Raw genomic sequence first — 55,712 nt, forward strand, 5'->3', positions numbered from 1 at the left:
AGCAGAGGACAGGGAACTAGGTCAAATGAGCTGTTCCAAACTTTCACCAATCTGAAACTGTCCAAGGCTGAGTTGATACTAGATTGGAACCTTGCCATAATAGCTTTCTAAAAGACTAGTGTTTATTATAGAAAGCATTGTTGAAAATATGCTACCATATCATTAGAACTGGACATGGCCACTTCACTGGAGTTCAAGTACTTTATAGCTCTCACCCTCCCTCCCCTCTTCATATGCCCGAGGTCACTGTTACTTCTGTCATTTATAGGACCAGGAGCGCGTGCTATTTATCGGCCCTAACTGCATTGTTTGTCAGATGCTCTTTTTTGTGGGTCTGAGTCACTTACCTATGTTAAGAACCTCTTTTAACATTCCTGGTTAGTTTAGCTGGGTGTTTGTTAATGTTCTCTTTCTGATTTTGTTTTTTTTTTTTTTAAAAAAAAAAAGATATATTTATTTAGGTATATGGTATTCTGCCTGCATATATCCTTGCAGGCCAGAAGAGGGCACCAGATCTCATTACTGATAGTTGTGAGCCACCATGTAGTTGCTGGGAATTGAACTCAGGACCTTTGGAAGAGCAGGCAGTGCTCTTAACCATTGAGCCATCTTTCCAGCCCCGTTTTCTCTTTCTTTCAAAGAACAAACTCAATTGATTTTCTGTATTGAGTCTCCAATTCATTAATTTCTGCATGTTCTTTATTATTTCTCACCATTTTGCTTGACTGGGGTTTGGATTATTCTTAGTTCTCTAGGACCTTGAAGAACATTGGTCTTTAATGCAAGCATGTAGCTATGGCTGTGCTCTTGGATCTGCCACAGCTGTAGCTATATTCCAAAGGACCTGGTAAGCTGTGCTTTCAGCTCCACTTTATTCTTCATTTAATTTTCTTTTCACTTGACTCTTCTGGTTTCCTGTATTGACTTCACTAGAACAAAATTTACTTATGGTCAAGAAAAGCACGAGAATACTTTAATTTGATTATACCTAGGTACTGCCCTACCTGGAGTGTCAGTAGCCCATATGGAACTGTAAGGGCCTGTCCCTTTGGGAGAGACATTGAGGGCTGTTATTGTGGAATTCTGTGAGGAGCTGAAGATATTTGGGACCTCCATTTTTTGTCACTAGGTCTCTGTCCAATTAAGGGGAAAGAAATCCAGTCATTACCAGAAGTGTTAGGAAAGAATACAATATTCCAGAAAGCATTAAGGTGGAAGGAATCATTTGGCCATTGGAGTCTTGCAGATGGATTATATTATCTAGAATATGAGTTAAAAATAGAACAGAAAGCTCCACTAATAAGGAGAGAATTACTGGTCCTACTGGGCGCTGCAAGATTTACCCAAAGCTCTGTAATACTGGATATGGTCAATGTCAAAGGCCAACTGGGGCCAAAGGTTTTCTCATTTTAGAGACATTTGGATCTGGACCACAAGTCCATCAGTCTTTGGGAGCAGTAAGCCCTTCAGTGTCCCATTTTGTCACACTAGGGCAAGAGGTCTTAGAGGGTATCTGGGTAGTTTCTTTTCTGCTGACCAATCTGACATAGCATTTGTCAGCTTATTTCTCCTAGCTGAGGAGCTGGCAGATCTCAGTGAGTCCTCACACCCTTGTTCTCTCTCCCCAGCTTTGGGTTCTCTGTGCTCCCTCTTCCTCTCTAGATTCCACCTGCAGAAAGCAGAACTTGTATCTAACAGATGGTCCTGGGCACCAATGATAATTTTTATAATTTTCTTATAATCTCAGGAGTAGAGTAAGAAAGTAATCTGTCCTGGAGATGATTCCTCCAGGAGAGACTAAGAATACTTCTGCAGCGTCTCTCAAAGGCACCCTAGGAAAAGGCAGGTTTTCATTAGGCCCTGGGTCAATAGTTGCTACTTTGATTCCTGGGTTTCACTGATCAGAACACAATCAAGTGTCACCATTGCTGTGTGACAATCCCACTCTGGAGAACCCACCATAGATGTTTCTGGTCCTGTAAGGAAGTTAGAATTATTTTGTGTAATTCATATGCATATCATGTAGGCCCTAGGGTTTATTCTAGTCCTCTCAGTTCAGATCTGTCCATCAGAATGCTGACATTCCAATGAAGCTCATTATTTTGGGTGAGATACTGAAAACTCTACTTCAGTACCATTCAAAAAACTTCTGCCAGGCATGCCACACCCTTTAATCTCAGCACTCAGGAGACAGGAGCAGGTGGATCTCTTGAGCTCGAGATAGCCTGATCTACAAAGCAACTTCCAGGACAGCTAGGAGCACAGAAGTCTCACTGCTGCCACCAACCTTTAGGGCCTTCATTCTTGCTGTTCCACTGCTCACTCCCTGCCCTTTGCTGCTTTCATGGCTTCTGCCACCATTTACTCACCTGTTGGTTCCCTTCACTGGATGTTAAGAGCCTACAGCTGCACAGCCCTGTCTCAGGCTGCATTCACTCCTGGTACCCAGCATGCACTGGGTCACAGGACTGGCATAATTACAGGACACTCTGCGATTAACCAGATTTACTTTCCTTAATAAACCTTGGACGAGCATTGCTTTTTGAGTATTAGAAAGTGATGCTAAAATAGGAGAGTGTCCACCACTAGGCAGATCTGACCCTGTATCAGCCACATACATCATCAGCATGGTCTTCTACCTTTCCAAAAGCCACAGTGGTGTGTGTGCCACGTAGCTCACAGTTACTGCAAACCCAGCCTTTGATGGGTACAATGCCCATCTGCCTGGAGCACACATCTGGAATCTAAGCAATTTGGATGATCTCATCACACACACTGGGCAGAAGACAGGAATGCTACCTTTGGCACTTTAATTTTAGCACTTAAAAAAAAAAAAACCTTTAGGTGTTTTATCTATGCACGTCTATACGCCACTTGGTGCCTGGTCCCTATGAAGGCCAGAAAAGGGCACTGGGATGGCCAGAACTGGAGTTACAGACAGATGTGTGCCACCATGTTGGTGCTGGGAATCAACCTGGGGTCCTCTGAAGAGTAGTCAGTACTTTAACCACCTGTCAGTATAATCTATGGGATTCAAGACCCTCCTCTGGCTTCCAGGACATCTGTATACATTCTTCACACACTCACACACATACAATAAAATAAAATAAAAATTCTGGGGGACGGCAGGACCTGAGTGGGAAATGCAAGATCATTTGATGGGGCACAAAAATGTAAACAAAATACTGCCCTCTATATTTATTAGGGGAACTGAAGTGAAATGAAACAGAGAAGAAGGTATGTATCCAACATCAACAGTTTTTAAATAGATAGTCACCAAAACTATCATTTTGACAAATCTGATAAAATAACTTTGAGAAAAATTAAAATGTAACTCTAGGCTATTACTCTAGAATTCCAAATTAAAATAATTTAAGAAAAGTATTTTTAAAAACCATTATTCAGACTAGCAAGACAGGTAAAGGTGCTGCATCCCCAGGACCCAGACAGCAGGAAAACTGGCTTTTGTAGGCGGTCCTTTGACCTCCACATGAATACTAAGAAAGTAGAAAACCAATCATTACTCCAGCTTGACAACCTCTGTATTCGAAATGACTAAGCAGAACAATGTTTTTTTCTTTTCTTTTTTTTAACGCCTCATGAATTTGCATGTCATCCTTGCGCAGGGGCCATGCTAATCTTCTCTGTATTGTTCCAATTTTAGTATATGTGCTGCCAGAGCGAGCACTTTCTTTTCTTTTTTAAAGAGACAGGGTCTCAATATGTAGATCACGTTGGCCCGGAACTCAGAGATCCACCTGCCTCTGCCTTCTGAATGCTGGGATTAAAGGTGTCTGTCACTACGTCAAACTCCAGAGCAATTATAAAGGTTTTTGTCAGGGTATTATGGGGCATCTTGGTGATCAGCGTTAATTCTCAGTAAGAGAAACATTACTGGCACCTACAGGATGGGGGAAGGGGAACAGAGAGGATAGGACAGGAAAATAACAAGGCAGTCTTTCCACGCTATCTCATGAAGGACACACATTTAAATTCCTACATCCTCTCCACATTCATTCACACAATTGCTTAGAAAACTCCAGCTTGACTCTGCTGAAAGCAGGTTGGATCCTCTACTTCTCTGTGATCCCAGAACAGTTAAAGGCTGCGAGAGACAGGAGGGCAGGACCCATGACTGCCCTAGCAGGTCCCATGCAGTTCTTTTGAGTTAGCCTACCATCCCCACCCACCAACAAGGCCAAGGGCTATGCTGGCTGTCAAGATAAAACCCTGGATCCTACATACCTACCAAATCTGTGCTAAAGGGGGCATGAGGCACTGTGCAAGCAACCACCACGACACAGAGCTGAGAAAAGCCAGCATAAAGCACTTTTATTGCGATAATAAAACTTGAAACGCATATGTGGTGCAGAGGGCAGGGGACAAAAGCGTACTTTCTCTCACCAAATCACTACACAGGACAGCAGAGGGTGAGAAGGAACTGAGGGAGGAAAAGCCAGGAAGCCGAGATTAGCAGAGAGAGCCAAGCATCAGAACCCAGGAGATGCTGAAGCTGTGATGACCAGCATCATCTTCTTAGAGAACACTCAAGGATTTGTAGTGACGACTGGGCGCCCATTGGGTGGTGAGTCTACAAACAGCACCTTCAATTTAAACTTTCCATTAAAGTTCTTAAAATTTAGGAAGTGGAGCTTGGATAGTTACAAGATTACAAAAGTCCTGAAAATCCATTAGAAAAACCATAGGATGAAAAACAAATCAAGCCAGGTCACAAAGAAGGCTTCAGAGGTCCCTGCCGACCCAGGGACAGGGACTGTAGTGTCTAACACAGCAGTAAAGGGACCTGCTTTACAAGGCAGACGGTTTCAGAAGGTGGGAGGGCTGTCAAAGGCTCGCTCCCTCCCTTCCCACTTTAGTTTGGGTAGGGCTTTCAATTTAACAGGACTTCCTGCACTGGAGAAAAATCCAGCCCTCAACAGCATCTCGAATCTGCTATGGCTTTGCCAGCACAGCAGCAAGAATGTTTTAATATATAATAGATAAATTTTTCATCCAAAAAATTAAAATAAAATAAAATAAAAATTCTTGCAAATCCCACCCCCAACACCAATTCCTATTCTAAAGTTAACCCATCGCTTGTGCTGTTAATACTTGACAATATAGTTCATTGGAAACCTAGATCTGAAAGACTGAAATTGAATCTTCACCCCAAAACAAAATAACTTGAGGTTTATGGCATATAGTTTAGGTCAACACACATACAGAGAGGGAAGAGGACATGGAGGTGTCCGAAGCAAAGCCGAGTGACGGAACACATTCAGTTGGGTAGGTGTCTATACAAAGAGTGGTGGGCATCAGGAAAAGCTCCACATGGATTCATGTGCACCCGTCTGGAGGTACCAGATCCCTCCATGGCAGATCTGTTGGGGGACAGAAAATCTGTGAGTTCCAGTAACTCATTGTTCTATGCGTGGACAGTCACAATATTATCTATCATGTCAAGTCCCGTCCTGAGCAGCTGAGAGGTCCTGGACCAGGCAACTTCTTACAGTTGGAAAAAGCTGATGAATTGACTCAGTTTCCCAGCAAGTAACCTTCTTGTGCTCAACTTGCCATGAGTGGTTCATATGGCTTTTCTCCTGGTAACCTAACATTAAGTTTAGCTTGCTAAAAACAGAAGGAGGCCGCCCCTCCCACTCCCGGTGCTGCTGACAACACAATGAGGTTCCAAAGAGCATCCTCACTCAGTCCCTGGCTGCGGCCTCTGGGTTCTAGGGGTAGAACAAACAAGGAAAGTCTAGGTCAGCTGGTAGGGTGACATTCATGTGTAAAGAGATCCTAAAAGTCACAAGAAAAATGCCATACTACTAGTATGCGGAACTTAATCTTCTAATAATGAAAGGGGCAGAAAATAACTTGGACCCTCAGGTCTCTCCTGATCTCAGGGCTTCCGTGAGGCTGTTCGAGCTAACAGTACTCCTGCAAAAGTGTTTTCTTACGAGCTTCTAGAAGAATAGGACAGAACGAGGCCAGAAAGAATTTTACTTCTAAATGTCTAAAATGCTAGCACTAGGAACTTAATTCAAAGAGCTACATATAAACAGCTGCCATCCCCACAAGCTCCTCAGAAACACATGCCATCCTGTTCTTAGAATGGCCAGCTTTTACAATGACGGGCTGTCCCAGAGAGGGGAGAGGGGCTCTATTGTCTTTTCTGTCCTCACTTCTCCCAAACACTGGGCCTAACAACAGAACAGCAGTTAAGTACTTCAGCGTTAACTACTCTTACCCATGTGCAAGGAGCTAAGGGAGGAGGCCACTTCTGTCATTCCAGTTTTAGAAGCTCCACATCGAAGACCAGAGTGGCATGTGGTGGGATGATGCCTGGGTGCCCAGTGGCTCCATAGGCATAATCTGGGGAGATTGTCAGTTTGGCTCTCTGACCCACACTCATCTGTGAGGAAAAAAAAAAAGGATTAAACTCAGCTGGACAAACTCCCAATCCTTGCACAAGCCAAGCTGGTTCCTGGTGTCCCAAGACACTCAAGTGACTACAGCTGCCCATCCAGCAGGCAGCACCCATACTGTGAAAAACTTGGGAGGCTGGCAGTTAACACTAGATGGGATCTGATGGCAATTAAAAGTCCCTCTTGACTTTTTAGGACTTATTGATGTTATACAAATAGTTCTCATACTGTGTTATTTGAACAATTAAGAAAGGGGGAAAGGCATGTGTTTATACAGATGCAACTTTTTCATTTAATTCAAGGATGTGGCAACTCTGTACACAGAAGGCTGACTGTACTTGGGTTTAAACAAAAGCAGCACAGATTCAACTCTGAGGACAGCCTATCATTCTGTGCTACATTTAATCTTTTTATGGTGGGTGGGGGCAGGACCTCACTCTGTAACCTAGTGCAGTATAAGATGGCTTCAAAATTACAGTAATACTCTTGCCCTAAGTTAAGATTATAGGTGTTCACTACCATATTTATACGTACATTCTTATAGTGAGACACTTAAAAAAGACTGATTTTTATGAGAAACAAGGCAACATAACATATAATATGCTATCATTTGTAAAAATATTTATATATTTATACTAATTAACAGAAGATATCTTTAAAAGGACATCTCCTCAACAATATTACTTTCTAGGATATTCTGCTAACAACCCATATATGCCCATGACAAAGGATAATGACCCCATACACATTCCCATACAATGGATTAGTCATCAGAAAGAACCCAGTGGACTTAAGATACAACATGGAAACATGGCCATGATACTGTTAAACGAAAACGGAATCTTCCAAAATTGCACCTATAGCAGGACCTTGTACCTGGAAACATGGAGCCAAGCCAGCATTAAGAAATGGAGAGGGGCTATCTGCCTCCCCCATCCCTGTCCCTTTTTCCCTCCACCCCTTCTCTGTTATACACAAATGATCTAAAGATTGATGACACCTTCACTGTCTAATGAATTAACCTTACAAAGGCTGTAACTGAGCCTACTTTCTAGAACTTGCCCTTCAGTAATACCTGCACACATGTTAAGATGAAGACTGCAGGAGAGGTATGCGGTATCGCTTACCAAAATACTGGGAAAGACTCAACCGGCCTTCATTAGGGTTTTGGTTGACTGAACTATAGCACCCATGCCCCGCAGAGAGCATTCAGCTGTATGGGTCTGCTCATGTTCAGGTATGGTCAAAGTTAATGAAAGAAAGTAAATTCCAGGCAATTCTGTGCAGGTAAAGGCAATGAAAGTGTGCTAAACTATACAAGAAACCCCATGGGCCTGGAGAGATGGCTCAACAGTAAGAGCACTGGCTGCTCTTGCAGAGGACCTGAGTTCAGTTCCCAACACCCACATGGCTCACAACCATCTCTAATTCTAGTTCCAGAGAACCCAATATCCTCTGAGACTACGAGACACAGATGTAATATACATGTATGTACACATGCAGGCAAACATTCCTCATGCAGATAAAAGTATTTATAAACCTTTGCAAAATTAAAGGAAGAATGGCCCCTCCCAGAGTCACTTGTGCTGTGTGAGGCAGATGCTAGGAAACAAGGCACAGGAGAGCCTACCTGGGCTACGCCTTCTTCCCAGCCTCGGATCACCTCCTGCTTGCCGAGCATAAACTTAAAAGGCTTGTTTCTGTCCCGGGAGGAATCAAATTTCTTTCCATCTTCAAGCATCCCTGTTTTAAAAAAGTGCAATTTTAACACAAGCGACCAAGAGAAATGACACAAAACAATTTAAAAAGCAGCAGCGCAGGTCCCATCCTCACAGCAGCGCCAGTGTGCTAGGGGTCAGGTTCTAGCCTGGAGAACTGTGTTATCTCTGGAGGATTTCCTGTGGCCTCACTGGGCAGCTATGCAGTTGGCCTGAAGCCATGTAGTCTGTTACCTCACTCTGAGGCACAGCTACTACCTTGCTCTGGAATTAGAGCATACGCTCCCTGTCACAGCCTTCCCAGCACCATGGACTTTCTCAATCGGTAATGTGGTTTCCTTTGCTCTGTAAGGGCCTCCAGTGCAAGAGGAAGTAGTCCCCAATTTTGCCACAGTACATATGTAACAAGTACACAGCATCTTCTAACCCTGCTCTCATGGCTGAGTAAGACTACATTGCTGCTCTCCATGGCAGGTGAATGAGCATTTGTCTAGAGAGGAAAATCCTCAGTACCATAGGGAAAGAAAGAGAGGACAGCTTTCCCCAGCACTCTAGTACCGTTTTATCAAAAACAAACAAACAAACAACAAAACCAGGAACCTGAGCACAGGCTAGCTCTTGAGTTGCCAGTCATCTTGAGAAAGTAGCAAATAACCTGGATAACTATAGGAACTGAAACACACTAGCATTCGGTCCACTGCTGAAGTTCATGCCTTCACAGCACATCCCATTTTTAAAGAACCTCTGGCAGAACGTGAGGTAATTTGTTCAAGTGGCAAACTAGACAAAACCCTCACACCATGTTCCTTTTACTAGACTGCTTTCCCAAGGGCCAGGCAAACACAATGAAAGGGGAATCCCAGCAACAGAGATCAGAGTGAGCACCGTGAGAACAGAGGAGTAGACATCTGTGGCAGACATCTGCAGCTCCCTCTTCAATAACATCCCTGCATGGGTCTCTCCGGAAGCCAGGATCAGTTATCTGGGTGGGATAGCTGGCCCTGAGCTCCTGAGGCTCTCACAATGCAACTCCGGGCTGGAGGGAACTAGTAGTGAAACCAGAACTGATATGCAATGCAATAAGGGTTCAAAGATCCATTAAAAAAGAATTCTCCTATGCATGTGTATGTGCTTATAGGGGTAGAAACCCTGATAAAAATCCCAATCAGAAAAACAATGTCAACCCTGGCCGCAGACTGAGGAAACAAGAGATGAACTGAAAGCGTTATCACAATCGCCAGACTTCTAGACTTTAACCAAATAGGAAACAGGGTGGAGGCTGCTGTCCTGAACAGGAGTCCAGGCGGATGTCCTGGGAAGGGCCTCACCCTGCCTGAAGACTGGGTGAAGGACACGGAGGTGGCACCTTAAGACTACATTTAGCTTACTCTTTTACCAGAATACCACTTGATAGAAGAACTAAAGAGCAACTAACGAGCATGTCTATGAATGGTCTTTCTATCAGTAACGAGATCAGTTTCCACACACATGCCCACTGCTAGCTCAAGCTCAGTCACAGGGATCACCCAACTGGGCCTGAAGTTAGGGAAAGAAATGCCAAGATTCTCAGAATCCTTTCTCTGGACATGAGCAAGCCTTTCCTGCTTATGAGACTGCTTTAACAGAAATAAGGAAACACCAAGGCTCTGTAGCTTACCTAAGGGCAGAGCCAATGAACGGGGGGAGGTGGAGTGCAGACCTGGCTCTAGCAGAAAGCTTTATTTAGTCCAGCAAGAACTGTGAACCATGAAAGGTAACTGCTAACCAGAAACAGCCTCTTCCTGGTCTGGGCTCCTCTGGGCAGACCTTAAGGTACGGCTTAAGACTAAAGAAAGAGTAGCCCCTGGTTTTTAAGCTTAACTGTCTGTAAGAGCGTGCTGAGGAAGACATGGTTCAATAGTTAAGAGCACTGGCTATTCTTCCAAAGAATCTGGGTTCTGTTCCCAGCACCAACATAGTGGCTTACACCAGCCTTCGACTCTATTTCCAAGGATCTGAAGCCCTTTTCTGGTCTCTATGGACACCAGGTATTCGCACAGACATATATTTAGGCAAAACACCCATACACATAACGTAATTTATTTTTAAGAAGCAGAGGCAGGCAGAACTCTGAGTTCAAGGACAGCCTGGTGTACAGAGCAAGTTCCACGGCAGTCAAGGCTACATAGAAAGACCCTGTCTCAAAAACAAAAAAAATTCAGGTAAATATTTTGAGAAAAATAAGACCAGAGTGCCTGAACCAAGGCTATGAAATAGTTCAGACCCAGAGTCACGCCCGCTCCCACTGCAGCATCAACTTTCTAGGAGCGGCTATAATCCAGTCCCAAAGACAGACTGAACCCACTCTAAGCCTTTCTCTATACCAGTTCTAGACTGTGAAGAGCAGACATACAGGGCAGTATGAGTGAGTCTTAGACTTATGTACTATTTCCTTTGTCTATCAGTTTCCTAGAAAAGTCACACATTGTGAGTAAACAGAAAAAGACCCCCCCCCCAAAAAAACCTCCTGGGTGGGAGATCGTTCAGTTGGTAAAGTCACTGTTATATAAGCATAAGGTTCAATCCCCCAGAACCTCACTAGATAGATAGACAGACAGACAGACAGACGGACGGACGGATGGATGTAAAAGGACTGGGCAGGATGGCACATGTGGGTATTCCCAGACTGGGGAGTAAAAATAGGATTCCTAGGGCTTTCTATCCACCAGTGCAGCCAATCAGCTCCAGGTTCAATGAGAGATACTATCTCAAAATATAAGGCAAAGAACTGAGGAAGACAACCAACTCAACCCTTAACAAATATTGTGTAAGGATGTAATGGTGACCTCGAGAAGATCAGAAACACAATTCAGTCACCAATACTCTGACCTAGTCCCAAATTATCTCTCTCAAGGATTTTGTTTTGGGGTGACTAAATCTGCTCTGAAGGTGTTAATTACAGAAACAGTAAAAAACAAAACAACAACAAAACATAGCAGCTGCCAAGACCTGAAGGATAACTAGAGCACAGAGGATCTCTAGTAAAATAAAAATAAGCTTTCTGATACTGATACATGAGAGACATGTCACTGTACACTTGTCTGGTCCCTCCACATTTCAGAATGTATACCAGGAGCTGTCCTTATACTATGGGTCTTGTGTGATTATAGCACAGGTTCACCACTATAAAAGAAAAAAAAATGCTTTTTTTATGCACACAAAGTCATTTCTTAACCACATTCCTTTGTTTAAGAGTCTCACTGGACCTTTACCAAGTAGGGTAGGTTAGCTCACCAGGGAGTGCCACAGATCTGCTTGCCTCTCTCTTTTCATCTGGCCACTGGTGGGATGGCAGGCATACGTCATAGCATCATTTAAATTTGAGATGGGACCCAAACTTAGGTCCTCATGCTTGCACTTGGTTTGGTTTTGAGACAAGGTTTCTCTGTGTAGCTTTGGACCCTGTCCTAGAACTTGCTCTGTAGACCAGGCTGCAGTATGGCCTTGAACTGCTACCTCCAGAGTGCTGGGATTAAAGGTGTGCAACCACCAACCACCACCCAGCACAGGTTCATCACTTTTTAAAAATGTACCTCTGACAGGAGACACCCTTAATAGGAAAGGCTATGTCTATACGGGGCCAATTACAAAAGGGACATTTCTGTTTCTCTGTGGAGCAGCTACAGATACTCCCAAGCGTGGGGTGGGGGGGATGGGATATGCTTTGCATTCTTATTTAGTAGGATTTCTGGATACTTATGACTGAGCACAACCTGTGTGAGATGAAGCTTCGTTTGATTTACTCAGCACGTTCCAATGTAAAGCTGCCATGAGAAGACCCAACATGCTTCCCTGACCTGCGATAAGAGGACCAGCGTCTATGTTGGGGTCCAACACCTACACGGTATGTGCGTAAACAAGCACGTGTAACTTATGTGTAATTACTATTCCCTTCTCAAAAGAATTTAGTACTGCTTTGCCTGAGTTGCCTCAAGTGACTAGTAGCAGGCAGGAAGCAGTTTCTCTCTGCCGCTGAGGCCGTTAGCGGCTGTCTTTGGTGAGGAATGTCTAACTCCCTTATCTTAAATTTATGTGGGACAGAGGGGCAAAGGCCTTATTAGCTCAGGAAACAGGATCAATGCCTTATTCTCTTACATTATTTCACATGAGCTGCTGTCTAAGGAAGGGGAAGTATGCCAGCGCATAGTCATTTCCTGTCAAGCTTATCTATTTTATTTTCACGAGAAGAAGTGAGGGTAAGAGGTATTCTTTGGGGCTGAAGGATTGTTCCCCCAAAATTGAATTCTTAAAAAAAAGGGGTATATTTTATGTATAAGGGTGCTTTGACTACATATATGTATATACACCAGAAGAGAGTATCAGATTCCATTATAGACAGTTGTGAGCTGCCATGTGGTTACTGGGAACTGTACTAAGGATCTCTGGAAAAGCAGCTTAACCACCGAACCATCTCTCCAGCTCAATAATTAAATTCTAAAGGCTACATAAATATTCCTAGATAAGGGTAGTTGAGTGAGTGTCATAATGGGCCCAAGCTAAAGGACAAAGAGGTTCTAGAAGGAAGAGATGCAGAGGAAGCAGAAATGTCGAAAGGCAAGCATAAGTGTACATGCAGCATTCTGAGAATTATGCTGCTCAGCTTTGAGAGCAGATGGAAAACAGCTAGCAGATTTCACTTTCCACCAAGTACTGTCTCTGAACAGTCATCCGACCAGTTACCCTCTTTTCCACAATACCTAAGAAACAACCGATGTAAGACATCAGACACACAGTAATCTCTGAAAGTAGGGAGATAAGCAAGGCCAGTCTCCAGTGGCTCCAGCTCACATCCTTAAAAATTTTCTGAGGTGGGAACAGGGATGGTCTTCAAGGCAGCAAGAGTCAACAGGACTCACCACCTCTAACTTCCTGCTCCACACATACAAGTTAGAAAATTGGGATATATACCCACACTCTACCAAATATTACTTCATCTTGTGTGTGTTGGGGGGGGGGGGAGGGTTGTACCTGTCTCTGTGTGTTCATGTGTTTGTGCCATAGTACACAAATGGAGGTCAAAGGACAACCTTAGATGTTAGTCCTCACCATCCACCTTGTCTGAGACAGTCTCTTGTTCACTGTTTCATACTACAGGCTTGCTGACCTGCAAGCTTCCAAGGACTCTGCCTTGATCTTCCATCTAACTGCTGGAGCACTAGGGTTATATGCTATCATGCCCCACTTTACATGGGATCTGATACCAGTACCTCTTTAAGTCATGAGCTGTCTCTCTAGCCCTCAAGTGAAACTTCAAAATAGATCATGGCCCTAAATGTAAACACCAAGCCTACAAAATTCTTTAGAATATATGGGGCAAAGAAATTCTTACAATATGAGAGTAGGCAAAGATTTCTTAGGTATAGTATCAAAAAGCACATCATTAAAAAAGAAAAAAAAACTTCTGAAATTCATTCAAAACTATTTCAGCCAGGGAATGGTGGGTGGCACATGCCTTTAATCCTAGCACTCAGGAGGCAGAGGCAAGAGGATCTGAGTATGAGGCCAGCCAAATCTATAGAGTGAGTTCTAAGATAGCCAGGGTTATGCAGAGAAACCCTGTCACAAAAAACAAACTGAGGCTAGAGAGATGGCTCAGAGGTTAAGAACACTGGCTGTTCTTCCATATTCCATAGATCCTGAGTTCAATTCTGAGCAACCACATGGTAGTTCACAACCATCTATGAGATCTGATGCCCTCTTCTGGCATGTAGGCACATGGAGACACTGCATATGCAATAAACACTTTAAAAAGTGTAAACATTAAAAAAAACAAAACAGCCTTTTTAGAAAAGACAAGTCAACCAGGAAGAAGATTCTATATACCCAGCGTATTTAAGGAACTACCAGACGTGGTTCCTGTTACCAGGCCTGGCTGCTGTGGAAGACTACGTCTAGGACTGTGGCCCCTGACACTAACTACCCAGGGCCATGTGGACGCTTGGGGTATGGCTAGCTACCCAAGATCATGCTGATGTCCAAGAGCCATGCTACCACCGGGATCATACTGATCTGAATGACCAGAGCTGCCACAAGGGTCATGGTGACGTATGGGTCCAAGCTGCTGCCAAGGGCCATGTCTGAGTCTGTGGTCCTGCTGCAGATGGGGTCTATGCTGACATCTGTAGTCTACGTTACCACAGGGGGCCCTTGTAACCATGCATGATGACATTTGAGGGCCACGTCTAGCCCGCCCCACCCTTCAATGCCTCCTCACACACTTGGGAGTACTGGCCCTGATGGCATGGGGATAAGAGAGCTGGCTCTGTCTCATCTGAGGGAACGGCCCCAATGGCCCAGACTAACCAGTTCAGCTACCACCCAGGGCCTTGGGTTGGCCCACTGTAACATTCCCTCCATCTATGACCTGTTGCAGCACAGTGAAGGAACTGGTCCTGTGGAACAACACCTGCAGGATCGCCATTACTCGGAGATATCCTAGAGGAGTTTCAGTGAAGCTCCAGTGATGATGGTGTACCAGACAGAACCAGAAGTCTTGAACTAGACCAATGACTCATTGCAATGAACATCTGCAAATAAAGCTGACTAGATAAACACACTGCAGCTCCCAGTGCCACTAGGATGAATGAAAGTGTTGGAGAGGTGGGAAAGATTGTGGATCAAAGAGGTTTTTCCTTTTGGCCTTTAATTTTTTAAAAAATTTTCTATTGGAGGGGGACACTGCATGGGTGATATGGGGGAACTGGGAAATGAGTGAAATTGGGATGCATGATATGAAATTCCCAAAGAATCAATAAAGAAATTATGTTAAAAAAACTACCAAGACAAGAATGAGGAAGGATGACTGCCAAGTTCAAAGGCCAATTTCAACTATACAACAGATGATCAAACTAAGAAAACAAGCCAATTGAGACACAGCTTTGAACCTATACTTAACTGAAACAGATGTACACAGATGGCAAGTGAGCATAGGAAAAACATTCAATATTCTTAGTCATTACACAGTGCAATTAAAACCATCAGGAGGGATACTACTGATTAAAGTGAATAACTAAAATACTGGCCACATCAAGTACACACTGCTGGTGGAATATAAAACAGAGCCAACTACACTGTTAGGACCTGAGTGTGAACATTTGTGTTCCATATGGCCCAGCCTTTCTGTATCTCAGTATTATCCTAGAAATATGACAGTATACAAAGACTCTTACACAATCATTCAGAGCAATTTTTAAGTCAAACCCTAAGAACCAACCCAAGCACCTCCCAAATGATGACTGGATATATAAACAGAAAACTACTCAGCAATAAAAAGGAACAAAGAAGAATCTTGAACACTTATACCAAGTAAAAAAAAACCAGTACAAGACTAATAAACACTACATAGTACCATTTGTAAGGAATTTTTACATCACAAACTAGCCAGATGTGATGATGCACATCTTTAATCCCAGCACACACCAGGATGGCAGAAACAGGAGTATCTCTGTGAGTTCAAGGCCTGCCTGATCTGCATGGAGTTTAGCAACCCTGGCTCAAAACAAAACAAAACTGCAAACTAAGTTCTGTGACAGAAAGCACATTAGCTGCTAGGGAAGGAGACAGAAAGGGAACTTCAAAATGATTTTTAGCAGAACTTAAACTGTACACTGTTGTGGTCTTTAGGACAGTGTTTCATTATATAGTACAGGCTGGCAATAACTCATAATCCTCCTGCCTCTGACTCCAGGTTGCTAAGATTTTAAGTATGAACCATTACACCCAGCTAAAACTGGACACTTTAAACATGTGGCATTTACTGTATGACAACTGTGCCCTAACAAAACTTTAAAAAGGAAAGTAGGTTGCTGAAGATGGAGGTGCACATCTATACTGAAGACTGGGGTAGAGTATCTGAGGTCAGCTAGATCAACAAAGTGCTTGCAAAGACAGAAGGGAAAAAAGTAGGTAGTGGTATTTATTAACCTCTGCATATGCTCAGCTCCTGTTCCACACAGGAAATGGAAGTAGGGCAAAGAGAAGGGAACAGGTTGAGTCTCAGCAGTGTTCCATCCCTTTCAACTCTGCAGCCCCAGTGACTAGAACCTGGAACTCTTGAGTGAAACCACCTGCCAAGTGAGCGCCAGAATTTCCTATAGGAAAAGCTCAGTAGGAATGAGGCGACTGAGGCTACAGTTTACACACAGCAAGTTTTCTACTCTCAAGGCCACATGTATCTGCTGGCAGCAGTGGTCACTTTCATTTCTGACTGAACACAAACTCTACCTCATGACTGAGAGTGGACTGAAGAGCTGCAACTTCTCCATTTCCAGTCTGAATTCACAGCACTCAGAGCTGACCTCAGCTAGAGGTTGAAGACCTGGACTCTTACATCGCGGTGGCATGTGGCTCAGCCCTTGGCTCCACTCGCCTAACTGAAGAACCAGCAGGACAGGACAAGCAGGAGGCTTCCATATTTAGCCCTTCTGCCCTATATGGCAACAGCAGCTAAGGAAAGAGTTTTACTTTCTAATCAGTGAGAAAAAATGAGAGGAATTGGGGGTGTTCAACGTAAAGCACAAGACCACAGGAGGAATAAAGGCTTCCGCTGCACAAAGCCCATGCCACTTCTATCCCATGCAGTTTCTTGTTGGGAGAAATCAGACTCAAATCCTTGAGGGAAAAAAAAAAAGTTTGGAGGAAAATGTAATGATGTATTTTCCACACGCAAGCTAGGCAAGCAAACTATCAGTCACACCCAACTCTGGAGTGCGCTTTTATTTACAATTGGCAAAAGGAAAGACATGAGCAGCACCTACTAAGCAGAGTACCAAAGTGCCCTAGGCTGTGCTCTCAGCGCTTGGCTCAAACCAACAGTGAAGACCCATGACCAAGACTCAAATCCATGAGGCCCAGTGATTTTTGTTTCAGATTACTTAGCTTTGTGGGAGGCAGAGTCCCAGTAAGCCCTCTACTGGGTGGGGAACATGACAGAGACTCAAGAGACTCAATTCAGTACTTGTAATGACAGCTCATTCACAGCACTCAATAATCTTTGCATGAGGTTTTTACAGGTAGCATTTTACATTGACCAAAATAAAGGAAGTTATAAAGGGGAAATTTTAAACCCCTCTATTTAAAACACATAAAACCATCAACTAACCCAAACATCTCAAAATCTTCAAAACCAAAGCAAAGTTCTTGTCATTTGCCAATGGGAGAAGAAGGGCTTGCTAAGCACAAAACAGGATGAGTTTCCGAAGCATAGCCAATACAGCTGTTGAATGGAAGGGGGAGCCATCCAAAGGCAAATCAGTCTGCAAACTTTTAAACACTCAGGTTTCCCAGATCAGAGTACTGACAGAGACCTGAGAACACATCTGTTTCCCTTCCTTCTTTATAGACATAGAAACTTCCCAAACTCTTTCTTCATAATTCCTGTGTTAGAAAGACAACATTCCATGAGTTTTAAGTTCACCAAAGGGAACAAGGGAGCAGTCAACTGTATGCTTCCAAAGTCAGTCATGGTGGTCATACTGATGATGTAAATGAAGAGCATGCAGATCAGTGAAGTATGGGTATGATAGATCAGTCTAGCTGAGTGCTTGCAATGAGCAGTGCAGAAAAGACAGAAAGAATTCTGCCACTAGTGAGAGACTGGAAAGGCTTGACATTTAGACTTCTCACAATAGACCTTACTTTATTGTAAGAAAACAAAGACAAAATTGGTGTTGGGAAAACTCCATACTCAAAGAAAAAGCAATGGCTCTTCATCAGCAAGTATCTGAGCTGTTTTAGCCCACTTCTAGTCCCCAGGGCCTGCTTCCCAGTATAACCTTCCTGCCCTGAGCTGCTTCTTACCACAGGTGAATGGTCTATCCCATCACTAGCATAGTCCACTAGGTCCAACTGTGAGGAAACACCTTTTACTTTTAGATTCAAAAGTCTTCAGAGTCAAGACCCACAGCGGGAAGAGCTGTGCAACACTCTGAAGAATACAGGTAGGCGTGTCTCTCAGTTCCCACGTTAATCACAATATAAACAGTGGCACACCGGAGACAAAATGCATTGCTCTAGGGTGTACTTCTCCAGACTGGTCATACCATTCCAACTTCCCTGCTCTGCTTTTGCTCTCCCTTCAGCATAAGCCTGACAAGAAGCCAGACACAGCCTTGGAAAATACAAACATCTTATTTTCTCTTGCTTTCTAAAGTCCTCCCATGGCTCTGCACCTCTTTGAGAAGAGAATCTAAAATCCTTAGAGTGGCTCACAAGAGCTGCCATCTCTCTGATCTTGCTGGTTTGGTTCCCTCATACTCTCTGCTTCCTTACAGACTGCATTTACATCAGGTACACTCCTACTCCTTTACACTTGCTGTTACGCTCCGAATTCCTACTCAAATAGCCCTGTAGATTAATCCCTTAAATCCTTTAGTGATCTATTCAAAAGTCACTTTCTCACTGAGGTCTTTGCCATTTAAAATCTTGACCCTTTCCTGACCCTCTCCTTAGCATTAATGAGCAATACATCTTTGCATTAATTATACCTTTTCCACTACAGCTAAAAATCGACAAGGGTAGAATTGTGTTTTCCTTCATTCTTAAATTCTTGATACTCAGTACAGTACACCTTGCACACAGACATTAACTGCACACAGAGAAATCAAAGACACCTTCTCCCTCTAGTCACGCAATATGCTTAGATAATTCTTTCTTCTTACCTGCCTGAGGGAAGGACACCTAATATAAGGTACCACTTCTTCCAGGCAGTTCTGGCTTACAGGTGTGGGCTGCCCTACAGGGATTTCAATGTCTGGCCACTTGCCCAAGACTCTCTCCCACCTTCAGACACCATCACAGATTTAATAGAGGGAAGGCTGAGCTCTGGAAGTAGTTGTATAAGTACTTTCTCTTTCTAGCCTAAAGGAAACAGACACACCTACCACAGTAGTAGGAATGTGGGAGTGGAGGCAAATGTGGTAGCACTTAAGCAGAAGAACAGAGGAACCCCACACACCCCACACACACCCAGGGAGACACTTCTGAGTTCAAAAATACAGGCCTGCCTGGGTGGTCAGAGCTCTTGGGACAGAAAGTGTAAATTTCAAGGCACACAGCCCATCCCACTGCAGTGAGTGACCCTCAGAAGAGCTAGAACAACTGGGGTCATTTCACTGAGTTTGGTCTGGGATACCAGCAGATCACTGTACATTGTATTAGACGTCACAAGAAGGAAAATAAGGAGGATGCCCTCATTCTTAGCAGGGGCTCCTGCCTTCAGAGTTAAGGATATTTCAAGCTAAGCTGGCAACAGTGGTATATAACTTTAATCCCAGCACTTGGGAGGCAGATCTCTGTGAATTAAAGGCTAGCCTGGTCTACACGGCGGAGTTCCAGGACAAGCAGAGCTACATACTGAGACCCTATCTTGGGGGGAAAAAAGAAAGAAAAACAAAACAAAACAAGATGGCCCAGCTAACCACTGGTCATAGAACTATGGATGTGTTCAGAGTGGACAGTAACAGCACATATAACAAAATGGCAACCCCTGTGCCACACAGGCAGTAGCACTCAGGGACACATTATGGTTGTTTTCACTTTTCCTTCTTTGAAAGGCTCTCCATAATTAGTGGCACCCACACAGGAGAAACATGCTTTGGGGAAGACAAAGGAGCCTCCGCTGTCCTTACCTGTGGAAGGAAGATATCAGTACTTATGTAACTGATTTGGAGACTCACAATGCCTGAGGAAAGCAACCTTTCTACAGCAGGGTCCATTTTCATTTGCTAACACCTTACCAAGCTAAGGAAATCTGTGAGAGAAGCAAACCCTAACCTGTCCACGTAGCTAAGGTAGCACAGGCCAGCTGCACTGCTCTCACTACCACCACCAAACGGCTTCTTCACGCACACACCCTGGGAGTGTGGCTGTAGATGGGCACTATTCCCCACCATCTCTCCTCTGCACACCCATTTCTCCACCTGGGAAACAGGAAGTCATCCTGGCTGGAGCCAACCACTTCCAACTTCTGTGTTTGAAACAGGGTTTCACCATGTAGTCTCGGTCAGCCTGGAACTTGCTAGGATAGATCAGATTGGCATTAAACTCATAATGATCCACCTGCTCTGCCTCCTGAACGCTGGTATTAAAGGTATGAGCCACCATGCCTGGCTTCCAACTGCTTCGATCTTAAATGCATCCAAGTCTGACCACTCCAAGGAGTTTTGGGGCCAAGACAACAGTTCAACCTTGCTCCTACTCTAGATACCACAAAGGTATCTGGTACATGGAGCATAAGAAATCTAAGTACAGTATGAACACTGCCATAGCTGCCACATGTCTCTGCTCACAAGGTGCTACTACTCTGGTTTTACAGACAACATACAAAAGCCAAAAGAAAAACAACAATTTAATTAAGTTCCCAGAGCCCACTGATTGCAGAGATGAACAAACCCAGCAAAGGATTTCCATCCTTGAAAAGCAAGCCTAACAGCATTACTTCTATCAACAGGTGGGGCTAGAACACTCTCACACGTGAGATACAACCAGAGTACTATATATCCTCCAGAGGGAGAAGGTGAAAATCCATGTCAGCTCAAGACATGTTCACCTGACCCAGAGGAAGAGTGTTCTTATGGCAACATACCAAGTGCCCTTACTCCCATTGCCTACCACTCTCTCACACAATCCACTCCAGGCCCTGGGCCTTGCACAAGAACTCTTCCTCCAGATGGCCAGAGTCCACTACCAATCTTGCTGTGCATGATGCTAGGGGCCAGGGGAGGGCACTCATCAGGACTTTTCTACCCCCGCCCCCTTTTTTGAGACAGGGTTTCTCTGTAGCTTTGAAGTCTGTTCTGGAATGAGCTCTTGCAGACCAGGCTGGCCTCAAACTCACAAAGATCCACCTGCCTATGCCTGAGTGCTGCGATTAAAGGCGTGTGCCACCACTGCCTGGCCCTTTTCTAACTCTCTACATTAAAACTACCTTCCCCATCCCTCTCTGGTTTACTCTCTCCACTGTGTCTCTGGCTACCTGACATGTCACAATGTCGTCATACTGGTACCTCTTGAGATCAAGTCTTTCACTGGCCACATCTTTTGCCTTGCTGCAGAAGAGGGGAAGGCATCTAGTCACAACTCTGCCCCAACAGCTCCAGACTGTTTTGTGACAGACATGCACACCAGAAGACTATCACCTGAGAAACATGAGCTTCCCTCCAGACATCAGTTCACCAACTAAAACAGCTAGTAGGGAGTGAGTAAAATATGCAGAAAAGAGGGAAGAAAGCTAAAGAAAAGCTAAAGGCAATGGGTCAGACCGGCCCTGGAAGATTTGACAGCCCCAGTCAGACCTGAGGTGATGCCAAGGAACTGTCTTCTCCACCAGACACCAGGAGCCTAGGGAGGGCTAAGCCTCACCCCAAGGACAGCATGTCTAGCTGCACTTTAGGAGGATAAAAAGAGAATTCCTTCAATCCACTTGAGACTGCTCTCACAATGGCAGGCAAGTGGCCTGCTGTGGCTGAGTGAAAAGGGATATGCACTAAGATAAGCCTCACAGCAACCACGAAGCAGCTGCAGGAGACAGGGAGGGAGGGGTTGTGGAAATCTACTTGGCCTTCAAGGACTTAAATGTGTAGCTTCTATCGCAGCTCTCAGCGATCACTGAATTATCCCTCAGTGGCACCACAGAGGCCCTCAAGGCCACACTCATGCTGTGCTCTGGCAGAGGTGACAGAAAGCACCAGAGGAACCCTTAACATGGCACTAAGTCAGCCCTTACTGGCATTTATAACATCACCGAGGTTGAGGCTGGGGACGCAGCCCAATAGTTGAAATGTTTGGCTACCTGCAAGGTCCTGGGGTTCATCCCTGGCATTCAAGATCGAGGGGTGGGGGATTCTGGTCACCTTCCTTCCTTTCCTGCTTCTCTGGACCCATTCTAAACCAGCAGAAATGGACACTTGTGTTAAAACTTGCATCATCAGGAGTATTCGCCCAGCTCACACTTGAATCACTCACATCCTTCCTCTCAGCACTCAGCCAAACGGTCTGAGCCAGACATTCAGAAGGAAACAGAAAAACTGAGCATGGGCACAAAGACTTCCACCACCAGCAGCAAGAGAAAACCAGAGTTGAGAAATAGGGGCCTTCTCCTCCCTTCTTGGGACTCCATGGCCTTCCTGTCTTTTAAGATCCTCTTCCTCCAATCTTAAAAAACAACCTCTTCTGTTCACTGTTCCTTCAAAATGGATTCTATTCCCAGTGACTTAAAAGCCTTCATGCTACGGATGTGATCTCACACAGTACTTCTACCCCCTTCTCTCACGCCCCCACAGGTCTCAAACAGGTTCTTCCTGGGAGGCTGGTGGCAAAGCCTCTTGGGAACAAAGCCACCCGCCCTCAGGAGAACAGCCTATTCTGTGAGTGCAAGGCACAGCTGGCTTCTCACTAAGGCGTCTTTGTGGAGCTTATCAAAATGAAATAAAAAAGAAAGCTTTTGTTTTAATCCGCGCCAGGGTCCTGCTGTTGTTCTGGGAACATGTGGGTGGGTGCCACCCGCATGGAGAACACAGACTCCAAGAGGCATTAGGAGCCCTGATGCTGTTCTGGGTCCCACAGCCATCTGTTCTAGGAAGGGGCTCCAGACACTCTATGGAGAGAGTTCACCAAGAGGCACAGCAAACCATTTCTGCCTTTATGCTGGTACCTGGTTTTCAGCAGCAGCAAAACACAGGTTAGTCAAGGATGAGGGTCAGTCTTAGAGAGGAATGCAGTCAGGCACTATCGTGTGCCTACCGCAACCATGGGAATTCAGGGCATTGCCTACTCACCCAGACCCCTAACCCCTTAAACCAGTGTTTCTCAACCTGTGGGTCATGATCCCTTTGGGGGCCGAACAACCCTTCACAGGGGATGCCTCGGACCATTAGAAAACACAAATATTTTACATTACAATTCAAAAGAGTAGTTATAAAGTAGCAACAAAAATAATCTTATGGTTGGGGGTCACCACAACATAAGGAACTGTGTTAAAGGGTTACAGCATTAGTAAAGTTGATAACCACTGCCTTAAAACACACGGCTTAAAAAAATAAAAGCAATATATATATGTATATATATACATATATATATATACATATATATATCAACAATATTCTTTTTCAACTTGCTATCAAAGATGACTAAACTGAAGATTACTCCTCTGCTAGCCCTCCCAGACTAAAGTGCTGGCTGGGGCCCTACCACAACAGCTCCGTTAATGTCCAAAACACCCCACGGTTTTTGTTCATGACAAGAGTCGGTTCTACCCAAAGATGGAGTTCAATATTCCTTCCACTGGCAGTTTTTCAAAGGTTCTGGTCCTTAACTCTTTCCATCTCCTGCCCACTTCTCTACTCAAGAAGTCACAGAAATAATGGGGCAGAGAAAGGAGGATATGCGCTGCTTTTCTCCCCTTCCCAGTAAGTCATTCCCCTCAGGAGAGGGATCCTCCCCTGATCAGGGAGAGAAGGCAACTTGAGCCTGAACAGCTTGGCCAGATCAGCCAGAAAAAACGGTGGGGGTGGTGACAGTGGAGGGGAGGAGGGAGAGAAGCAGAAGAAACAGAGGAAGGATGGGGAGGGGGGACAAAGGAAAGGGTGGGAGAAGGGAAGGAGGGGGAGGGAAGCCGATTCATATCAGCTGTGGCTACACCACTCAGCCTAGCTATGAAGTCACAGCCAGCTACCCTCCCCCTCCCCAACCCAGAAGGACCTTGTAAGGGCATGGAGTAAAAGATGGTCCCAGGGCCAACAATCCTAATGGTCTTGATACTTGAATTCTGGCGGGTGTGCACGTCCTTAAAATTTTAGTTACTGTGTACTGCACTCACGACCCCTCGGTTTCCTTTATTTTTAAAATGGGGGTGAGAAAAGTCTCTACTCCTAGAAAGGGGAGCGTGGGAATGCCATGGTGCATCCTTTGCTCTGGTAATCACTGCTACCCAGGCTAAGATTTACAAATGGGTCAAAGAGAGAGAAAGAGATCCTGCATTATCTATTTCCTAAAGGGCACGTGAAACCACAATAATGACTTAGCAAGTGGGTCGTTTCCCACCCGTCCCAGAAAGGTGAATTCAAGGGTTTTCCCGGGGAAGGGGTGGCTGGGCAGACTAGGAATTACCTCCCCTTCTACTACTGAAGGGAGAAACCCCCCCCACGCCCAAAGCACGGAGAAGGTATCCGTCAGGCCTCGGAAACTGTTCAAATCTAAGGGAACCTTGAAGGGAGCGTTTGACCTCCGCCAGGCGATGAGCTCGCCCGGCTTCAGTTTCCTCGTCTGGGCAGCGGGGACCCTGTAGCCCCTGGGGGACCGCGCACCGCTCAGGGGGTACTAGACTGCGCCTGCCCGAAGCCCCACTTGGCCCAGCGGGCCCAGCCGGTCCCTCGGGGCGCGGCCACCGCCCAGGCCTCGGCCGCCGGCCACGCGGCCGCCACGCCCCGACCTCCAACCACTGCTTCTCCTCCCTCTCCCCCCCCCCACAGTGCCCGGACCCACCCGACTCACCCGTGTAGTGCACCACGCAGGTCTGGCCGCGCTTCGGGAAGGTGCGCCCTGAGGAGAGACAGACGGCAGGTGAGCGGCTGCGCGTGGCGGCAGGGGAGCGGGCGTCGGGCGTCTACTCACCGTCTCCAGGAGAGATGGTCTCCACCTGCACTCCCATGGCGGCGGCGGCGGCGTTGGCGGAGGAGGAGGAGGAGAAGGACGCAGGCGGCGGCGCGACAGGCGGCGTGCAACCGAAGCAGACCTGGCTGCGGTTCAGCGGCTCGGCTTCGTCCCACGGCGTGTCGCCTGCGCACGCGCGCGGCAGGGCACGGCACGCCCCGCCCTGCTTGCGCCGGGCGCTCACGTTTCGGAAGCTCCGGCTGCTGGGCGGAGGGACCGGAAGTCCGCGGGCCACAGACCCCGGATGCAGCTGCGGCGGAAGGCTATCCGTGCTGCCTGCTGCCGGTTTTCCTCTGCTTTTTTGTGCTTCTGAGAATCGCAGTAATAACGGGTCACTTAGAGATGCTTTACACTTCTGCACATCTAATTGTCCTGTAAGGATGATAGCTGTGAGTAGGCTTTGTGTATGTGAAACCAAGTTAACGTTCATACATACATACATACAGTATGGAGATAGAGCGGGCATGGTTGCGCACGCCTTTAATCCCAGCACTTAGGGCTGAGGCAAGCCTAGTCTGCTTAGTTCCAGGCTAGCCAGGGCTACATAGTGAAACCCTGTTCCTAAAAATAAAACAAAAAAATTCTCACATGTGTATGTGAAGATACATACGTATGTATGTATATATGTATGTATGTATGTATGTATCTCCACTTGAATGCTTGAATCCCCTCCTCACACAATCTTCCAATGGGGTTCTGTGGGTTTTGTTTGAATACCTCCAATGAACAGATCATGGTGTTTCTCACAGCACAGAAAGCAAACTAGGAAAGGGAGTGAAGTCTTTTCTGCTTTTCCAAATAGATGACTCAGGGCTTAGTAAGACTCCTGAGTTCTGCCTGGGGACAACAGAAAAGAGGAAACATGGCAGGCATTTTTTGAGGTTATCTGAGAATGGACGTTATAGAACCTTGATGCCTTTCATTTGAGAGCTGAAAGTAGGAATTACATTTCCTGTGAACTCATAGAGTTTACTAGCATGGGTCCTTTTCACTTAGGTTCTTTGTTTCTGTCTCAGGAGTCTTCATTTCAGCAGTCAGCAATTCAATTTTAAGAGTGGTTTTCCAAATGCGGTTTCCAGGCCAAGATTGCCATGGGTTGAAGAATTCGAGTATGAAATGTTCCCTCCATGTTCATATTTTAGATGGTGTTTCCCAGATGGTGATACTGTTGTGGGAAGCTATGGAATCTTTAGGTTCTAAAGCTTACAGAAGGTCACCAGAAGTGGCCTTTAAAGATGTCATCCAGCCCCTGGTTCCTACTTGGTTCCCTGCTTCCTGGTCCATTGTTATGTGAACAGTCTCTGCTACATGTTCCTTCTCTGCCCTGGTGATTGAAATCCTCTGCTGCAGGTTGTGTTAAGTGACCTCAGTTATGAGGTCCAGTTCAAGTCTCTTACAATAGAAGATATTTTTATAAAAGTGTATCACCACAATTGCAAATTCTTTTTTGGCATATTTTCATTGCATATAATGTTGGGTTTCATAAGAGTAATTCCTTCCATTTCGTGATACACTTTGTATTCACCCTCCCCCTCCATAAATAATCTCCTTACTCTCCATTCCTCCTTTCACTGGAGTCTTTCTCTAGCCTATTTTCTAATTTCATATTACACACAAACACATACAACACTTATGTATCTATATGAAATCTAGGATCCACAAATGAGAAAAAAATGTGACACTTGTCATTCTGAATTTGACCTATTTGCTTAACATAATGATCACCAGTCACATCTATTTTACAACAAATATGATTTCATTATTTTTATGACTGAATAAAACTACATTTGCATATAAAAAGAAATCCTCTGCTGCTACAAGCCCAAATAAAAATTTCCTCCTTTTGTGACTATAATAGTTACAGAGACCCAGAAAGCAACTAATATGAATATTGTTTTGGAATTATTTAGAAATACAGATCCCCTAGTCACATCCCTCAGGGGTGCTTTCATCATTAGCTGCACCCATAAAAACAACAAAAATTCCTGTGTTATGGACCGAATTGCATCTCTCAAATTCACATATTGGAGCCCTCTCCCCAAATGTGATGGTATGTGGAGATGGGGCCTTTGGGAAGCAACTAAGAAATAAATAACAACAGACCCTTCTGATGAGATTGGTCCTCTTAGGAAATACTACAGTGTTCTCTCTCCCCTTTCCTATCGAGTGTGAGGAAACAGCAAGAAGACGGCCAGCAATCTAGAACCCAGGGGATGGGCCCTCACCAGAACCCAATGATGCAAGCATTCTGGTCCTAGACTTTCTGTCTTCAGAAATGTGATAGAAATCAATTTCTATTGATTTATGCTATTTATGCCATCCAGTTTGGAGGCTTGTGACTCAGTGGAAACACGCCCATAGCTCAACCCCCAGCTACACAGGGACAGCAAAGGCTCTCCATTTCTGGTATTTGGTTACTACAGCCCAACACTGCCTGAGGCTTCCTTCCTGCAGCACAGCTGCTTACTGTAGGCTTGTGCCCCTCCCCCATACACACATTTTGGACGGTGGTGAGGACAGAGCTAGAGTGGATAAGGTTAGAAGCCAGAAGTTTCCCCTCCCTCCTCTCCTCCCATTTCCTCCTTCTATCACCCCTTTGTGCTCCCCTCCCCTCTGCAACCCACTCCTCCTGTTTCTGTTCACAAAGGGGTAAGCCTCCCATGGGTATCAACAAAGCATGGCATATCAAGTTGAGGTAGGAGTAAGCTCTTTGTTTTGTATTAGGCTGGGCAAGGCAACCCAGTATGGGGAATAGGTTCCCAAAAGCCAGTTCAAGTTTTAGAGACAGGCCCTGATCCCACTGCTAGGAGTCCCACAGATAGACCAAGCTATACAACTGTCACACATATGCAACTTGCTTTGATGTGAAAGTGAGATAATTGTGTGTAGTTAATCTAAGCAAAAAGGAAAAAAGCAGGCCTTTAAGTGTCTATAGCCCTTGTGGGACAAATAGATCTAGTTATGACATGTGTATTCTATATTTCAAAATTATGTAGCTAAATGAAAAGTCATCTTCCTGACTCCCCACAGATATATGTGCCCATAAGATTGAGATGTAATCATGAGATTACATATACACATCACATGAGATTACACACTACAGTGCAGGTACTGGGGAGACACCAATCTGCTTTAGCAAAAGTGGGCAGCAATTTCCAGAGTCGATGGTCCTGCAGGCCTCACGTGGACAGGACTGACCTCCATCAGTCACTCCTCTGCTAGGCTGACATCTGAATTATCAGCTGCCATATGCTGTATATTTCCACATTCTCCAGCACTCCCCCACACCAATCATTAACTTCCTACAGGAAATATGATGGAAGCATTTTCTTGGCTGTAGTTCCTTCTTACCAAGTAACTACTGTGTCAAATTGACAAAAACCAACCACCACACTCCTTCGTGCTCTTGATTCTGACATGCTGTGTCCACAGCTATGGAAGTCATATGTGCTGGAATTTCCTGGACCATGCTAACAGGAAATGTTCTGTTCTGTTGTTCCCCGTGGCTCTTTAAATATCAGAAAATTTTGGTTCTGTGTAGCCCTAACTTATATTTCTCAAATGACTTTTAGGGCTGAAGAACAAGCCTTAATACCTATGAACTCAGAGGATAGATTGGAAATTGTCTTCATTGTGGCCATAAACAGGGACTCGTGGCTCCGAGGGAGTCACAAAGTACTGTGATGACCACTGTGACCAAGAAACAAGATGAGAAACTCAACTGCTCTCAAAGTCAGGGAGGTCTTCAAGCTCCAGCTAGACTACTCAGGCAGCTGAGTAGACAACAAGAAGTACAGTGAGGGCTGGGGGAGAATCTGAGTGGCAGAGAACTTGGCTAATGTGTGGACCCCCCCTCATAAAGATAAATGCAGTGTTTGTGGTTTTAGATGTTTTGCATATGCAAATCCCTAATCCAGAGCTCAAATTCCAAATTTATTGTGAAAGGAACCAATTCCAGAGGGGCCTTTGTTTTGCTCTTTGGTGGGAATCGTGTAGCCCAGGCTATCCACTATGTAGCAAGAATGACCTTGAAATTATAATCATCCTGCCTCCACCTCCCAAATGCTGGGATTACAGGCATGTCTGGCTTTATCTTGGTGCTGATGATCAAATACAGAGCCTCATGCATACTAGGCAAGCAATCTACTAACAGTTCCATTGCCAGCCCATGGCCATGTTATTCTTGACAATTTCTTAGAAGGTACCATGGCGGAGACACATTTTGCTTCCTCATGATTCCAACAGAAGCCGTTTGTCCTTTAGCCAACTTCTTAGTGAGCACAGGGGAGTTTTTGTGGTATGTGACAAAGACATAAACCCAGAGAGCCTTCATGAAAATGGGCTGTCTTCTCCTTGAGAGTCCAATGTCTGTGAAGGGGTTGAATCCATCACAGATCATCTCCATGCCATGGACGAGGCTTTGTACAGTAGACCCGAGACTATGATTTCTCTGAGTTTCACACCCTGGTGCTAGCTAGCCATGTAGGTGGTAGGAACAAGATGTCAGCTTACTTGTGAGATCCTGGTCCCTAGCATCCAATGGTCATAGGGTGAGTTTCAGCATGTCTTTCAGGTGTCTTTGTAAGTTCCCAAGCTTGGACTGGGCTCTCTCCACTGTCAGTCACCTCCAAAGGTCTGGAGTCATCTTCATTCCAGCTTCTTAGTGGAGAATGGAGCTGAAAGCTTAGACTTTCATTGTTAGGACTTCTTCTGTTTTCCAGAACTATTCCCTCCCAGTGACTGGGAGTTAAGGATGTCACACCTAGAAAGTTTGGCAGGGAGGTGGAAGAAAGGACATCATTACTATCTTAAGGCTCCGTAACTAAATGGCTAGAATGACAGTTCAATGGGCTAAGTATACTTGATAAATATACCCATTATGTGAATACTTGAACACAACAAGGTTTATTTCTCTGTCTTAGAGCATTGGGGCCAGTGCACCATCCTGGCAGGTGGGCGCTACATTCTGTGTGACTACTCAGGGAACCAGACTGCTTCTGAGCATAGTCTTTAGCAGCAGGCCTCAGACATTCTTGTGACTTTGGGTTCAAGGACAGAAGAAAAGGGAACTTGGGAAGGTTTCCTGGTCAGGCCTGGCATGACGTCAGCTCTTCCATTAGCCAACTAGCCATACTCAACTGCAAGGGAAGCTGGGAGGTGTGCCCAGCAAGGACAGGAGACCAGAGTTGAGTGGTCACGTGGTGGCCTCTGTTGTAGAAGGTGTGTTTAAGAGCCCCCTCAACTAGACTTTTTTTGTTTGTTTGTTTTGTTTTTGTTTTTTGAGACAGGGTTTCTCTGTAGTTTTGGAGCCTGTCCTGGAACTAGCTCTTGTAGATCAGGCTGGCCTCGAACTCACAGAGAACCACCTGCCTCTGCCTCCCAAGTGCTGGAATTAAAAGTGTGCGCCACTGCCGCCTGGCCTCAACTAGACTTTTTTTTAGGGAACTTCAAGATTGTGTGAACAATCTTCAACTTGAAGCCTTGTTTCCTGAGTCAGAGGCAGTAGCATACAGTGACAGTTGGCTACTACTGTTGACTGCTTTGTTCTGACTCAATATTTACAAAGAAACCTCACAGTTGGCATTCCATCCAGAGTCTTGTGGGAGAGAATTTGAGGCAGGGCTGTTTGATTGGCTAGTCAGGGCTACAAGACACTGCCCTCTGCTCTGGAGCGTCCTTCTTCTTCCTCACGACTAGTTTTTAAATTGTGTAGATGTGTGTTTGTATGTGTGGGTGTGTGTACAGGAGAGTGCAGGGGCCTCTGGAGGCCAGAGGACAGACACCCTGGAGCTGGAGCTACAGGCAACTGTGATCCACTCAGTGTGCATGCTAGAAATCAAAAGCAGTACTCTCTCTTACCTGCTGAGCCCTAGCTCCAGCCCCCAGAACCAGACTTTGCTCAAAGCACGGCAGGGCTTGCAAACTCCCCATCCAGGGCTTCTCCCCCTCCTCCTGTGTGTGGGCTCCTTTGCTGCTAGAGGTTGCCATGTGAACAGCTCCAGCTGAAGCAAGCAGATGTCATCTGACTGGGGCTCTGAAGAAAACCATTGTATCCCTGTGTAAGGGAAAAGAGAAATCCAGGTGCAGGGGCTCACACGTGTGCTCTGAACTTGGTAATCAGAGGCAAGAAGGTTGCCTCAAATTCAGGCCGGTATGGCTACAGAGTGCGGCCTTGTCTCAAGAGAGATGGTGGAAGAGGGGAGAAAGGAAAGGACACAAAAGGAAGAGAGGGTGGGAATTTGTAGTCTGCTCAGCATTTCACCTGGTGCCTTTTTCTTACCGAGAACATAGTCCCTGTGGAATGCAGCAGCTACCAAGGATCCATGGAGACTAGTATCACATGCTAGGGACTTGGGACTGTAGAAGGCCTAGCTCCTTAACAGTGTTACTGTCACTGCCCTAAACTGGATGGCCTCCTTCCAGATGTGTGTGAGAAAATAAATCCCTTATCTGGCTATTCCAATGTCCCTTACTCAAACCTCAAGCAGCTGAAGGGTTTCGTGTTATAGCCCTGGCTGGCCTGGAACTCACAGAGATCCACCTGCCCTGCCTCCCAAAGCCACGGACCAGTACCACCTGTCTGCTAAATAGACTTCTAACACGTGCAGGTTCTTCCTGAAAATTAAACATCACTGCCTTGACTTATATGTTAGTCTCTGCTACATTTAATTTTGATGGATCTGTCTCCAGAGATGGTTCCTATTCCTGTTGAACAGTTCAATTTTTAAAAATTTTGTCTTCCTATCTGTATCAAGATTTGAGGGTAGAGGATACCTGAGACCTTGTCTCAAAATTAGTTAAAATTTTAATCCAGTCATCATAATTCTACATAGTACGAGGTCCAGTGTGATGTTTCAGTAGTACGATCAAGGCCTTGGCAGATCCTGCTCAAAGCACTGTCCTCTCTCATCTTCTACCAGCCACTTGGAGATATACAGTTAATTACTGAGCTGTGAAACAGAACTTTGGAAGTTGTTCCCCTGTGCCCACCCCCATCTTCATGTCACCTCTCCTCCCCAAATCCTTCCTTTCCTCTGGTAGCTCTTAGACTTTCTGCTTCTCAGAATCAATGTTTTTGGTTCTCATATTGACATGAAAACACATGGTATTTGTATCTCTGTGCTTGGGTTATTTGACTTACCATAGTGCCCTCCACATCTGTGTGCTGCCACAGATGACAGGCCTGCTTTATTTTCTGTAGATGAATACTATTCCCATACATGCTTAGATTTAAACACACATGCACACCATGTTTTCTCTACTCATCTAGCCATCCACCAATGGCCATTTAGATGGAATCTATACTTCTGTTGTTGTGATCAGTGTCACATTACCCCTGGGATGCACAGCTGTCTTTGACTTGTTGATGGTAGGCCTGGTGGTGGGACTGCTGGCACACATGGCATTCTAGTTTTGGTTTTCTTAAATGAATCCATGCTCTTTTCCACAGTGGCTGTTTTAATTTCCCTTCCCTCCAACAGAACTTGTGAGTCCTTCTCTCTCCCAACTTCACCAACGTTATTTCTCATCATTTTAAATAATGGCTGTGCTAATCAACTTTCCGTTGCTGTCACTCATAATAATCAGTGTAAAAGGAAGAGATATCTATTTTGGCTCATTGTTTCAGAAGTTGCTTTGGACCTGTGACAAAACAGGACAGCATGGTGGGGAGCTCATGAGGACAGGGTCTGTGTAGTTTAGGGTGGCCAGAAAGCAGAGAAAGGAAGAGGCTGGGGTCCCAATACTAATTCCAGGATAAATTTCCAGTGGCCCTTTTTGTCCTCTGGGCCCACCTTCTCGTCCTTATAAGCTCCCAGCAGGCTATAGCTGGCACTAGGCTTCTAGCATATTTGCCTTGATGGGACTAGATCTAAACCAGAGAATATTTATTTTAACTGAGATGGTTGCTGTCGTTTGATCTGTTTCTCTCTTGACTCTGACACTGAGCAATTCTGCCATATACTTGTTAGCCATTTGTATATCTTCTTTTGAGAAATGTCTACTTAGATAGTTTACCATTTTTGAATTGTATGATTTGTTTTTATGCTTTTTCTGCTGGGCTGTTTGAGATCCTTATATATTCCGAATATTAATCCATTTGCAGAGGATTAATTTACAAATATTTTTCTTATTTTCTAAGTTGTCTCTTAACTAAAATTCCCTTTGTTGTGTCAAAGATACATATGACAACAGCACAGTGGGGCCATTGCTTAACATAAAATTTTCAAGCATCCTTATGGACCAAGCAAAGTAACTGTCACACAGAGACAGGAACATTCTAAAAACAGACTATACTTCTCAGAGCCCTGAGTAGAAATGAGGACTCTGCTATACTGGAAAGATTCCCAGTTCAAGGTCTTTCCAAAGTACACAAACGGCACTTGCTGAAAGGACCATAAGGGTGGTGGATTGCAGCACATCTCATCCTCAAAACAATGAAAATGAGCTGCATGGGCCTTCCTTGGATGCTGAGCGGCTGCTAAAGGCCTAACTCATTGGGAAACTAGGAAATTAGGGAATAAAGAATTAAAAATTTTCATGTGTTTAATATCTGATCAGCTAATGAATTACTCCAGGTCACCAATGATGAAGAAATGATAAGATTAAAGCCACATGATGCATTGATTCAGAGCTGATGGAACCAAGAAATGTTGCTAATTCTACATGATTGCCAGTGTCACAAAGTGAAACAGAAACAGACAAAATGTGACTGTTCACTGAAGTGCACAGTGGCCTTGCCAAAAAAACCGATAAAACAAAAACAAAACAAAACAAAAACCTCAAAAGCCTAAATTTGAACATGCTTGTTCCTCCTGGGAAATCCTGGAAAATCTGGCAGTCCTTTATAGTGCCTGCCTGTCCAGGCTCTTCCTGCAGCTTGAGTTTTACATGCATTACAAGTTCATCACATGACGTGTACCTCAGGAAGTTGAGACAAAAGAATCACTTAAGTTCAGTAGTTCAAGACCAACCTCAGCAACATAGCAAGAACCCCCTTCTAAAAAAAATTGTTCACTGGGTGGTGGTGGCACACGTCTTTAATCCCAGCACTCGGGAGGCAGAGACAGATCAATCTCTGAGTTTGAGACAGTCTGATCTACAGAGTGAGTTTCAGGACACACTCCAAAAGCAAAACAAAACAAAACAAAACAAAAAGGTTCAAAAACTAAGAAAACAAGCAGTGTAAATTAAGTCCCCTCATATCTGACCCTCAGCTATTCAGGTGTTTCCTCCTGAAACCACAATTAATCTTTAATGTGTCTTTTCAGAATGCCACTTGCATAGATGGAAGCAGATATAGCTTCATAAACATTTTGCTTTGTATAAACAGAAGTGATCACACAATTTTTTTCTGCCCCCTCATACCTGTTGTGGAACATTAATTTAAGATGTGTTACATTCGTTTATGCTGTGGAACATTTGTTTTAATGATGCAAAGATGTGTTGCGTTTTCCTGTTACATTTAACTCTGTGAAGCTGTATTACTTTGCCTGTATAAAACACCTGATTGGTCTAATAAAGAGCTTGAATGGCCAGTAACAAGGCAGGAGAGAGAAGTAGGTGAGCCTGGCAGGCAGAATAAATAGGAGAAATATGGGAGGAGGAAGACAAAGGATCGAGAGAAGGACTCCAGGGGCCAACCGCCCAGCTACAAAGCCACACACAGTAAGAAATAAAGAAAAGATACACAGTGTAACATGAGGGCTGGCTACATGAGGGCCGGCTTGTTGGGGTATCTGTTCCCGCCCGGTACCCCACAACCGGCAAGTCCCAGAGAAAATCACACAAACTCCTTAAGATTATAAACTGATTGGCCCATTAGGTCAGGCTTCTTATTAGCTCTTATAACTTATGTTACCCCATTATCCTTATCTACATTAGCCACACGGCTCAGTACCTTTCTCAGCTGTCAGCTTACATGTTGCTTCTTCGGTGGTCTGCGCAGGAGTGGCTGAGGGATCTTCCTCCTCTCTAGCCTTCTCCTATTCTCATTGCCCCGCCTCTATTTCCTGTCTGGTTGACCCGCCTATCATTCCTGCCTGGCCAATCAATGTTTTATTAAAATATGATTGACAGAATATAGACAATTCTCCCACACCACAGACAATTCTTCCGCACCAACACAGAAATAGAGAAAGGTAAAAGACCCAGAGGCAAAAGGCAGACGGGATAATTTAAGAAAAACTGGCTAGAAACAAGCCAAAGCAGGGCATTTATAAGTAATTATAAGTCTCCATGTATGTTTATTTGGGAGCTGGGCGGCTGGCCCCCAAAGATCCAAAGAGTAAAAGAATAAAAACAAACAAACAAAAAACAAAACAACAACAAAAACAACAAAAAGCTGTTGGGGCTAGAGAGATGATGTCTCAGTGGTTAAAGGCACTGGTTGCTTTTCCAGAGGACCTGGGTTCAATTCTCAGCACCCACGTGGCAGCTCACAAGTATCTGTAACTCCAGTCCTGAGAATCTGACACCTTTACATCAACACACTTAAAGTAAATTAAATAAATAGAAAAAAAAACCCAAAAAAACCCAACATACTCCCATACCCCCTCCCCCATGAGAGGAAGGAATACCCAGTGTTTGAGAATACAGGTCCTCAACTTCACACCCACAACCGCATGTCTAATTTCTTTAGTGGGTTTTAGTGTGAAGGAAACCAAGGAAAAGCTGAACAAACTCCAAGACCCTCCCCAATACCCTCTTGGGAGGTGGGTGGGAGCTCGGGTCTCACATATTCTCACATCTCATGAATAAACCTTTTCTTTGGCCAAACTTGTCGTTTGTGATTGGCATAGAGCAGGGCAGGCAAACAGCCCTGCTTTTGTTTCATGAGGATTCTGAGGTACTACCCCTAAGGCACTTGAATAGTCCATAACACAGGTCGGCTGGACTCTTAGTATCTCCTCACTACTGTGGGACAGCCTCCATATTCACAAACCAAACTTCTGTTCTTTAAGAATGGACGCACTGTATTCTACTGCAGATATGTATCCTATGTTGCGTAAGCACCGTGGATGACAGACATTTCAATTTGGCTGGGATTTTCTATTACAGACCGCAGCAGGACTCCTCATCATGCATGTCCCACTCAGCTCCCAGGTGTCTGACTCTCTCCACCCTCTTGGGCTTTGCACCTGCTCTTCCCAGAACATTCTTCCTCCATTCTCCAACTACCTGTCTCCCCTCCCAGGTCCTGACTCATGGTCTTCTCCTAGAAGAGGTCATGCCTGCATGTGAGGATCTTTCTCTTGCTCTCACTACCTTGCCGTTCCCACTATTGTCTCCCTGCAGATCATACAGAAATGGCTCATTGTGCACTCTTGGGTCTGGTACTGGACAGGAAGTCACCAACTTTTGTTGACTGATGGACACCCTGGAGTCCATTTCTCTTATTTGTTTTAGTATCCTAAATCTTACAAGAGACCCTAATGTATGTGTCTGTCCGTCTCTCTCTCTCTCTCTCTCTCTCTCTCTCTCTCTCTCTGTGTGTGTGTGTGTGTGTGTGTATGCAAGTGTGCGAGCTCATTCACGTATGTAGAGCTGTAAGTCAAAAGTCAATCCCAATGTCTTCTTCTATCACTCCCCACTTTTTGTTTGTTTGTTTCTTTGAGACAGGGTCTGTCACTAAACCAAGAGTTCAATGTTTTGACTAGACTGGCAGGCTAGTGAGTGCCCAGGCTGGGCTTGTAACCTCTGCTCACCCCCAGCCCAGAGTACTGAGGGGCAGATGCATGCACTGTGTTAACCTTTTACATGGGTGCTGGGGATCAGGTCCCCATGCAGCAAGCAGTTTGTCCAATGAGCCCAGAAGAGAACTGCATTTTAAAAACTTTCTTTTGTGTCCAATCTCCCAGATGCCTTGGACAAGCTCTTTGTCTGAGCATCAGAGCCCACCCACCTCCTGTTCCCTTGGGGAATGCTCCAGTACAAGCTACTTTCTGTTTGGTTAAATTCTCACAGAAAAGCTCTGCATTAGAAACAAGGGCATGAAGGTTCAGAGAGGAGAGCTGCTTGTCTAAAGGCAGGAGCCAGCAAGGTGGGGACAGGGTCGGGGGTACTCAAATCCAGATGCGGCTGAGAAGCATGGGTTGTCTGCTTGTCACTTCTTTCTTCGTTTTTCCGGACAGGGTTTCTCTGTAGCTTTGGAACTGTCCTGAACTCACTCTGTAGACCAGGCTGGCTTCGAACTTACAGAGATCCATCTGTCTCTCTGCCTCCCAAGTCCTGGGATTACAAGCATGCACCATCACCGCCTGGCCTACTGGTCACTTCTATCTGTACTCTTGGGGTCCCCTGTTTTGGGTTATTGTGTTAACACTCTTGGACCTTCTCCCATACTCCACTTCTACATCCTGCCCTCTGGTGGGGAAACTGAAGGTACCCACAAGGCCATTCTCTTTTGGTCACTAGTGAATACTGGTGACTTGGAGATCTGTTAGATCATGCATTTATGTTTGGATCAAGAGGTTGCTGATCAACCAACTAGTAAGAGCCATGTGTGCCTCAGCTAGACAGACTATACCCTCAGGTCCCTGATCCAAAATCATCTGATAGAGAATGAAACTCTGGCCCAGGGGTACGGGGTGCTGCTATGAGTTCCCTGAGCTGACTCAAACATTCAAACATTAGTATGACCCTGAACACCCCCCCCCGAAACCTATGGGGTACTCAAGGCCTCCCTGGAGCTGGAATGTAATTGCCAAAGCTGCCAGGCCTGGCTGACGTTGGCATACAGGAGCTGACAGATACAGAAAACTTACTGGGTGTTAAGGCAGGGTACTGGGGGTTAAGCGTGCTGATCCCTTTAATTCCACTCAGAGCCCATTTTACAAATGGGCAGTGGATGTGAGGAATTGAGGCCTAAGGTTGCCAAGCTCCTTCCCTGAAGACTTTCTCATCAGCTCTGCTTCCTGTAAGTCGTGTGAGAGCGGCAGGAATGCAGTTTTCATGAGTCATTACCCATGCTGGGTGGGCTATCAGTGATGCAGCGATGCTGTGACCTTTAAGTTCCCCATTCTCCTGTAAGTCCAATAAGCTCACTAATTCGTTCACTAACCTAGACTCAGGTAAAGACAGTTCCTTATCTGGGGCTACTAGACATTTGTTTGTAGTAAGAGGAGCAGGTTGCTTGTTTGTCCCAGCCGCCCAGCTATCTTAACCCCCAAAATAATCACACAGAAACTGTATTCATTTAAATGCTGCCTAGCCCATTAGCTCTAACTTCTTATTGGCTAACTCTTACATCTTGATTTAGTGTAACATGAAGGGCCGGCTTGTTGGGGTATCTGTTCCCACCCAGTACCCCACAGCCGGCAAGTCCCAGAGAAAACCAATCACACAGAGATCTCTATAAGTTATAAAGCTGATTGGCCCATTAGGTCAGGCTACTTATTAGCTCTTATAACTTATGTTACCCCATTATCCTTATCTACATTAGCACATGACTCAGTACCTTTTCCAGCGGGGCAGCTTACATCTTTCCTCTCCAGTGGTCTGGGCAGAACTGGCAGAGGAAGCTTCCTGCTTGCCAGAATACTCCCAGTCTCTTTGCTCCACCTCTACTTCCTGTCTGACTTTCCCGCCTATACTGCCTGCCTGGCCAATCAGCGTTTTATTAAAATATGATTGACAGAATACAGACAATTCTCCCACACCAATTTAGCTCATTTCTTTTAATCTGTGTATCACCACGAGGTCATGGCTTACTGGGAAAGAGTATAACCAGCGTCCATCTCAGGCAGAAGAATCATGGCGTCTGCCACACTGCCCTTCTTCCCAGCATTCAGTTCTGTCTTCTCCACCTACCTAAGTTCTGACCCAAAGTTCAGGCCCAAAACAGTTTCTTTATTCATTAGTCAACGAAAGCAAGACATGAACAGAAGAACCTCCTATACCATTTGTTCTTGTCTCCCTAGGAAAAGCCACACAACATCAACTCTATTTGGCAGATGAGAAGTTGAGGTTCAGAGAGGGAATGTCACCTTCCCAAGGTCATACAATGTATCAATGTTAGTGTTAAAATTCAAACCTGTTCATAGGACTTTTGAACCTGCTTTGTAATGTGGGTGCCTATGGTGAGTAACTGCAGTCAGGAAAGGGGTTCAAGGTCAGTAGGAGCCTCACTTGGAACCTGCTTACCCAGCTTTGCAGTCTTCCCATGTCTCCCTGACCATCCCCAACTGTCTACAGAGTGTGTGGTCACAGCCAAGGGCTCAGTGAGGGCCAGAATCCACAACCTCCCTGTATCTCCCCCAGGGACTGTATTCCTGGCAGCCTAAAGGACATTCCTGGGTGCTCCAAGTCCCTAACCATATGGAAGCATGCCTAGCTGGAGGCTCAAGCAGTGGGGCTGGTGAATTTGTTGCTTTTTTAAATTTAGGGCTATCATCCACTCATCCCTGTGCAAACACTGAATCCCACAATGTGGGACCAGTGTTAGGAAAAAATCCTAAGAGGCTCTGCTGGTACAAGGAAATCCAATTAGGTCAGATCAAGCTAAATTAAAATGCCCATCGTTTTATCAAATATGACACTCTCGGATGGCCCAGTGCATGTTGGGGAGACAGAAAAACAGGGCGCACATGCAAACCCAGAACCATGTGTTTCTCCTCTGGGAGCCCACTTAAATTAACCTGTGGGAATGGTCAGGACCCCTCCCCTCCGGGGGAGGGTCAGGACCTGGCATGCTGGGATTTGGAGTCCAGACCAATGCAACTCCCAGGCCAGGGGGCTGGGATGGATGCCAGGGACTGGGGCTACGCTCCAGACTTAACCGTCAGTTCAAAGCTTTGTGGGCAGTTGACTTCAGGTTCCCTGGGACCTTAGACCATACAGCCTCCTCTCAGACCTAGTTCTGAGAGGACTAACTATTCACAAACATAACTGCCTAGCCATAAGTGAATACTTGTGGGGCCATCACACATTCACCCACACACCTCCTGCATCTTGGGTGCACTGTGGTACCATAGCAGTGCCTGGCTGCCAACCAACAGTGACACATTGGGTGGAAGGATGAGGCTTGGTGAGGGTGAGGTCACACTAGGAGGCAACTCACTGGGCCTAACCAGTTCAGGAGATCAGAGAGAAGAGTCTGTCCTGGAGGATTCTGATCCTGACAGGGTTCACGCGAGGAAACGGAGAAGCAGAACTCTATCTCAGTTTGCTAAAGCCCTTGTACCTGTCCTGGTTGGTGCCCATTGCTTTCTCACTGCTGCCCTAGTTCTTCCAGGGCTGGCCTCCAGCTCATCTGGCTTGTTCTGTGGTATTGGTTCTTCGTCTGGGCTCTGTTCCCAGGTGTTCCTGACTTCCGACCTAGATTATTGTCTCTTAGCCACAGCTGGGGGTCAGGTGCTGCGTTCAGCACTTAACCCCTCAGGACTTCATAGAGTCTGGAATGTTAGATGCTGCTACCCCACCCTCCTTCGATTTGAACCCAGGAAATGGACAGTTTACTCACAACTTGCAAAGCAGTGGAGCTGGGATCCAGGCTGATTGATTCCAGTCTGTTGACTGCTGCCCCATTAAGTGCCTCTTAGGGACGGGCTGGATGTTACCAGGGAAGGAGGAGACAGACAGGCATGATAGTGTAAAAGGCTAGAGAATCCTTTAGATCCAAATTCCATCTCTGCCACAATCTGGCTCTTTGGCCCTGGGTGTGACCTGTTTCTTCTAAAAGGTAGGAGGTACTCTGAGAGCCATTATCAGGCCAACGTCAAACCAGAGCCCAGTAGGTAGCCTGTATGTACTCACTGATGGGAGCTGATATGGCTATTGCAAGCTGCTGACCATTCCTCCATTCATATATTTAAAAATGAATGACTAATAGTTTTTAAATACATTTTTATTGATATCTATTGAGCTCTACATTTTTCTCTGCTCCCCTCTCTGCCTCTCCCTTCCCCCCTCCAACTCTCCCCCAAGGTCCCCATACTCCTAATTTACTCAGGAGATCTTGTCTTTTTCTACTTTTTACTTCCCATGTAGATTATACCTATGTAAGTCTCTCTTAGTGTCCGCATTGTTGTCTAAGTTCTCCGGGGTTGTGGTTTGTAGCCTGGCTTTCTTTGTTTTATGTTTTTAAACCACCTGTGAGTGAGTACATGTGATAATTGTCTTTCTGTATCTGGGTTACCTCACTCAATATAATGTTTTCTAGCTCCATCCATTTTCCTCCAAAATTCAAGATGTCAATTTTTTTTCTGCTGTGTAGTATTTCATTGTGTAAACGTACCACATTTTCCTTATCCATTCTTTGATCGAGGGACATTTAGGTTGCTTCCAGGTTCTGGATATGACAAACAAAGCTACTATGAACATAGTTGAACACATGTCCTTGTGGCGCAATTGAGTATCCTTTGGATATACACCCAAAAGTGGTATTACTGGGTCTTGAGGAAGGTTGTTTCCTAATTTTCTGAGAAATCACCACACTGACATCCAAAGGGGCTGTACCAGCTTGCATTCCCACCAGCAATGCAGAAGTGTTCCCTTTTCCCCACAACCTCTTCAGCATAAGGTGTCATCAGTGTTTTTGATTTTGGCCATTCTTACAGGTGTAAGATGGAATCTCAGAGTTGTTTTGATTTGCATTTCTCTGATGACTAAGGATGTTGAACATTTCCTTAAATGCATTTCAACCATTTTAGATTCCTCTGTTGAGAGTTCTCTGTTTAGGTCTGTACTCCCTTTTTTAAAATTGGATTATGTGATCTTTTGGTGTCCAATTTCTTGAGTTCTTTGTATATTTTGGAGATCAGACCTCTGTCTGATGTGGGGTTAGTGAAGGTCCTTTCCCATTCTGTAGGCTGTCATTTTGTCTTATTGATTGTGTCCTTTGCTTTACAGTTTCAGGAAGTCCCTTTTATTAATTGTTTCTCTCAGTGTCTGTGCTGTTGGGGTTATATTTGGGAAGTGGTTCCCTGTGCCAATGCATTCCTGTGTACTTCCCACTTTTTCTTCTATAAGGTTCAGTGTGGCTGACTTTATGTTGAGGTCTTTGATCCATTTGGACTTGAGTTTTGTGCATGGTGATAGATATGGGTCTATTTTCATTCTTCTACATGTTGATATCCAGTTATGCAAACACCATTTGTTAAATATGCTTTCTTTTTTCCATTTGATATTTTTTGCTTATTTATCAAAGATCAGGTGTTCGAAGATGTGTGGATTCTATTCGGTTCCATTGGTCCTCCTGTCTGCTATTATGCCAGTACCAGGCTGTTTTCAGGACTGTAGCCCTGTAGTAGAGTTTGAAGTCAGGGATTGTGATACCTCCAGAAGTTCTTTTATTGTACAGGATAGTTTCGGCCATCCTGGGCTTTTTACTTTTCCATATGAAGTTGAGCATCGTTCTTTTGAGGTCTTTGAAGAATTTTGCTGGGATTTTGATGGGCATTGCATTGAATCTGTAGATTGCTTTTGGTAGGATTGCCATTTTTACTATGTTAATTCTGCCTACCCAAGACCATGGAAGATCTTTCCACTTTCTGGTGTCTTCAATTTCTTTCTTCAAAGATTTAGAGTTCTTGTCATACAAGTCTTCCATTTGTTTGGTTAGAGTTACTCTGAGATATTTTATGTTATTTGTGGCTATTATGAAGGGTATTGATTCTCTGATTTCTTCCCCAGCCCTTTTATCATCTGTGTACAGGAGGGCTACTAATTTTTTTGAGTTAATCTTGTATCCTGCTACATTGCTGAAAGTGTTTATGAGTTGTAGAAGTTCCTTGGTAGAATTTTTGGGATCACTTATGTAAACTATCATATCATCAGCAAACAGTGAGAGTTTGACTTCTTTTCCAATTTGTATCCCCTTAATCTCCCTTTGATGTCTTATTGCTCTAGCTAGGACCTCAAGAACTATATTGAATAGATATGGAGAGAGTGGACAACTTTGTCTTGTTCCTGATTTCAGTGAAATCGCTGGGAGTTTCTCTCCATTTAGTTTGATGTTGGCTGTTGGTTTGCTCTATATTGCCTTAATTATGTTTAGGTATGTTCCTTGTATCCCTGCTGTCTCCAAGACCTTTATCATGAAGGGATGTTGTATTTTGTCAAGTGCTCTTTCGGCATCTAATGAGATGATCATGTGGTTTTTATTTTTCAGTTTGTTTATATGGTGGCTTATGTTGACAAATTTTCGTATGTTGAACCATCCCTGCATCTGTGGGATAAAGCAGACTTGGTCATGATGGATGATGGTTCTGATGTGTTCTTGGATTCGATTTGCTAGTATTTTATTTATTTTTGCATCAATGTTCATGAGTGAGATTGGTCTGTAATTCTCTTTCTTAGTATTGTCTTTCTTTGGTTTGGGTATCAGGGTAATTGTAGCCTCATAAAAAGAGTAGCAATATTCTCTGTGTTTCTCTTGTGTGGAATAATTTGACGAGTATTGATATTAGTTCTTCTTTGAAAGTCTTGTAGAATTCTGAGCTGAAACCATCTGGTCCTAGTTTTTTTTTTTTTGGTTGGGAGACTTTTGATGACTGTTTCTATTTCTTCAGCAGTTATAGGTGTGTTTAATTTGCTTATCTGGTCTTGATTTAATTTTGGTAAGTGATATTTATCCAGAAAGTTGTCCATTTCCTTTAAGTTTTCCAATTTTGTGGAGCACAAGTTTTCAAAATATGACCTGATGATCCTCTGTATTTCCTCATATCTGTTGTTATGACCCCCTTTTCATTTCTGATTTTGTTAATTTGGATATTCTCTCTCTGCCTTTGGTTAGTTTGGATAAAGGTTTGTCTATTTTGTTGATTTTCTCGAAGAACCAACTCTTTGTCTCATTGATTCTTTGTATTGTCTTCTTTGTTTCTATTTTGCTGATTTCAGCTCTCGATTTATTTCCTGCCATCTAGTTCTGTTAATTCACTAGTGTGGGATTTTTCCAGTTTCTTTATGTAGGCATTTAGTGCTATGAACTTGCCTCTTAGCATTGCTTTCACTGTGTCCCATAAATTTGAGTATGTTGTGTGGTCATTTTCATTGAATTTTAGAAAGTCTTTAATTTTCCCCTTTATTTCTTCCTTGACCCATTGATGATTCAGGTGAGAACTGTTTAATTTCCATGTGTTTGTGGGTTTTCTGGAATTAGTATTGCTATTGATTTCTAATTTTAAAGCATGGTGATCTGATAAGGTACATTGGGTTATTTCAATTTTTTTGTATTTGTTGAGGTTTGTTTTGTTACTGAGTATATGGTCAGGTTTTTTAAAATTAATTAATTAATTAATTTGTTTGTTTATAAAAATTTCCACTTCCTCCCCTCCTCCCCATACCCTCCCATTTCCCCCACTCCCTCTCCCCCCACCATGGTCAGTTTTTGAGAAGGTTCCATGAGGTGCTGAGAAGATGGTATATTCTTTTCTGTTTCAGTAGAATGTTCTATAGATGTCTGTTAAGTCCATTTGAACATCTGTTAGTTCTCTTATTTCTCTGTTCATTTTTTGTCTGATTGACCTGTCCAGTGGTGAGAGGGAAGTGTTGAAGTCTCCCACTATTAGTGTGTGGAGTTTAATATATGATTTAAGCTTTAGAAGTGTTTCTTTGACATATGAGGGTGCCCTTGTATTTGGGGCATAGATGTTCAGTATTGAAATTTCCTCTTGATGGATTTTTCCTGTGACTAATATAAAATGTCCTTCGTCTCTTTTGACTGATTTTAACTTAAAGTCAGTTTTGTTAGATAATAGGATAGCAACACCCGCTTGTTTCTTAGGTCCATTTGATTGGTATATTTTTTCACAACCTTTTACTCTGAGATGATGTCTGTTTTTGAGGTTGAGATGCGTTTCTTGTATGCAGAAGAGGAATGGATTCTGTTTTCATATCCAATTTGGTAGCTTGTGCCTTTTCATGGGTGAGTTGAATCATTTACATTAAGGGATATTAATGATCAGTGTTTGTTACTCCTGTTAATTTCGTTTTCATCATTGGTGATGTTAATTTGTGAATTTTTTTTCCTTTTTTGGGATTTGCTGTAATGAGATCATCTATTGTCTGTGTTTTTGTTGGTGTAGCCATCTTCCTTGTGTTGGAGTTTTCCTTCTAGTATTTTGTGTAGGGCTGGGTTTGAGGCTAGGTATTGGTGAAATCTAGGTTTGTCAATGGAATATCTTGTTTTGCCCTTCTATGGTGATTGACAGTTTTGCTGAGTATAGTAGTCTGGACTGGCATCTGTGGTCTCTTAATGTATGCATAACGCTTGACCATGACCTTCTGGCTTTCATTGTCTCCACTGAGAAGTCAGGTGTAATTCTGATAGGTCTACCTTTGTATGTTACTTGGCCTTTTTCTTTGCAGCTCTTAATATTCTTTTTCTGTATGTTTAGTGTTTTGATTGTTATGTGGCGAGAGGAGGACTTTTTTTTTTTAATCTAGTCTATTTAGTGTTCTGTAAGCTTCTTGTATCTTCATATGTGTATCTTTCTTTAGGTAGGGAAACTTTTCTTCTATGATTTTGTTAAATAAATTTTCTGTGCCTTTGAGTTGAACTTCTCCTTCTTCTATCCCTATTATTCTAAGATTTGACCTTTTTATGGTGTCCCATATTTCATGGATATTTTGGGTTAAGCTTTTGTTAGATTTAATGTTTTCTTTAACTGCTGATTCTATTTCCTCTATTGTATCTCCAGCGCTTGAGATTCTCTCTTCCATTTCTTATATTCTGCTGTTCATGCTTGCATTTGTGATTCCTGATCTTTTTCTCATGATTTCTGTTTCTGTAATTCCTTCGGCTTATTTTCTTTATTGTTTCTATCTCAGTTTTCTAGTCCTGAATAGTTTATGTTTGATTTCTTTTTTTGGGGGGGGGGTGTACTTTAAGTGATTTGCTGTTATCTTCCAATTTTTTTGTTTCTTTTTATCTCCATTTCTTTAAGGGAATTTCTCACTTCATCTTTAAGAATTTCAAACATTCTCTTGGTTATTTTTTAGATCATTTTCTTCTGGTTCATGCATATTTGGCTGTTCAAATCTTGCTGTTGTAGGGTCTTTAGGTTTTACTGGTATTGTGTTGCTCTTTGTGGTGTAGCGTGTGATCTAACCTTTTCTACTCATCTTTTCCTCTAATAGTTGGGGCTGTCTGAGATTCTGTTGACTAATATTCTAGGTGCCAGTGAATCCAAAGCTCACTGTTCCTCGTGGTACAGTCAGTGTCATAGCTCTATTTACCCTGTTGGTAATTCTTCTTCCTGGAGATAGCTCAGTGTTCCTGTGCTTTGGTCTGCTCCCTTAGAGTTTGCTGTCTCAGGCCAACTTTGGCCTAGGGTGCTGGCTTTGACCTGTTTCTGTAAATCCTGGTTTGGATCTCTTCCCTGGCTTGGAGTTGGACCTGTTCTGGTGGAGATTGCTGACTATGGATCTTGTCACTGGCTCAATTCTGGTCTGCCAGTGTCCTGGGACTGGGTTTGCTCCCAGGACTGGATTTGCTCCCGGTGGAGCTTGTTTCCTCAGGTCCTTTCTGTCTTAGGTGGCTCGCTCAGGTTCCCACGACTAACAAGCACTAAGGAGTGGGGAACATACTAATGTCGCAATACTTCGCATCTCAGGAAGGGAGGTTTGCTTGAGTGACAGAACAGAGGCCACTCAGGCCTGTCTATCAGACACTGGATGCACTGCGATGGAAGGTCACTTGAGCTAGGCCCAGCTAAGAGAGCCTACTTTCCAGAGGCTTGATCAACTTACCTTGTTCCCTTAAAGACCCCACAGCTGAAGTGCCTCCAGGAGACCACTGCAAACATTCTCAGAGGGATGAGGGGAGAGGTCAATTTAGGGCTCGGAAAAGACTTTGCGGTGGGCAGACCTACAGTGACAGAATGATAGGTCGTGAGCTCCGCACCATCCAAGAAAGGTAAGCAGAATAGAGTAGCAGGAGAGGGTTCTGCTGATGGTCAGGAAACAGGCCAAAAGGCTATAGGAAGAATCACAGAGAAGGAGGCACCCAAGCACTTCAGCGCTCAAGACCTCTGCATTGAGTATGGAGGTCTCCAGGAACTACAGTTTTTGCTTTGCTTTGACCTATGGTGTCCATGCACCTTGAGGGCTGGACAGTCTTTCCAAGTCTACAGATAGGATCTATGGCTGGCACCAATGACTCCTGTCTTTCAAAATCTTGTCCCTTTATCCCTGCAAGCAGTCATAGTTCATTCACTCACAAAAACAAACTTCTGTAAGGATGAAAAATAAAAGCGAGTCATAAGACAAAGGAAAAAGAATTAGAAAAATATTTGTGACTCCTATCTTCATATTTCAACATGCATCTCTTTGGTTCTGATAGAGAAGCAAAAGGACAAGGAAAAACAAAGGTCACGGAAAAGCCCACAATGGCTTCAAATTGTTGGCAAAGATGCTCAGTGTCCTTTGTAATCAGGAGGTTAAGGTAAGCAACACAGGGGAGGGGTCCAGTCCTGGGCAAGATAGAGTAGTCTTCCACTGAAGGCAGCTGTAAAAGCCAGATGGGTCACTAGGTGGAGATGTAAGTGTCTGAACTGAGGAAATTGCATGGGTCATCATTACTTCCTTTTCTGTCCTTCTGACTTATTTAGCTACAACAAAATGCAGCAACCTTCTCTTCCCTCGGATGCAGAGTATTACAACAGAGGTGAGCCCCCACATCTTTGTGCTGGTTAGTTGTGGGGACCTAGGCAAAAATGCCAGGGAAGGGGAATTCTCCCCCACCCCCCAATTTTGAGACAGACTCTTGCTAAACAGCCCCGGCTGGCCTTGAACTGTTCTTCTTTCTACCTCTGCCTCCTGAGTAGAGATCATAGGACCCACCTCCTTTCTTGTTGTTCTCCTATAACCATCCCCCAAGTAGCCCCTGGTAAAGAATGGCAGCAAGAGGCCACTGCACACTGAGAGGCTGTAGTCAATCCCTGAAGGAGGGATGACTTCTCAGTCATCTGGCTGTGACCCAAAGACACCAGCAAAACCCTCCTGCTGCTTCATCTGTCCTCTTGCTCTTGGCCTCTGCCTTGGACATGTGTGTTGAGGATGAGACTGAGAGGGGAGCCTTGGGGGCCTGCAAAACGCCAGGGAGGTTGAAAACAGGGAAGACCTGGTGAAGCAGACTCCTGAGGGTTTGTAAACTCCTTGGCTTTACTGCTGAGCTACCAATGGTGCATGTGTGGGACAGATCCAAATGGCAGGGAAAAAGCTGCCAACCCAACTGCCAATGGAATCACTGACCACAGAAGGGAGGGCTTTTGGCCTAAGCTAACCAGACTTTGTTTTTCTGCCAGAAAAGAAATACCAACCTTCTTCTTGGACTCCAATCAAGACAAAAGTTCTTTAATATAATATTCAAATGTTCAGAACACAATCCAAAGTTACTGAGCTTTTCATCTCTGCAACACGTACCACAGACCTTTTAGGGGGTATCTACTCTCGTATTAGATACACCTAGCACATGAAGTGATAAGCTAATCTCAATATGCAGAGGCTGAAAAGGGTAGAGAGCAGGAGGAAGCGAGTTCCAAGAGCAGGCAAGAGTCAGAGACACCCATCTACTATAGTTAGGAGTCCCACGAGAACCCAATCAAAGCAAAGACAACATATACGTAAAGAACATAGCATAGATCCATGCAGGCCTTGATATGAAGGTTTGTGCCTAGTCTTATTGCTTTTGCTGTGTTTGGTTGATATCCCTGGGGAGCCTGCTCTTCTCTGATGGGAAATGGAGGAGCAGTGGGTCTGGGGGTGAAGAAAGGTGTGTGGGGAGAGCACTGAGAGGAGTGGAAGCTGCAGTTGGGATGTAATGTATGAGAAAAGAAAAAGAAAAAAGTATACAGGAGCTCACTCCAGGGGACAATGTGGATGTTGGGAATCTATGACAAAATTGTTCCAAGCAGTAAGAATACAAAAATTCACACAGCATAAATTGAGCCATTTTAAAGTAGCATTTAGCAGGTGCATAGGGCTGTATAACCACCACCTCTATCTAGCCCCAGTAGCCCTTAGCCACTACTTCCTATTCCTCCCTTCCCTGACCCTGGCAACATCATTTAGCTTCTGTTTCTGTGGATTTACCTTTTCTGGTTATTTTATGTTGATAGAATCATGGACTATGTATATGACTTTTGTATCAGTCTGTCCACTTAACAAAATACCTTTGCAGTCAGCTGGAGTTGGTAAACAGCTTCAAAATCATATGAAGGTGGCTGGGGATAGTCAGTCAAGCTTTTGCAACCCAAGCCTGAAGATCTGAGGTTGATCCCCCCCCCCAAAAGTATAAAATTAAAAATTCAAAAACTCCTATTCTTAAGTTGTGATTTTTTTTTTTAATCATGCAAAGGTACCAGATTTTGCTTTTTGCGTTCTGTGTCTTTTGCAATGATCATACCATTCCCCCTATATAATGCTAGCATTAGGTATGGTACACTGGTGGACTTCTTGTGTTGAAATCTCACCTGGTCATGGTACTAATCCTCTGGAAAAGCTGTTGGATTTAGTTCTCAGATATTTTGTGGAGGGTTTTGGGAGTTCATGTTTACTAGGGTATTGGTCTGTTTCCGGGCTCACAATATTAGTCTCATAGAAAGTGCTAGGAATCCTATTATTCATATTCCTTCTGTTTGGGGGAAGAATTTGGGAAGGACTTTTACTAATTCTTTTGTCTATTTGTGAATTGTTTTTGTTGGGTTGTAAGAGTTCTTTACATGTTGTGGCTACTGTGGCCTTGTATCAGACTTGATTTGCAAAGATTTTCTTTCACTCTGGAACTTTTCTTAAACTTTAACAATTGTTATTATGTGTATGGGTGATTTGTGTGTCTGTGCACCATGTGTACACCTGGGGTCTGTGGAGGCCAAAAGAGGGCATCAGATTTCCTGGAGCTAGAGTTCCAGCTGGGAGCTGCCACGTGGATGCTGGGAATTGAAGCCAGGTCCTCTGGAAGAGCAGTCAGTGTTAGCTACTAAGCCATTCTCTAGCCTCCAATTTTCGTAATAATGCCCTTCAACACAAATGCTTAAAAATTTTGTTTGATTTCTATCTTCTGTTGCTTATGCCTTTGGTATCATAGCCAGTCTATTTTTTCCCCTCCAAACCCAAGTTCATAAAATTTTCTGTATTCAACTTCTAATATAGTTTTGGGCCACATGGCTGTACATATACCTTACTTCTGTCTCCGCTGTTAACCTGTGAAATTGGTTTGATTGATGTATCCACCCTGCAGATGAGAAGGAAGGCCAAAGGGCCGTGTGACTTGCCTTGAGTCTGGAAGCTAAGGGGAAACGCTGAGATTATCGGCAGTCTACCCCGAGTTCATTTCCATAGCTTCTTAAGAACTGGCTCAAGAGCAGAGAATAGGATCAAATGTTCTGTCAGGAATAGTAACTGTTTTTCTTTCAATCTCTTAGGAATTTTACAGATTCTATTTTATACATGATGTGATGAGAAAAGTCTATTTTAATATAGATTTGTAGCAGCTGGATTTCTTAAAATTACACTATGGTTGATCAGGAGTCTCTTTAAAGATAAATATATTTTAGAATCATAAAAAGTGGGTCAGTGAGATGGCTCAGTGGATAGATGTCTGTTACCAAACCTGGAGCCACAGGATGGGAGAAAAACAGATTCCTACAGATTGTCCTTTGACTTCCACATGCATGTCATGGCATGTACACATGTAAGCACATACACAAATTTTAAAAATATAATTCTAAAACTAAAATGTGAAAAATTACATTCTTATAGGAACCATTTTTTAGGTAAGGACACAAACATGAGGATTGCAGTTTGGATCTTCAGCATCCATGTGTGTTGGTGGGCATGGCAGCCTGGCTGTAATCCTAGCTCCAGGAGACAGATATAGGACTTCTAGAGGAAGCTTTCTACCTAGAGACTAGCCAAATCAGTGAGGAATTGCTCTACCCTACAGTATATGGCTGATTTCATAATTACTCCATGATGATATGAATAATCTAAGAGATATTTTTGAAAAAAGGATACTGCATGCTATAAAAGCTGCAAATTTTGTAGTTGGGAGGAAATTCAACAGGAAAAAGAATCTGGCAGAGAGATTTCCTGGGAGCAACATGACCAACAAAGCTTACCACTGATCTGAGTCACCCCTATCAATCATAGAATGTATGTAGATTTGCTACATTTGTGTCTGACAGATTGTTTTAGAGTCAATTCCAATTGTTGGGATTGCGACTTATCCTACTGGGGAAATATACTCTTTTTCTCCCCATTTTCTGGGATTCACTAGCATAGAATCCAAGACAGTTGAGGGATAAATGGACCATTTCCTTAGTGAATCAGCATGTTAACTTCACCACCAGTATGAGTACACCAGGCGACAGACAGCTTGCCACAAATATAGCTAAGACACTAATGACAAGTGTTTTATATGTATACACACACACACACACATATACATGCACGTATATATAGAGAGAGGATGTTATATCATCCTTTCTGAAGGGGGTAACAGTGAGCTGTTCCCTGTTACATGTGTAAATACCAGGTAAGTCTCATTTTCCTGTATGTAGCATCCCTCTGGATATTTGGAGTTAGTTACTGTATTGTGAGGTTGAAAACATCCTTACTTCATTTATCTGTATTTGTTCCAGAAATATTTAATGATTCTAAAAGAAAAAATTCTTTGGTCTGAGGATGGGATAAGATCACGTAGGGGAGGAATGGGCTTATGGAATGCACGGAAGACTGCAACAAATGGGTTCTTTATTGTGTTTATCTGCACAAGCAAAACTACTGGAGGAGTGCACTTTCACCTACTAGACTGTCCCGAACCACAGCGCACCCTGCTGGTACATTTGTGGAAAACATTCTCCACCCACTGCCTCTGGCCTTAGCTCTTTTGTCTGCATGGGCAAATACACGCTGCCCACTGCAGCACTGTTTGCAATAGCAAAAGAACCAGCGACACCAACAAGTCTGTCACAAAGAGTGCTCTACCAAATCTAATGTTCAATGGAAAGAGACACAATGGGCAGGCTGTCATTTGTAAACTAGAACCATTGCAGATTAACTGACCCTACACTCTAGGGGTGACAAAGACATCATCAACTTATGTAATATTACAAAAGACAGACCATTGTTTATTAACTGGCACACAGATTAGAATTTTATACTTGAGAGATTGCTTATTCTGGCAAGAATTTGTCTATCAATTTTGGGGATACACAAAAAAGGAAAAATATGGGTGGAATAAGTAGGGTAAGGTTTTTGGTGACACCATGACTTCCTGATTGCATAATGCATTCTAATTTCATAGGTTTGTTAAGATGTACGAAGTTTTCTATCTTAGGGTGGACAGTGGGTATTGGTTTGTACTTAGCAAGTCTAGAAAGATAAATAAAAAGCCTTGTGGTGAAGTGGGAAAGATTATCTCAAATAGGAGATCAGGTAGAAAGGAGGGATGTGTGTGTGTGTGTGTGTGTGTGTGTAATTTTTTTTAAAAAAGTTTATGAATATATGATTGATTAAAGAAACAAAACAGCTGAACAGTGGTGGCATATACCTTTAATGCCTGGGGCAGAGGCAGGAGGATCTCTTAAGTTCCGAGCCAGCCTGGCATACAGAGTTCTAGGACAGCCAGGGACACATAAAGAAATCCTGTCTCAAACAAACAAACAATCAAACAAATAAGATAAAATAAACCCAACCAACAAAACAGAACACAACAAAACAGAGTCTGGAGATTGGCTCAAGTTAGTCTCTTCCATTCCCAACAGTCAATCGCTCACAACTGTTGCCTCCATTTCCAGATGATCCAATACCCTCTCCTGGCCTCTGTGGGCACTGCACACATGTGGAACACACACATACACACAGGTAAAATACCCACACACCGTAAATAAAAAAAATAAATTAAATCTAAAAAATAGAATGAAAACATTCATCAATGAAAAGAGAAAAATTCCAGGTCATAGTCAAGAGCACACAGGTTTGCTCTGTCAGTGCCCTGGTCACAGGAAAGGTGAGGGGCAGGAAGGGCCTACTGGTTCCCAGAAATAGGCCAGTGCTCTGAACCCCTCTTCAGAGACACAGGGCTCTTTGGGTCTTGGTCCAGTGCTGGGAACATGTGCCTATAGACCTTGGAGAAGCCTGATTGCTTTTCCCTTATTCTTCAATCCAAGATCAGTCTTTCAAACAGGCCTCTCAGTCCCAACAGCAGTTCCCTAGGGTCCAGCCCAGCCGTCTATGGACCACCTCCTAGCCCTCGGGAGGCCCCATAGACGCCTGCAATCTCACTCACACCAGCTGTGTGAGGCAGACACCTAGCACTAACATCACCTCCAAGTTCTTCAGCTGTCTCTTGGAGATCCTACTTCCTGGTGGAGGGGAAGAAAGTTTGTTCCCCTTATTTGGAGACTTAATGCCTTTCCACAACTTTGTTTAAAGATCCTTCAACAACTTGACCTTTGTTATTGTGGGATAAGAAAACCACATAATTCTTTTGATCTCTCTGCATGTTCCATGTGTAAACAGCATCTTACCTTGGGCTGTAGGGAGGCTGGGCTCCCTATTGTCTCAGGGACCCAGTTTTATCAGTTTACCATCGTGGGGCATCACACTGAGCAGCTCCTGCAGCCTGCTCAGCTGGAACTTTCCTTGAGGCATGGAGGTCTGCTGAGGGCAGAAAGGACACAGGGATGGATGTGTCTGATCCTTGGTTTGAGTCTTAGCTCTGCTATTACTGATGGGTCCTTGAAAAGCTTTCACTTTTCTAACTCACCTGCCCAGCGCTCTCAGGGCCTGGCTCTGGTAAGGGAGTAAAAGATGGCGGCTATACTCTTCAGAAAGTTCTTCCTAGAATCAAACGCTTCAGATACCACTGGTCCCACAGCATGCGATGAGGGACTACTACTTCTCTAATAGGTGAGAAACAAAGACTCAGAGATGCTTAGGTCACACCTAGCAGAAAATGGAACCTAAGCTCCAAGGCAGATCTGCCTGTCCACACTACCTGTCTGCTAGATCTGGCTCTTGAGGAAACAGTCCCCCTACCATCCTTTTTTGAGACAGGGTCTCTTTACATAGTCCTGGCTGACTTGGAACTCACTATGTAGACCAGACTGGCTTCAAACTTAGAAGAGACCCGCCTGTCTGTGCCTCAGAGTGCTGGATTAAAGGCGAGCACCACCAAGCCTGGTGGTTTCACCTCTTTCAAAGAACCAATCCCCAGTCATCCTTCATCACCCAGCTCACAGGTGCTCTCTTCCGCTGACTTCTCCACTCCCTATACATCCTTGCCATCCCTACCACCTCTGTCCTTGGATCTTTTTCACAGCAGAAGAGCCTTGAGGTCAAGGGCCATGGTTTCGCAGTCCAGCAGTGAGTGGCTCAAATGTAGTTGTGCCCATTTTTTCCATTGGCATCATCTTCCATAGGGTCACCATGGTTGGTACCTCTGAGTGCTGACAAACTAAATGAGGTAAAGTACAAAGTTAGTGCTCAAATAGTAGCAAGAGCTGGCATTATTGGTGGTGGCTAAAGTCCTGGTCCTGGCACCAACCCCAGGTTCTCAGTAGGCAGCGACTAGCAGGCCACACGCTAGAGTGTTCTCTTTACAGCATGCCCCATCTCCTGAGTACATTTGGTTCTAGTCTGCACAGGAAGAAGCAAAGAGAGCGATGTCCTGCAAAAAGCTACCTTTCTGGCGCAGAGCCTACTAGGGAGATTGGGGTAGGGGTAGGAACTGTAGCTACCATGTACTTGCTACTTGCTACTCAGGGCACTTGCATCCTTAAGGTAAGAATCTCAACTCCACTTCAGTTTCATCTGCCCTACTATTGCTGAACAGTGGGTGAAGAACACAGAACATCCTGCCCTGGTGCAACTTCGGATCTAGTGAGGGCCAAAGTAAACACACACACACACACACACACACACACACACACACACACACACATGAAGAGCATATGCTGTATCAGACAGGAAGTAAAAAACAAGGCCAAAAATGACAGAGGGCACTGGGCAGGGGCCAATCTTGCAAGGTCCCTTAGTTTCCAGGCAGAATCAAAAGCACCTGAGGGTGTTAGGGAGCGAGTCTTTAACACACAATTTATGTGGCGAAAGCTCTCTGCTGTCTGTGACAAAACTGCTGGTCAAGAGCAAAGTCCGGGAGCCGTGGAATTACTGCAAACTGCATGTGAGGGATGGAGGCTGGTCAGGCAGCTAAGGGGAGGGGTGGCACTGAGGGATAAAGCTGCTGAGACTGATCATATGCAGGAGCTGGCCCAGACCCGGGCAGCAGGTTAGATGCTTTAACCATGTGCTTTCTACCCTGCTTCTCAGGCTTGACTCTCCCGAGGAGTGTGGCTGGGAGGTCAGAGTCAGACACCCTAAGACAGAGCCACATCCATCTGCAAGACCTTTTATTTGGGCCCAGGACAGCAGCTGTCTTGAATCTGGTGGTTAGGAGAGAGAGGGCAGCAGGGAGCCCGAAAGTCTGTACCAGCTGCTTCTCATGAATTCCAAGTCACCGTGAAAGGTCTGGCAGGGGAAGGGCATCTCTGCAGTTAGTGTTGGTGGCAGGAAATAGCTAGTGACACTCTGGAAGAAACTGTGGCAGTATTATCTAAAGCCAAGAATGTGCCCGATCCCTGCCCACATGCTTCCGTCCATCTCTAAGAAAGCAATCAGATGTACACAACCCCACCTGTAAGGTGTTTGACACAGTCAGGAAGACCAAGTGTGTTCCAGTGGACAAGCTTGAACTGCACTCGTTAGAAAAGGCACTATGGTTCGGGCCCGTGACAGGGGCCCGGTGAGGAGGAGCTTGGGCTTTCCCTGACCCCATAGACTCCCAAGTCACCCCGCAGTGCTGGCTCCTCCCTGCTAAGCTCTCCCGCCTGCCATCCCAGCTTCCATCCAGGTACAAATTCCTATATTTCTCCCATCC

At 44.4% G+C, this 55,712-nt stretch overlaps 1 protein-coding gene, 1 long non-coding RNA gene and 1 other non-coding gene across 8 annotated transcripts; all 3 read right to left on the bottom strand.

Moving 5' to 3' along the window:
- Nucleotides 1-681: 681 nt before the first annotated feature.
- On the bottom strand, nt 682-24,959 carry Fkbp1a (FKBP prolyl isomerase 1A). 5 transcript variants are annotated; one of them, XM_085697250.2, is made up of 6 exons: nt 24,794-24,959; nt 24,674-24,721; nt 21,975-22,067; nt 8,059-8,171; nt 6,251-6,415; nt 682-929 (listed from the first exon to the last, which is right to left on the bottom strand). In XM_085697250.2, the coding sequence occupies exons 1-5, from the start codon at nt 24,828-24,830 to the stop codon at nt 6,287-6,289; spliced, it is 420 nt and encodes a 139-aa protein (XP_085553376.1). In that variant the 5' UTR covers nt 24,831-24,959; the 3' UTR covers nt 682-929; nt 6,251-6,286. The 5 variants fall into 5 exon arrangements, with proteins under 5 accessions (XP_085553376.1, XP_085553374.1, XP_085553377.1 ...); XM_085697248.2 differs by lacking the exon at nt 682-929 and adding an exon at nt 4,308-5,381 and having other exon boundaries at nt 24,794-24,955; XM_085697249.2 differs by lacking the exon at nt 682-929 and adding an exon at nt 5,388-5,732.
- On the bottom strand, nt 3,582-3,688 carry LOC125407805 (U6 spliceosomal RNA). Its single transcript, XR_007234296.1, has one exon. It is a non-coding gene; the product is annotated as a U6 spliceosomal RNA (small nuclear RNA).
- Nucleotides 24,960-28,225: 3,266 nt separating the features above from the next.
- On the bottom strand, nt 28,226-38,362 carry LOC125407740 (uncharacterized). Of its 2 annotated transcripts, none has more exons than XR_007234285.3 (3): nt 38,289-38,362; nt 30,692-30,887; nt 28,226-29,594 (listed from the first exon to the last, which is right to left on the bottom strand). It is a non-coding gene; the product is annotated as an uncharacterized LOC125407740 (long non-coding RNA). The 2 variants fall into 2 exon arrangements; XR_015004306.2 differs by lacking the exon at nt 38,289-38,362 and adding an exon at nt 34,731-34,773.
- Nucleotides 38,363-55,712: the final 17,350 nt, after the last annotated feature.

Source organism: Myodes glareolus, chromosome 10 (genome assembly GCF_982192425.1).
Source record: "Myodes glareolus chromosome 10, mMyoGla1.1, whole genome shotgun sequence".
Lineage (NCBI taxonomy): Eukaryota > Metazoa > Chordata > Mammalia > Rodentia > Cricetidae > Myodes > Myodes glareolus.

Coding starts and splice junctions, on each gene's coding strand:
- Fkbp1a (XM_085697250.2), bottom strand. CDS start 24,830: ATGGGAGTGCAGGTGGAGACCATCTCTCCTGGAGACG. Junction 24,722..24,793: donor GACCATCTCTCCTGGAGACG/GTGAGTAGACGC, acceptor GTCTCTCCTCAG/GGCGCACCTTCCCGAAGCGC. Junction 8,172..21,974: donor TGAACCCCAGGACCTTGCAG/GTAGCCAAACAT, acceptor TTTTTAAAACAG/GGATGCTTGAAGATGGAAAG.